At 42.3% G+C, this 72,089-nt stretch overlaps 1 protein-coding gene across 1 annotated transcript; it reads left to right on the forward strand.

Annotated features, from left to right (window-relative positions):
• Positions 1-625: 625 nt before the first annotated feature.
• On the forward strand, positions 626-48,043 carry NPNT (nephronectin). The gene is made up of 13 exons (XM_054383124.1): positions 626-696; positions 2,165-2,265; positions 10,298-10,348; positions 17,409-17,501; positions 23,720-23,839; positions 24,764-24,883; positions 30,722-30,856; positions 32,026-32,148; positions 33,636-34,025; positions 41,519-41,614; positions 41,987-42,085; positions 45,214-45,470; positions 47,948-48,043. Exons 1-13 carry the CDS (start codon positions 626-628, stop codon positions 48,041-48,043), a joined length of 1,752 nt encoding a protein of 583 aa, XP_054239099.1.
• The last annotated feature ends 24,046 nt before the right edge of the window (positions 48,044-72,089 follow it).

The raw sequence follows: 72,089 nt of genomic DNA on the forward strand, positions 1-72,089 counted from the left end.
TAAACTTGTCACTTTTCTGGTCAAGGACTAGGACATCTTATGTCACAAGTGTCAATAGCTGAGAGCTGTTAATTCTGCTTGAGCCATAAAAAACACTATTCACCTTGTAATCCTTTTGAAAACTTCATTCTGGGGCATGTTCTGTTGGCAAAAGAAGGGCAAATCTTACTACAGTAAGATGTGGCCTGTGCTCTCAGAGAGGAGCTTCTGCAGTTCAAGCTGGGAACAAAGCTCTCAGCCTTCTTAGCGTTTCCAGAGGGCGGGTTTTGCCTCGCTTGGCCCCTCTGGAAAGCGCTGGGGTTCCGTTCCCAGTAGGTCCTTCCCGAGCTGTCCCGGCACGGCTGGCACAGGCTCAAGGGCAGGACTCTGCCGGCGTGCGCTGCACCGCGAGCCGCCAGGTGCCCTTCAAGGGGGAGGTGCGCGGGACCGCGGGCGCCTCTGCCGGGGGCGGGCGGCTCCGTGCAGCGCCTCCTCCGCCCGGCCGCGCGGCGAGCGGGCGGGCACAGAGCGGGGCTCGCCACTGCTCTGGCGCTGTCGGAGGCAGCCGGACAGCCGGTGCCCCGTAGTCCGGCCTGCAGCGCGGCGGTGGGGAGCGTCTTCGCCACCCCCGCCCACCCCGCCGGCCATGGAGCTCTCCTTGCGGCTGCTCCTGGCGTCCTGCCTGTCCCTAGGGGTGGCCGGGGAGTTTGACAGAGGGTAGGTGCCGGCTTCCGCGGCGTGAGCGGAGGGACGGTGGTCGGGGACCGGCCGGGCACGGAAGCTGGTGTTTCCTCGGGTAGGTCGGAGTCCCCACGGGGAGAGCCGAGGAAGCCCGAGCTGTCCCCTGGGCTGGGGGCTTCGGCGGCGGCTGTAATGGCCCGTGGGCTCTTAACTGCCACCAGACAGTGGGGCGCGAAATGGCGGCGGGGGGCTTGTTCCCGGCCGCTGGGGCTGCCTTTCGGTTCCCCGGAACTTTCGGCGGGGACTTGTCCCGGTGCTCCGGCCCCACAGCCGCGAAGAGGTGCCTGCGGACACGGCTGGCTGGCTGGCTGAGGGGCCTGGCGAGCAGCCGCAGGTGGAGGCGCGGGCTGGTGGGACCCGGTGTCACTCGGTGCCGCTCCCGGATTGCCTCGACGCGGGGTCTCGGCTCCGTCCACCGCCGTTGTCCCACGCAAGGGGAGTGCCGCGCGGTGCTCGGCAGCCTAAACCCGGGCTTGGGGATAAAAAGTTTATTGCTCTGGCAGGGTTGTGTCCTGCAGGAATTAAAAACAAAGCGCTTGGCGTGCTGCAAAAATAAAATTAGTTTATTGACGCCTCGAGGCACTTGAAACAGAATACGGCAGAGGCTGCAAATCAAGTTTTAACATGAAGCGTAGTGAAAGTAAATGCTCGGAGAGCCTGCGCCTCATGGGTTGTACCGAGCCGTGTCAGGTGTAGGGAGCAGCCGGTTGGAGAACTCATGGATGCTGCACGGGGGCAGCTGCCCGCCGCAGCAGCCCTGTGTGCCCAGAGATCAGCCAGCATCAGCTCCTCTCCAAGGATTGCTTTTTAGGATTGCTTTGCTCAAATGCAGCGTTTACCTGATTTCAGCTGGTTATTAAGTAACTTTAATGATTTAAGTCAATACTTTGTGACTTCTTGAGACTCTGGCATCTTTGGACCAAAGAAAGACTACAGCTAATCTTTGGTATTTAATTTTTGTTTGCTAGTTTTGGAAGCTTTTTGGGGGGTTTGTTTGTTTGGTTGGGTTTTGTTTTACTCTCCCTTTAAAGTTTCACTGAGAAATTTTGGCCGTATATTGTGAAATAAACCAATGCTGGAACTTTTATGATGGTGCCTAATTCAACATCATAAATATATGTTTCAGACTTAGTTTCCAAGAAGTTATTCAATACCAACCTGGGAGTGGCAGCAGTGAGCGTATTGCAAGGCATGTCAGGTTTTCAGGCTTTACAAAGTTATGGTAATTTCCCCATTTACATTTTTCTGAACTAAACGGAGTAGCAATGATAGGAATATAGCCTCAGCTTAGAATAGTTACTGCTTTTTTGGTTTTAATTTTCTGATACATATTTCTATGCAGGGGAGGTTTTTGCTGGTCTTTTATTATTTGTTTTCTTAATCTAAAATAGTTTCAGCTAGTCCCACAGTGTTTCACCAGACTTTTTGGAACTCCTTTGTTCAGGTGGCCCAGGCAAATAGTGTCTTCTGCAGGACTGTGCCGGTTTGGAAGTCGAATTGACTGCTGCTGGGGCTGGGCCCGATTGTCCTGGGGACAGTGCCAACGTGAGTATCATTGCTGCTGGGGCTTCTAGTCACTTGTAGAAAAGGCTTGTACACACCTAGTCACGTCTTTCACGTGTTCACACACATTCTTAAACCGCAGGGCTTAGGGCTTTTGCACGTATGAGTCTGACCCACTTAGAAGGATGCTGTCACATTAAAATTCTATTATTAAGTGTACTAAAAATTTATGTAATCAAGTAAGGTAAACTTTAGGGTAATAAAAATTTGTAAATTTCTGTTTGGATTCTGGTCTATTTCATGCTCTGGTCTAATAGCCTGATGTAACACTGCTGTGTCATGTTACAAACACTGCAAGGTGAGAATATTTGCACCCAAGAAGGAGACCCAAATTGCTGATATTTCACTTAGAAAGTAGATGGAAATATTTCCGGTTAATAGGAAGTTCAAACATTCGTTCAGTAACCCCAAACTGAAAGAATAAATCTGCCTGACAGCATCCTTTTACTGGGTCACATGTGAAGAGAAACATCTCTGACATTCTCATATCTGTCTACTCTCTTTGATGTAATTGCAGGATAACCAAGCAGATAAGTCTTCATCATTAACTACATCTTCAAAAGGTACTCTGTAGTGGCAGCTAGCACTGTGTAGAAGTCAAATTTGTTAGGAGTGTCACAGAGACCTCAGCTTGTTAAAATTGCAGCCATTGATAAAAGAAACACTCTCTTGCGTGTTTAACAGTGCATGTAAGAGTGATATCCCCTCAGCTTTTGCAGGAAAGAACCTATAAATATTGCTTGTCATTTATTTTTCTTATTTAGATACAAATGTCTGCACACTAGTTCATTTTTCTGCCAAGTCATTTTAAAAGTAAAACAGGTATTAAATACTTCAAGTTGCTTAGTCTGCAGGGCAGTGGCTGTAAGTGGTAAATATTAGGGAAGAGGGAAACAGGATTGGCATTACAACAGTAGGCTCTCAGCAAAGGTTTTGTTCAAATCTGTAAAGAGCAAGACTGGCTTCTTCCTTTCCAAAAGTGTTTAAAGCCTCCAATGTTTAATAGGTACATAAGATGGCTGATTGAAAAGCTATGTAAAGTACTGCTGGAACGTAGCATACCTTTTTGTTTTTTGATGCAGAGTTCTCAGGTTGATCTCTCTCAAGCCATACCAGGAATTGTTTTGATGTTTAGGACTCTAACTGGTATAAAGCAGTCCTTTCCTTGGCATGAATGCTTATAGAGAAGAAAGGAGAATGTGAAGTGGGTTGATTGAGGCTACTCCAGAGATGATAGAAGCTGTGTCCATCTCTCATAATGTAGTTTTGTTTGAAAACTAAGTGTTCAAGGCCACAAAGGCTTAACTGGAAAGTATCAATAATTCATTGTTTAAAAAAACACAAGAACAAAACAACAACAGAGCAACCACAAAACCCCCACAACAACAAAAACCAAACCAAAACCCAACAACCAACCAATAGAACCCCTCCTGACATTAAAAGGATCTCACTGTGATACTTTTCACAGACAAGCTGTCTCATGTTGTGACCTTAAATAGCAGCTCATGTTTAAGTGGAAGTCAGTGTCTCCCTCTTGCCAAGTCTCATTTGGGGTTGTATTTTTATGATCTTGGGAGACAGGAATAGCTATCAAAGACTCATAACTGAAAGTTGAAAACAAGACAAAAGTAATAGTACACAAAGTACTTTTTATTTTTTTCTCTCTGAATTTTGTAGTGCCCAGTTTTCAGGTATCATAAATGCTCTTTAGCTTTAAAAAAAGCTGGATGAATTCGCACCACATTCCACTGCATTTTAGTCCATCATTCACAGATTTGTTCTCCATGCTCATTTCTGAGATGGATCTTATGTGGTCATCTCCAGTAGTTTAGTCCAGACTTTCGAAAGAATTCAATTATCAATTAGGTATCTAAATGCTGGGGTTTTTTCCCTCTTATGTTGACACGCTGGGTGCGGATGGTTTTTGAATCACTGGTTCAGAAGAGACTGAGATATTTGGGTGAAGACCTTATTAAAAACTTAGAACCTCTTTTTAGTTTTCAAATGGCAGCCAAACTCTTAGCAAAATAAAGCAAGGAAATGTGCCCCAGTTGTGGGTGGTGAAAATTCCAGTCATATCACAGAGTGGGAGATCATGCTAAATGAAAGTGAATCTTGCTAGTGCTTGCAGCTAAACAGAAAATCTGTAGTCAACTCTTTACCTTGGGAATGTGATGTTCAGTATGAAGGATTAATCTGGCACAGAAGGCAGCATTCCAGGCCTCAAAGGAATACTTGAGTGTTTTACTGTACCAAGGGGTATCACTGAAAAATTTCCCAAAAGCACACAATTTTTTCTCCTGTTTTCTCTATAGAGAAAGGCAAACCTCTCAGTCCTATCCCCAAAAGGAGTGGTATAAATACATGTCAGACTTTTCTTTACTAGATGTACGTTCTTTGCTCTCTCTACTATAAATTGCATTTGGACAATGAAAACATGTATAGAGTCAAGGCTTAAAAATTACTAGTAAGACCCAATGTACAAATGAGTCAAAAAAAAAAAAGAAGCTGTAAATACTCAGGCAATAATGCTAAGCTCTTTACTAGTGAGCTGGAAGTGCTTTTCCCAAACTAGTTGAGCCATCCTTGGTATGCCTGCAAGTGCTACAGCACCTTTGGACTCTCACCTGCTTACTCATGCATAATTTACTGTGTAGGCACTAATTACCTCTGAATTTATCTTTCTGACAATAAATGTAAGGCAAGAGCCCCACTGGAGCCAGAAAGTAGCAAGAATATAAGCTCCCGTACATGAGGGAATTGTCCCAGTTTATGAAGATCTCTGAGCCATGATGAGCCATGGGCAAGTGATCACTAATGTAGCTGGATACATTTTCTGCTGTCCAGCTGATCTGTGCCACCAGATACATGCGGGAGTGCCTTCTGCCCACGGCTACTGAGAAAAAAAGGTGTTGGTTTAAACCAACTGTGTGATCCAAGGTAATGGTTTAATTGTGACAGAGATTCAAGCCTATATATATCAGCTCTAACAGAGTTGGAGCGTGGCATGGCTGACAAGTGGTAACCTATTAAGCCTTGGTAATCCAGTGCTCCTGATCTTCCATCCAAAATCCCTCCATACAGTTGCAAATGGAAACTGAACTGTGTTAGCTAACCTTGCATTTGTGAAGAATTACTCCGTGGAATAATTACTTTTATGTCCCTTTGACTGACACAGGAGTGCACACGGAACGTGATGGAGCTTACTGCTGCTTAGTAACGCAAGTCAGCATAACTCAGCTGTTGTCTTCACGTTGTAAACATGTAGGAAGACCTTGAAGTCAGGTCCCTCCTTTAACTTATGCTCTTCCTTTAAAACATCCCTGGTCTTCTATTAATAAATTACACCAATCAAGACTTGTACATGTAAGGAAGTGCATGTAGATCTGATCTGTCTCAGCAAACTTGCTTCCAAAGTCTGTTAGTGTCAGCTGTAACATCTCAGCTAGCAGAAATATTCTCCTTTCAGTGACATGAAGTTTCCTTCATAAATGCCCTTACCGATTCCAGGGAATGCACTTAGGAGATGTCCCTCCAACTGAAACAATCAAGAGGTTTGAAATAAATTGGATTTTTTTCCTCTTTTCTTGCAGGTTGTGAACACCAAGGTCCATTTTGAGACTGATGCAAATATAGTCATTTTCAAAGGGGCTGAGCAAACATAACTCAAATCCCTTGGCATTTCTTAGTCCTTTTAAATTGAAGATCCATCCACACATTTGGTAGCCTCATCTAGATTTAGAGCTGTGATTATATTCCATCATTGACATGGCTAAGTAGCTTTTCTCTGGTGTATATAAAAACCATGATTATTGGTTAAACCTGGTGTGTGGAAAAGCTAATTTGGAAGCAGCAGAAATGTTGAAGGGGCATCTCTTAGTTCGTGTGACCCATTGTTCATCCTGACCCTTTATGCTGATGGACTCACAGCATCAGTGCTTTAAAGTTAGATGTTAAGTATCCCAGTTGAAATCAGTCCAAAAGTCCCATGTTGTAGCCCATCTTGTGGGATTTACTTGCATCTTAATAAGTAGTAGTGGGAGTAGTAGCTCTGAGAGTAATCACACAAAAGCCTGCCCATGAAAAAGGGTATGCTGATAGAGTGTTTAATGAGATGTGTGTGAAAAACAGGGCTCTTGTCTTGCACATTTGTGTTACTGTTGTGCACACAGCAAAATGATACCTCAGGGCAGAAGAGGAGAGCACAGAGAGTTTCTTCTGACACAGTAGGGGTTTTTGACTTCTGTGATAGAGTGTTTTTGATGAGGGCAGGTATAAGCAGTACACTTTCAATTCATAACTCTTGCATTGTAAGGCAGCTGCATCTGTGGTACAAAGTGTTGTCCTAACCCAAAACCCATTCAGTGGGTTTTAAGGCCTGCAGGGGAAGCCAAGTTGGGGTATGCATCATTGCACACATCTTACACAAACACACTTCTATGTGCCAGTAAAAAGAAAAGTGCTTTAGGAAGTTGATTCAACTTTTTTATTTAAAAAAATGTTATTCAGCATAAATTTTCATGGCTTGAAATACCTGGGGGAAGAGAACTTCCAGTACTTGTAGGGCTGGAGCTCAGCTCTTTGAGCTGTATGAGGAATGTCAACTGCACAATAGAAAAGTCACCCATTCTTGTGTTCTAGTTACTGTAGCCTGGGAGACTTGCTGAAGCCTGTCATCTCATCCCCCTAATAAAATGTCTGTGACAGTATTTTGCAGGGATGGCTGCCTTCCTCTGTGTTTCTCAAGGAAAGGATAATCTAGACCTTGTTGTCATTTGCTAGGCTAGAGGTGGGCCAAGCAGCAGCAAGGTCCTTGGAACTGCTGCTGACTGACCCTCAATGATAATCTGGTGGGCAGAAGTCAGCTGTGAACTGAGGGATAAGTGATGCACTCCAATGCAAAGACTTCTGTGAGAAATAGTGTGATGCTTTTTATTCTTCATTATGAAAGGTCTGCCCTTCAGTTTCCAACAGGCCCTGCTAGGGGTTATCAGACAAACAATTATTTTTGGGTGCTTTTACCACTAATCCATCTGGGTTCCCTGAAAGTTATTCTTAGAGGTAATGGTCTGCCTGCCTTGCTTTTAGCTGGCTTACAAATTTCTCTGTAGTTCTTTTAGAAGCCATAAAAATGGTTGCCACATATGTGTGTCTTTTGTGAACAAAATACACCTGCTTTGTACTTGGCTGCATGTCTGTTTGTAATTGGTTTGAATGTTAGTTATGTGTAGTCACGGTGCATTAAATCTGCCTTTTGCTTCAAAATTTTAACTGCAGTTTAACAGCCAAGAACTGTAGAAAGAGATGCTGCTTTAACATAGATTTGAAGTGTTAAGCAACATTTTTCTTATGAAAAGCAATATAAACCAGCTTGAATTCTCGTTCTGGATTACAGTTTGGACAACTCCTTTGCTAGAGGTGATAGCAAAAAATGCCTTATTTTGAAGTGTTCACACATGTACAAAATAGAAGGTTGGAGCTGTAGCTTCTATAAACAGATGCAGATCTACAGTCAGAGGTTGGCAGGAGTCTGCAGGACTGTTGCAGTCAGTAGAGGATACTCTAGATTTTGCCTAGAGGGCAAAAAATTCTACCAGCAGAAGATGCTTGACAAGAATAAAGTGCCACTGAACATTGATTTTAGAAGTGATGTTACTTCATCACTTACTTCAATGTTTAATTCTCCTTAAATGATTACGAAGTCTCTATCATATGTCTTGAGAAGGGATTGTGAAGATGAGTGTGCTCTTTAAGAGCATCCATCTGTTGTAACTCCCTGTGCTGAGGTTTGAGTGTGCTACTTGGGGAGAAAAACAAGACTAAGTCAGCAAAGTAGTTTCCCACCACCTTACAGTAAAACCATGACAATTGGCTTGAAAGCCTAGGAATGGAGCAAATGAGAATGTATGCAGTAGCCCGTTAGTGAAAGTATAAGACAAGCCATCAGTTTACACCTACCCTTATAGCACTGCATCATTAAAAAATGTTCATTGAAGGATGTCAGGTTAGCATTAAGATTTAGTCAATCCTAGCAGAAAGCATAAATATTTCAGGAGGCTCTTAAGAGGACCTGCAAGGAGAAGAGGAAGCCTTGTACAAGCTGATATAGCAGATGAAAGCATAAAACCAAACGCTTTGCTGGGAACTGTGCATGCTGCTGCCTTCTTAGAGTGGTGAAGAAACTTAGTGTCTGTATGCTGCTCCTGTCCTAATAAGCTGTGTATCTGTATTGTGCAATCTGTTTACAGAGATGCAAGGGGAAGGGGGAAGGAGTGGCTGTGCTCTCATTGATGCCTGGGAGACTTTGTATGACCAACAAAAATGTTGCTGGGAGTTTACCAATATAAATCATCTCATGCATCAATGGGAGAAGAGGCCATGAGCTGCTTAGGACTTCTGTTTCTTGCACATAACAATGCTTTCAGTGGAAATGGCAATTCTGTATAGCCCAAGATGCACAGAAATAAAACACTGGTTTTGTCAATAACAGGCCATGAAAATACTGGCTTCCAGGAGGCTGATTTACTAGCAGAAACCTTCTTAAAGTCAGTAGGTTTTGTTGCTGACAATGTGGTTGCATGAATGCAGTCTGCCTTAATGCATTGTTTTGGCAATGCTTAATTAATAGCGATATGTTTAATTAATAGTGATATGAATAGCATATCACTATTAATAGTGGTATGCTTCTTACCAGCTGACCAGTATTTTTGTGCATCCCTCGTACTTTTCAAAGAAAATGCATTTAATACAGAATTGCAATAATGCTTTATTACTGCTATGCCAGAAAAAAATGAGGTTTTGCTATTTTTATTCAGTTCTTTTTCAGTTTAGAATCTTTAGGCTTTTGAAGACATGACTTTACTATGTTAAAGATACAGTATCCTTTTCCACTTCCCCACTGCATTTGTCCTGCATGTTATACACAGAAAGAACAATAGTTTTGCAGTCAATTTTTTTCCCCAAGGAAATCCCAATAGGAACATGATTTGACCATTTACAACTGTAGTTTATTTGTATGTGGAGGTTCCCTTAAAGCCCAGTAACACTTGCGGAGCCTCTCTCCACTGTGACAAATCCTAAGGGATTTTCTGGATAAGAGTGATTTAAACCAATATAAGTTGCAGTCATAGCAAGCCCTGAAGTGTTGGTCACATACTACTTAAAATACAAAGACCTGCTGTTGCTTAAGTCCCAGCCTTTTATAGTAAGGATGTGTAGTCTAACAAGCTATGCTGCTAACATTAATTTTACTGGCAAATAAATGGATTTAAAGTAAGCCTGAGACATAAATCTGTGTTTCCACCTTACTTAACTTTTGCAGCGTATCTTGGTTCATATGGTAGTAAGAACTAAAAAGGTCTCTAAGGATTAGTTCTAATGTAGATTACATGGAAAATGTAAACATTATAAAAATGACCAATACATTTATATGCCAGCATCTTCATTGGTTGCAGACGTTCAGATACTTATGAATGGTGTAATTTTAATTACTCTCAAATTAGCATCCAGATACTAAGCCTTTATGTTTGCCCTGTGGACATGCAGCACTAGGAATATATGTCTATATTTAAATGCAAGGATACTGTCTCTTTAAGAAAAGCATTTATGGTCTGTTGATGGAAACATTGAACCTAAACTGTGAAATAGGAGAGTTTTTACAACTGTTGTACCATGTGAAACATGACAAAGTCTGGCTCCTTAGTTGATTGAATAAGAATAGCATCACGTCATTATATTTAATTACTCTTGCGTGTCAGATCCTCGTTAAATCTCATAATGAAATACTGCTCTAAGGTATTTCCATTTTTAAATGTGTACCAGAATATTTTTTATTTTTTTTTTTTTAATTTCAGAAAAGCTCTGAATGTTGAATGTGTGTTAAGTCTCCAGGAATGTAACAAGTTGATAAAAACCCCAGCCAAGTCTATCCTCTTTACAGGAGAGAAAAGAAAAAAAAAAAAAAACCAAGCTGGAATTTCTTTTTTTTTTTTTTTTTTGGATATTTGTTTTGCAGCTTTCTACGTCTTAAGGCAGAGAATAGCCAGCCTAAGGTGCCAGCTCAAAGGTTAGCTGAACATATTTCTTGAAATAATTTTGGTGAGGTTATGACTTGGAATTACAGCCTCTAAGTCAGAAGTTTACATGGAAACTATCATATGTGACAAGAAGATGTAGATGTTCTTCTATTTTTTTCCTTCTCTTAAACACTCATTTGGGGAAGATGAAGGGGAAAGGAAACTAACAGGGCTGTTTTGTCCTAGTCATCTATCCAACAAGATATTTATTTTCTGAATGTTTCTCACTATTTTCTTTTTTCTTTATCTTATCCTCAAGCCCCAGGCAGTATTTTTTTTTTCCTTCTTGCAAATTGTTTATTCTCCCAGCCTCACATTTACAAGCTGTCAGACTTGGGAGGCCTAATTTGGTTTTACAGGATTGAATGATGTGCAGTGGGAGGTCACTTTGGGATGGCTAAAGCACTCCATTGTCTGCTTTGCACCTCGACTACAGGTTGTCATTCCCACCACAGGGAGACTGCTCTACATCAGTGTATAGCCAGGCATGTTAGAGCAAAAGGAAATCAGCACTAGGTACATTGGTACCCAGGGCTGTAGTCTGCTGCTGCTTAGGAGCTGATGCATCTTGCTTATGTGTCCCTGTGGCAGGAATACCAGTCTTTAGAAAGGGGGCAAAGCAGTCAGCTGACAATCCACCTGTGAAAGTCAGCTTTGTTACTGTAGTACAGAAGGTACTCTCTTGAAGGCAGTGGGTATGCTAATAAACAAAAGAGCAAGGCCCAGTTTTTCTGCCACCACACACAGAGACACTCATGCTAGCCTGCTTCTACCTGCTGGAATTGAGCAGCCACACAGAAAGATTCAGGGAACAAACAGGCATTTGAGATGATAGAGCCCCACTCTTTAAGCAGTTACCATGAGTCACTTGAAAAGCAAGCATGGAAACATAGACAAAGCATGTTTTTTTTCTTGTTTTTCTGATGTTGCATTATGCTAGATCAATTTTTCACTGATTTTTAAAAAGAGTGTTTAATGCATAAGCATTAGATTAAGTTTCAATGACTTCATGAAATCCTATTGATTTTGGTGTTACCCAGTTATGCACGCTTTTAAGTGCTGTTCTGAATCACAAGGCGTTCATGAACCCAGGGTCTGGATTTGTCTGTGCAGTTTAGAAGCACATTTGGCAGCAGTCACAGCCAAGCAGAGAATTCCCTGCAGTGAACAGCCCACACTGGTTGCTGTTTGCCATGTTCATGTGCTGTTAGCAGAATCCTGTGTGCAAACTGAGTAACTGAATGACCTGGGCAAAGCGTAGCCGTTGTGTGTGAAAAATTACGAGCTGCTTACTTAATGAAACTCCTCCCTTGAGGTGCTCCAGGCCAAGCTGGAGGAGGCCTTGAGCAGCCTAGTCTAGTTGAGAGGCATTGCTGCCCATGGCAGGGAGGTTGGAGTAGATGATCTCTAAGGTCCCTTTCAACCCAAGTCATTCTGTGAAGTCTAAACGTGCATTTTGACCGCAGTTGTTACCGGGAATGGTTACGAATGAGTGCAAGTAATTTGTAACCAAACAGTCGGGCGTTAGATACTATTATTTTATCTAATGATATTATCAGTCTCTAGTAATGGAAGGGGGTCAAGGATATTTATTGTCTTTCAAAAAGTAGAGCAAAGGAATGTTTTACATACAAAATTGTCTGCCTCAGGTTTACTAAGCTCTGCGAGAGATGTTTGTTGTGCCTGCTAGTATGCTTATTTGGGAAGCAAAGTGTGTTTTTTTTCAGATGTAATTCTGTAGTGCGAGTTGGGAGTATGACATGTCTTTACACCTACTGGTAACTGTGGTAGGTTAACTTTTATGTGTTCTCCTGCATTTGTATGTAGTTAAACAAAAAATACTAACTCTGAGAAAGCTGCAGTGATCTGTTCCACAAATTAGACCATACGTTTGGGATCCTAGATCCAAATTACTGTGAATAAGACAGATTTATTTTCTTGACTGTGTGTTTATGCAATTGCGTAATTTGCAAAGAATTGCAAAAAGTACACAGAAGGAGACAGACATGAGCTGAAGTTGGCTCTGAGGAGGAAAAGTCTAGACCTTGAGATTGTGGTCTGTTAGCAACACGGGAAAAAAAGGAGCTAGTTTCAGGTGAAGGAGGAAGCCTGGAGGACAGCTGCTTTCACCAGTGTGCCAAGTATTGTTATCAAGTTGGTGCTGAGGCAACTCAGCCCCAAATTGGAAGTCTGTTCTGCATTCAGCAGTGTGAGAGGCTACAGTGAAGGTTTGTGCAGCTGAATAGTATGTAATCATCTCTGGGCTGAGCCACAAATTAATTCCTGTGGTTGGGAAACTGAGTATAGAGGAGCTGAGATTTAGAGTCAGAAGAAATCAAGAGTCTGTATGTTACTTGGGAGGAGAGGGCAGAAGCAAGGCCATTTGAGTAGATGGTCAGCATAGTTTGTTTCAGATGTAGGTATTCTTACGCATAATTTTAGATTTCAGAAGAACAATAGAAGTTCAAGGACAGGTCGGGTGGGTGCTGTCTGGCATTTTGAGGCAGATTTGAGTGGAGTGATGCAGAAAGAGCAATTTAAAGAGACTGAGGGCAACTTCTGTTGGTGAAAATTCTTGTGTGCACCATGCAAGAAAGCAAAGGCAAGGAATAAGAAATAACTAGTAAGGAACAGAAATTAAGAGGCAAAGCAGAGAAAAAGAATTCAGAATTATACACACAGTTATACTTAAGGCTGTTCTGGTGAAAAATATGGCTAGGAGTGTTGGAAAACCAGAAAAAGAGTTAAGTTGGTAGAGAAAGCTCAGGGATTTCCATTGCTGACCACAAATGAGGAGGAGGAGTTAGGCAGATAGAAACCAGGCAGTGGAACCATCTGATTGAGACTTCACAATAGTGTTTGGTAATTAAGGAATAGGTCTTTACTGTTAATTCTAGATGAGAAGGAGTAGAGGGGACAGCATGCTGTAGCCACCCATGCCCTCAAAAGGCGAGAAGCTTAGTGCAGAGCAACAGACAAAACCTGAGGAGGACTTCCGAAGCAGTTCTGCAGGGAGAAAATACAGATAAAAAAATAAAATAAAAAAAAAACAACAAACCATGATTAGTTTATTTAATGTGTTTTTAATTTATTGTATTTATACAATTAAAGCATAATAATTAAGAATGATTGAGTTGTGTTTAGACAGCTCCAGCAGCTGGTAGTGGCTGGGAAGATTGGTGGTTTCTGGCTTTTACAGCAGCATTAACACATGCTAGCAGCATGTGCATTGGACCAGAAATTCCTTTTCCCTTTCTCCCACACTTGAAAAAAAAAAAAAAAAAAACCAAACCAACCCTAAACCAAATTCATTAATTCATGTTTCAGTTCTTTGAGTTATTTTTACAGGAAGTTTAATTTTTCCTGAAGTTAAAGCAAGACTTAAAATGCTACAGTCACCACCTTATTTTAGAGGAAGGGATAGTTCTCAGTTACCTTTAAAATAGGTACCCTGCTAGATTTATGGCCAGTTAAAGGGCTTTAGGATACCTCCTTGATTCCTTTGCAGTTGGTGAGAACTGAGACAGAGCAAGCCTTCACATCTAGCACCATCCCCAGGAAAGTAAAATGATCACACTGAGTAATCATGACACCAGAGTTTATTTGCAGATATCTCTTGAATGAATCGGGCAATGAAATTAAATTGAAAGTTTAGTTGCAGTTTATTCTGTTGCCTAGATAAATAAATAGCTAAAGATGAAGATAGCTGTGCTTAGGATTTGTTTCTGTCTGCCTCAGTCCACACTGCTGCCTGATGGGCGTGCCAGGTTATAGGCTTTCAGAGAGGAAACCTTGGAGAAGTGGTATGCCTTTGCTGATGTTGATTCAGCAATAAATTAGCAAACTTGGCTTTAGTGGCCTTGTCCATACAAGTGTATTCTTGTCCTTAAAACAACTATTGTTATAAAGAGAAAAAAGGTTTTGCTTCTTTTTGGCAAGCTTTTCTGACTCGACTCTTTTAGACTTCATTGCCCTAAGCATGGAAGAGAGCAACTCTCTCAGCCTGCTGTAACTCCACACTGTCTACATTTGCTTCTTGACGAGCAGGGAAGTGAGTGTTACATAGCAGGCTGAAGTCCACAGACATGGCTTGCTTCAGTCATTGAAAATGTGAGTTAATTGGAGGAAAATTATATTCTGTTGGTTGGGGGGGAACTTTTTCAGTTGTCCAGATGTAAAGAATACTATCTGGGAGACTTTTTCTTCCTCACTACTTATGAGTCTAATGGTGTTAAAAAGAAGAAAAAAAAAGCAAACAGGATGAGTTCCGTGTGTGTGAGCAGAGCAACTGAAATAGTCTAATCTGTTCTAGCTGGAATTTTGCAAGAAAATAAATGGAGTGGAAAATTCAAAGGGAAAAAAAAGCCAGTTGCATCAGCATAGATGGTGTATGCCTAGGCTCATACCACACAGCTGAAATAATGGCCTGCTAATAAAAGAAATGCTGAAAGTCAGGCTCAAGCTTATTTTTATACCTGAATCTCATTATTGACTATGTTCAAATGGAACCCTTCTAGAGTCAGTAAGTGTATCTCTGCTGCCGTATCAGGGCAGCTGCTCCCTTGGGGAAGAGAGTATTTGGAGAGGCTGCAGATGGCAGAGCCTGAGCCAACTCACCTCTCAGGGGCTGGAGTGGAGTGGGAAGAGTACATAGGTGTCACTGGTGGAAGCCCAGCATGTGCAGACTTGGCTGAATGCCCTCTGCTTCTTAAATCCTGAGCAGCATGCAAAGCCCCTTTCAGGTTCATGGGGCAGTATGCGAAGTACCTGGTGAGCAGCTTGATTCCTGATAGGACATGCTGTGAGATGTACCTGTAGTGCTGGCTGAGCTGCAGGTGTTGCTAAGCTTCCTGCAAAGCATTTTTCTTTTGTGTTTATAATACTTAAGTAGCTGAAGTGCACAGAATATATTCTAATAAACAGGATTTCCTTAAGTATGTGCTTTTTGAAATATGCCTTTCAGTAGTCTAAGCAGCCCCTTAACATTTTAATTAAGAGATTTTTTTTTTCTGAATGCCATTTCTTTTTTTCTGGACAGTGTTTATTGAGAAAAAAATTCTTGCATGGAGTAGAAACATCTCTCTCTTGTTGCCTTTTAAAATATTTTGTAAGACACTGTTCAAAACCAGGCTGCACGCTCATGTTAGGAAGATCTGTCAAGAGGAGTGCTGTAGATTTATACCAAGATTTTATGTTCTCAGGGATATCACTGGCCACATATATAATGTTGAAATAAAAATGCCTTGATAATGAAGGGCAAATGCAGTCCTAGAACTGGAGCGAAGTCCTTCTACATTAACAGCTGCTTCTATGTGGAAGCATTTGTTGGACTTGCTGTTTCTGGATGCTTTGAATCTCATGGAAAAGATCTAGAACATCAGAAATGTATTTACATAGTTCTTCCACAACCAAAACTAATCTCTTGTTTCTGTTTTTATTTTGTTTAATTCAACCCTCTTGAACCGCTTGGCTAGAATACAAGCTACAGTCTTGAGTGTCTTCTGAGAAATTTCTGTTAAATTGCACCCTTCATACATGTAGTTTTGTGATAAAGTCTGTTGTCACACCAATTAATATTACAGCTGGATCTAGTTCGTCACTTGCAAATTCAAAATGTTACTATTAGTTTTGAAAATGAACTTAAAGCCAGGGTAAATGGTAAATCTTGATTACAGTGTTCCAAGTTACGTCACCTCTGACTTCAGTCTAATTTGTATCCCTCTAAAACAGTAAGCTCACCAGAATTTTGCATCTATATTTTGTTACACAATGATAAAATTTTAAAGTATAGTAAATACTGAGTTTTCCAGTAGGTTGAAACAGTACATCAAGTAATGGAAGTTTCTAGTAAAAAAGATTTGGAAGTGTTAAGATTTTCATCTGAAAAATGGTTTCCAGAGTTACAGAGGATTCCTTGCACCCTGAAAATATTCCTGTTAGTTAATTCTACATCAGTAGAAATATATTTGTGTATAAATTCTTTTAATTTCTTCGAAAGCAATGCTTGTTTTATTATTGAAGTTTTGAAATTGTTGTTTACCGGTTTTATCTGTGTTATATTGAGAGAGGTACCAAAAAAAAGGGCTTCCTAACTATTTTTTCTTGGAGTTCTGTATTTGTACTCCATTTGGGAAATAAGAAATTGCCTGACAAATTTGACTCTGGAAGCAGAATAGAGACTGTATCTGTATAGCAGGTTGGTTAATAAATGCTTGAAATGTGCTGAGTAGAAGTGACTTGGATGTGTGCATTGATAAAAAAACATGTTACACTCTGGGTTACTTCTACCCATTCGTTTTTTCCACCAAAAGAAAAAAAAAAAAAAAAAAAGAAAAAAAACCACAAAAACAAACAAACAAACAAACAAAAAAAACCCACAACCAACCAAACCAAAAACTACAACCAACCAACCAAAAAACAGCCAACCAAACAAACACAAAACTGCAAACAAACAAAAACACCACCAAAAAAACCCCAAACAACAAAACCCCCAAACCAAACAAGAAAATAATTCCCATGCCAGAATCCAGACACCTGAAAGGCAAAACACAGCTTAATAAGGGGGTAAAGAGTGATGCCTTATAGCCATAGAGGAATACTGAACCTGTGCTACTGCTTAACCAGTGACTGAGCTATAGGTCTGTGTGGATGCCTCCTATGCCTTTGGTGTACACATTTTCTGTATAGCTAGGGGGTACTCCAGGTTTACCCAATTTAATGACATGATAGGACATGCATACGTAGAGCAAGTGAAGGCTATTGCCTACTTGCTGATGAGGTATCAAAAGGGTTCCATATGCCAGAAACAGCAGGATGCAGTGTTGTACAAAAATGGAGCACTAACAAGTACCTCACTCTTTCCACATGTAATGGAGTGGTGATTTTTGCAAGTGCACCTGCTGTTTGAACAGTGGCAGCTGAAGCATGTAATGATGCTGAAGGGACTAACATAAATGCTGCTGTTGGTTGGGTCCTTGCCATTTGTTTTAAAATAAAGCACTGCCAATTGTAACTGAAGTGGAAGAATAAATAATATTCTTCTCTTTGCAGCTATATGCCAGCCAGGATGCAAACATGGTGAATGCATTGGGCCAAACAAGTGTAAGTGCCACCCGGGATACACTGGAAAAACCTGCAACCAAGGTAAGGAAGTGAAGTCCAATAAAGAGAATTTTCCTATCCTCCCACAAATGCTCTGTGTCACTTGCATTTATAGGGGAATTAACTCATATCCCAGTTCTGTTACTGCTGTGCTATTCTGATACTGAGACTGACACCGGTAGAGAGAATGCCATCTGCAGTGGGGTAACAAAGGGAAACATTGCTTTTGTTCAGATGAGGTCAGTGAGATGAATGGAAAGTGTGTATTTATGTGCTCTCCTGGATCTGAATCAAATTACTTAGAGGCTGTGGTCAAGAATGCTAGCTCATAAAGTCACAATATCTGGGTTTGGATAGTGAAATAATACTTGCCAAACCAATTTTCATTCATGCAGTCTTGTTTTTGTTTCCAATCCTGAAGTAGCTAGGTAGCAATAAATTGTAACGCCCTGGAGAACTGGAAACTTGAAGTATTCTCTTAATGAACTATCAGTAGTTTCATTGTGGTTTGTTTGTTTGTTTTTTTTTGTTTGTTTGTTTGGTTTTTTTTTGTTTTGTTTTCCAAAAAATTACCTCAAAGCCATGTAATTGTATAAAGATCACAGAGTATAAATCAATTATAACACTTGATTTATCAGATTTTGATGCCACAGACATGTTCAGAAAGACATCTCTAAGACTGTTGTATTTTCTAGCCTATGTAAAAAGTTTGTACATTTTCTGAGGATGCTGAGGAAGTAGGGTAGAAAAGTGTGACATTTAGAACTATGTTGTTGTTGTTCAGAAATGTACCATGTAGTTTGCCAGACTTCTTTTGACATGTTAATTTTAGAGTGAGCTATTTTCTTTTAAAATAGATACATATTTGTTTTCAGATTTACTAGTCCTTCCCAGACTTATGTGGAAATGAACATTGGATTTTTCAGTTTTATTTTAAGCCTCATTTATTCTATAATAGAATGGTTTGGGAAGAGACCTCCAAAGGTCATCTAGCCCAACTACCCTGCAGTGACCAGGGACATCCCCCACTACATCACGCTACTCAGAGCCTCGTTGAAATGGGGCCTCAGCTACCTCCCTGGGCAACTTGTTCCAGTGTTCCACCACCCTCAGTAGAGAACTTATTCCTAACATCTGATCTAAATCTACTTTTCTCTAATTTCAAACTATTGCCCCTCGTCCTATCACTGCAGGCCTTTGTAAACAGTCCCTCTCCAGCCTTCTTGCAGGCCCTTTTCAGGTACTGGAAAGTCATTATTAGGACTCCTGGCACCGTTTTTTCTCCAGGCTGAACAACCCCGGCTGTCTCAGCCTGTCCTTGTAGGAGAGATGCTACAGCTCCTTGATCATCTTCATGGCCCTCCTCTGGATCCACTCACATCAGGTCCATGTTCTTCCTGAGTTGAGGGCTCCAGAGCTGGACACAGTAATTCAGGTGAGGTCTTACCAGAGCAGAGTCAAGTGGCAGAATCATCCCTCTGGATCTGCTGGATGTGTTCTTTTGATGCAGCGTCAGATTATTCTGTCTCCTTTTCCCTTTACTCTGGGCTGATATTTAGAGGATGGATTGTTATGATTTTGTTATTTCATACCTGTTTAGGTCAGTCTGGAACTCTTTTAGAAAACAGTGCTGTGAGCTAAGAGTTTTTCTATGTACACATAACAGTTTCTATATGTACCAATTAACAATATCAAGAGAGTGCTTTCTGGAAGGTGCAGTATTGAACTAATCTATTACTTTCCACTAAAAGGAAGGAAAAAGGAAGGGAAAAAATGGTGATAAATGATTGAAGGAAGCCTTTTAGGGAGTATTGATCAAATGTTCTTGATGGTATTGATGGTAAGGTTGCCATGGCAGGTGTATATGAGGTTTCTGAGATGCCTGATGGCTGTGATGTCTCAAATGTACAACAGTTCAGGTGACTGTAGCCTGTACCTATTCCATTATATGGTGACACACTTGAGCTGTTCCTGGGGTCAGGGTATCTGTTCCTGCCATATGCTGATTCCATGTTAGGATGAGACCTGAAAGTGCATAGTGGATGCAGTCTGGTTTTGCTAGGGAAAAAGATCAGTTTGCACAGGATAAGTGTGGCCTATGCTATTTTACCTTACTATGTCACTTGTCCTGTTCAGTCCATGGGCCGTGTTTCTTATTTCCGTTCTGGAATAGCAATTGGTAATAACAGAAATTAATGATGTTGGCAGAAGAAATGATGGAAGTCTTTCTAGGACGTGTGAACAGCGCTGCACTGCAAAGTGTGCTCAGCTTCTTGGTGAAAGGTGTTCTTTGAGTACAGCAGGCTAGTCAACAGGCTTTACAACTCCTCCATTCACAGACTTCATGGATCAAGCTGTAGTCCAGGCACCAATCCAAGAGAAGAACCCAGCATTACAGCAGGACTGTTGAACACTGCTTGTGTGATGATGCTTGGATGTTTGTCCTTTTCTAGTGGCAATTTAGATCTCACTTTAGGTTGCTCAGAATTTAGGATTAGCTTATTCTTCTAGTTTGTTGCTATCATCAGTAAAATTGCAGTGACTTTGCAGAAATGCTAACCCTCACAGTATTCAAACCTCTTGAGTGGCTTCAGTGTTTCCCTTCTAGCTCTTTGATACCAGGTTTACAGTTATAACCAATGAAAAAAAAAAACTGAGCAACTGGAAAGTACCCTGTGCCTGCTCTCTTAATTTATACAATAAAACCAGAACTAATAGTTCTTTCAAAATGTGTTCATCAGAAGATTGATACCTGCTCTTCAGTAAGACCAGTATCCACAGAAAAATACAAATAGTTGGGAAAGCATATGCAAGTTAATTTCATGTGGCTGAGAAAGATTGGCTTTAGGCAAAGATGTAGAAGGCCACTTTTCTGTAACTTGCTATCCTCTTAACTTTTTTTGTTTCAGGAAGGTGATGCAAAGTTTGCTGGTTTGTTTTTTTTAATTAATTTTTGTCAGCATTTGAGACAGAAATATCACTTTTTATGTATTTATTTATATTTAGATGATGGAGTAATGCATATTGCAAAGGTCTGGTAATTTAATTTTGATTCTGCCTTCTTCCCAACCTGTGAAGAGGAGCTGCTATATTCAAGTCCACCTGGTCAGAGGAGCAAAGCACTTCCATTTCGCCCTCTGGATCATCACGCAAGAAATATAGCATCAAGGGGTGAGATGGGCCTGGATTTCAGGTGGTGTGCTCCTCTGCCTGCACTGCTTGAAACAGTGATACAACTTCTTGCCAAGGGGTTGAAGGCTTGATAGACCATTGGCTGTGATGCAAAAGCTGAACCTGCAGCGTCATTAGCATGCAGAGCAAGTAACTGGTTGGATTTCCTTGATGCTGTGTGCCTGGATTCTGAAAAGGCTTCACCCTGCACTATACTTCTGGTTGTAACTTGCCTTTGTTTCTTCCCTCTGCTCTTTCAGGACTAGCACTTTTTATGTGGTTCTGAGTCCCATTGTGGGAACAATGAAAGAAAATTGTGTATCGGGTTAAGTAAAGACAAAACTGATTTACCTAAAGCTGGAAGTTGAAGAAAATAAGCATTAACTTCTGCCTTTGGCAGCTGTTGATTATTCAGACTAAGTGACAGGAACAGAACTCTATTAGGGTGTTACAAATCTGTCATGAGTTTGCCATGGTAGTGTGGTGGTAGTTGCTAGAAATGAAAGCTGATCTACTGTTATGGTGACAGCAGTTTGATTTTTGTACTTGGCTTCTGGTCCCTGCTTTTGTAGTTTGAAATTCTGAGTAAATTTGGTATGGAATATTTGACCTCTGTGTGGCCTGATCCAAGTCAGCTAATAGGCAAAAGAAAGGAAGAAAAGGGCTGACTGCCGGAGTCTTCTGCAGGAGCTAATTAAAGAAGAAAGCAGAGTGTATCACATCTTGCTAGGAATAAGTGCCCCATTGTTAAGTGTGCAGTCATTATTCAAGATCCTGTGTGGCTCCACACAATGCTCAAACAAGGCACATCTGGATTTGCCAGCATAGCCTTCTTGTCCTTTCCTTGCATTCACATTTTCATTTAATTTGTTTAAAAACAAAATACTTCTGCACAGCAGCCTGCGCTTCTGTTACAGATCTGCTTCCCCAGCACTCAAAATTTTCAGTCTGCTGAGCTGTGTACAGTAGTGCCTTTGGTTATTTTGAAATTAGAAGTGCTAGTTTTGCACTGATTGTACAATTGTAGGCAAAATGGGAATTTCAGTGGCTGAACAATGACATTCTCAAGTGCAGGAGAGCGAGTGGACCTTCCCACATAGAAATTAAAGGGATTTGTGGACCTTCTTAATAGTGTTAGGCTTTATATTTTAAACTCCAGTGTGAGATTAGAAGTGACTAAAATAAATTAACAGCATTTTATTAAAAAGAAAAATGATGTTAAAATGTTATTTTTGTTACTCTGAGTTTATATGTTTTAGTTTTCAATTTTCTTGTGGAAGCTTCTGCTGTTTTCTTCTCTTTTGAAGCATAGACATTTATACTGAGATGTGTTTATAGATGGTGCTTGAGATGCAGAATTGATAAGTAAGCAGCATTTGTTCAAAAGTATGTTGCTACAGCTGATACTTCGATTGCTAGCATTAGATTGAACTTGTCCTTGAAAAGTTGACCTTACTTAAGGAACAAGGAACGCACAAACAGAGCACAGAAATAGCAGGAGTGTTTTGGTGCTCCCCAGTCCATGTGCAGTACATCCAGACTCTTCTGAAGGACACCTTGTTAGAGATTATGGGTGCATGGAGATGGATCAAAAGACAGACCAGCATATTCATACAGGCCTTTATGTAGTACCAGTAGAATCACAGAATATTAGGGACTGGAATGGACCTCGAAAGATCGTCTAGTCCGTTTTTATCTCTAAACCTGCTGCTTTTCCTGAGGCCTTGGAAAATGAAGTAAAATGGTCTTATCCATCAGTTAGGGGAGGGGTTGTGGGGAGAGGCAAAGAGACATTCATGCTTCCTTGACCCAATGAAGGGGAAAACAAAGTAGGTCAGAAGATAACAGATTTAATGATAAACACTGTTGGGAATTGCTGACTTCATTCTAGCCAGAATTTCTTTTTTTGTTTGTTTGTTTGTTTGTTCGTGGGTTTTGGTTGGTTGGTTGGTTGTTTTTTCTTAGTTTTCAGTTTTAGTGTCTTAACTCTAAGCCTTCACATCGAGTCCACAGAGAGTATGTGGTTCCTTCTCAGCTGGCACATTATAAAGTGGCTGTGTGTCTGCCTCATGGTAGGAGCTCCAAGGTGTACTTTGCTGCTGTGTGAGTTAGAGTTTTGATGAGAATGTGCTTAATAGTGGAGATGGCTCTTAAAAGAGTTCCTGGAATTAACAGTGACTCTCTTACTGTAACAGACCTCCAGACAGCATTGTGTGGTACTTCAGCTGAGGGTTGGTAGCTCAGTTGTTTAAGTACTTTCTGGCTGGACTGATATATTATTTTCACATTTATTGTCGTTTTTACATAAGTAACAGATTATTCTGATCCACCCAGATAAAACCAAGACATATTCTGAGAAGAGAATTCTTCAGGAAATATTCACTCAAGCTTTACTTCTTCTTAAAAGCCTTGTCTACCAATATGAAAATTGTAGGCTGAATATTTTCAGTTTTAGTCATGAATTCTGTATTCAGTTGTGAATTTGAAATAGTAGCCCTCATGGATAGTCCTTGACAAGTATCACTGATGTCAGATACGATTGTTTTCCCAGTATTTTCTAGATGGTAAGGAATACATTTTATCTGGGAGATTGTGCAAAGGAGGTTAGCTTTGGCTTTCCTGCCTTCCTATGCGACTAATTTTGCAGCATGATGGTGACTCACTGAATTGCTATCAGAAGCACTGATAGTGATTGCAGCAGTGACACTTGCTTTCTCCCTCTTCTTCCTCCTCCTCCAGAGCTCTGGCTGGTCCTAGACATGGCATCAACATGAAGAGTGTCAAGAGGTGGGCTGGGCAGCCAGAGCTTGTGCCTTCCCTAATGAAGTGTCTGTTGGCAGTTTATTTAATGCTAATGCTGTCATTTCTGAAAGGGTTCTGTGACACAGAGGAAAATACACCCCTGGGCTGGAGGGGTGAACAGTGCTTCATGCCAGATCTTCCGCACACTTGCTGTCAGCTGCGTTACGTATGAAAAGCTAATTGCCATATTTTTCCTTCTTTCTCCAGGAACCTGAGAGAGTAGTTTGTTCACACATACTTTGTCTGTTTTCTTTTCCCATCTCCTTCTCTTGTTCCCTTCATCTCAGATCTGAATGAGTGTGGGCTGAAGCCACGGCCATGCAAGCACCGCTGTATGAACACCTATGGCAGCTACAAGTGCTACTGCCTCAACGGCTACATGCTCATGCCAGATGGAACCTGCTCGAGTACGGCAAGGCTTGCTGCTTGCTTGCTTTTTGTTTGTTTGTTTGTTCCCAAGATCCCTGCTTGACTTGTCCTGGGAAACTGTAATGAAATGAAGATGAGTCCCAAAGTAAAAGATTAATCTTGCTGGAAGTGAGGCAGTTGCACGAGATGAGATTCTTTTTCCTAATGAAATTAGGCTGAACAAAACACGAGCAAATATTTTGATTTTTATTAGTTTTATTACAAGTTTCCCCAGAAGTATTTTTCAGTGCTGTAAATCACTGTTAATTGGCCTTCAAGGACAAGTGCTTGTGGTTTTCATTGCAGTGAGACACCTGCAGTTCTGCTCTGTTACGTCCTTATGAGTGTAAAGTCATTAAAGCTGAAGATATTGGTTGTTTGAGTGGTATAAAATTGTATTGTCATCTCTCTGGAGATCAGCTTTCTCTTTGCTCCTGTAGAAGTGGATATTTTGAGTGCCTGGACAGAGAGAAAGGGAGAGAAATTTTCTTTAAGTAAAGATGCTCCTATTTTAAAATGGCAACACTGTCCGGGAGGGCATATAGTACATTCTGTGCTGTATATTCCTCATAGGGGCTGCATTCTGTGACACAAATTGCTACACTTCTTTTGTAAGGGGTTTTTTGTTTGTTTGGGGTTTTTTGTTTAGGGATTATTTTTTGGGTTGGTTGGTTTGTTTGTTTGCTTGGGTTGGGGTTTTTCTTTGATTCTTGTAGGGATTTCTTTTTTTCTTTAGTGGAAAGCAAATTTTTCCTGCATATGCATTTGCTCTTTAAAGCATGAATGGAACCCTGTCAAAACTCAACAAGTATTTTTCCACTTCCATCATCGTTGTAAGACATTTTAATTCCCCCAAGTTTTTTAATAATTTTGTGGTACTGCTGAGAGTCTTTATCTAAATATGCTGAATTATTTTTCTCCAGATGCCCTTTCTTGCTCGATGGCGAACTGTCAGTATGGATGTGATGTGCTGAAAGGGGAAGTGCGCTGCCGCTGTCCCTCTCCAGGACTGCAGCTAGGGCCTGATGGCAGGACTTGCATAGGTAGGTGGTCAGATGTAGGCTTCATGTATTTATTTATTTGTTTATCCAAAATGCATTTTGTGTTTGGTTTTTTTTTTTATCATTGCACTGAATGCAGTTCAGAAGAGTTTATAAGAAGTGGTTGGAATGCATCATCCATGCACTTTTAAGACTTTACTGATAAGGATTGGGATAGGAGTGTTGCTTAGGTGCTCTCAAGTGGTGTGTGTCAGAGATTGTCAGTATTTTCCTCCAGTCCTGCAAGCTTCGTCAACAAAAGGTCCCTTCCAACCCAAATCATTCTGTCTGTAAATCTATTTAAAACTTGCATGGGCTGCTTGGCATCCAAGCCTTTGGCCCTTACATTCCTGTTACTTGGTCTTTAAACTATTACTAACAGACTGGAAAATACCTGCCTGCATAAAAAATGGAGTGGAAAGGTCAGCTCTCCCTCAGCCCCACCAAGGTGGTGCCAAGGCTCAGGGACCAGAGGGATAATTCGTGCAAATCGACATGATACTGGAATAAGGTGGAGGGCCGTGTGTGTTCCCAATATTCATGGGATCAAAGTTGCAGTCCTTCTTCCATACAGTGAAACTCCAGGCTAAAATAAACTCAGGAATTCAGAGGGTATAAAAGTGAACAGTTTTGTTGCCACGTTCCTGAATGTTGAAAAAGTGCTTGTGGTTAATGAGACTGTGTTGTGCCACATTCTGGTATGGCCTGAAGAACAGTGTGATGTGTGATTTCATTAGTCATTAACTCTATGTCCTAAATGCTTATGATTCTCCAGTGATTTTATTATTGATATCTTATGCACTGCTACTCCTCTAAAACCATAACAGTTGCACTGATAGACTGTAAGAGAATGTGCATGGCCTAATTATCCATTTGGGTATCCTGGCTCTCTACAGGGGAGGTAGTTCTCCAAGTGGCTGACCTGTGCTGACCAAGAATTGGTTGACAGAGCAAGGGACAAATTTTAGATCTTCTGATGTGAGGAGCAGGCTCAGCTCTGAGTCAGGGGCTTTCCAAAGTACGTCTTGGTCCTGTCTATGTCTGCAAAAGAATGGGCAGACCAGGAGGAAGAAACCCACCATTGTCACATGCTGAAGGGATTGACTAGTGATTAGTCACGCTGCAGAGAATATGGCAGGCAGGGGTCTTTGGAACAGTGAGATGAATGGTTTTTAAGTATAATTTTGAGGAAGTACAGGAATTTGCTAGAAAAAGACTTGCAAGATTCTCCTAATGTGCATTTTTATATTCAGGCAAGCTTCATACTTTAAAATAAACAAGTACACTTTTAATGCTGAAGACTAGCACTTGAACTAGTAATATGAAGTACTTTCAGTTCTCAAGTGTAATTTTTCTAAACCCCACTTTTTTCCCAGAAAGTTGAAGACTGGTATCATAACCTGTTTTTAACATTTCCCCCCCAAAATTTCAGAGCAGTCTTGTACAATACAGGCCAAGTAGTCACAGCAAGAGGTATCTGTGCTTCATGAGTCATAACATGACCTACTCCCCTTTATTGGCAAGAAGTGATTGTGACATGCATTTTTTGGTGTTACTTCTTTATCAAGTTTGAGTCGTACTAATATGAGTGAATACTTCCAAGAATTGAAGCTGTTTGAGGCTGTGAGCTCTAGTGAGGGGGCTGAGTATTGCTGCAGTACAAATAGAAGTGTAGATGATGGTAAAAAACATTGAAGTGTGCATTGGCTGCAGCTCATGAAATCCTCATTTGAGGAAAGTTTGAAAGACAGCTGGGAATGTCATGTTTATTTTCAGCACAGGTGGAAATTCCTTTAGGCATTATTCTATTTTTGGTTTAACCCATGCTGATCATTCTTTTGTCACAGTGTTCCTTCCAGACAATCAGTAAAGAGCTACCAATCCATTTGGCTGTGAAGGTAAATCATATAAATTAAAATACAAGTTGAAACAGAATACTGTAAAAAGCATTCAGTAGAAATACAGATAGACTGATTAGTTGATTAATGGCTCTTGAATCAATAAATCAATCAGTATTACCAGCTTTTTTGGATTAGGATTTTCATTTAAAGACATTGGCAGTATACACATTTCAGCTTCAGGAGGTCTGAAATTATTTGAGGATTGAAAATAATTCTTTTCACTGTAAAATTCTTTCTAGTTGTTTTGGCTGTGTGTAGAAACTTGAAAATGTAGCCTTGTAAACTTTTTTTCTTTTTATCAGTCTCATTAGTTGTTTAGTGTTTAAGTTGGCAATACAGTCAAACAGTGGGAGAGAAAGAAGGGCTTTGTAATTCTGCTTCTGTTGAAGACTATCACATGCATTAGGTGCTGTCTGTTGTGTGCCTTTGGAGCAGCTCTGTGGTGTGGCTAAGCCTGGGCATGCACCTCCATGGCAGACCAGCTCGAGATCAGAAGACAAATCACCCCTTCACACCCTGGTTTTCCTAGGAAGGCAAACAGCCTTTAGGCCTAGGTGTGAACTGGCATGGGCCCATGGACTTGGAAGAAGGCACAGTCACTGTACTGTTTGAGAGCTGCAGGAAACTACTCATAAGCACTTTTGTAGAATCATAGAATGGTTTGGGTTGGAAGGGGCCTCCAAAGGTCATCTAGTCCAGCTCCCTTGCAGGGAGCAGGGACATCCTCCACTAGATCAGGTTGCTCGGAGCCTTGTTCAGCCTGACCTTGAATATCTCCAGGGATGGGACCTCAACTACCTCCCTGGACAACCTGTTCCAGTGTTCCACCATCCCTGTGGTAAAGAACTTGTTTCTAATGTCCAACCTAAATATAGTCTTCTCTAATTTCAAACCATTACCCCTTATCCTATTACTTCAGGCTATTAGAAACAGTCCCTCTCCAGCCGTTTGTAGGCCCCCTTCAGGTACTGGAAGGTTGCTAGTAGGTCTCCCCAGAGCCTTTTTTTCTCCAGTCTGAACTGTTCCCTCCAGTTCCCTCAACCTGTCCTCGTAGGAGAGGTGTTCCAGGCCCCTGATCACTTCATGGCCCTCCTCTGGACCCACTCCATCAAGTCCATGTTCTTCTGTATTGAGGGCTCCAGAGCTGGACGCAGTAATTCAGGTGAGGTCTCACCAGAGCAGAGCAGAGTGGCAGAATCACCTCTCTGATCTGCTGGCAATGCATCTTTTGATGCAGCCCAGGATGTGATTTGCTGTCTGGTCTGCAAGCTCACTGTCTGCTCACGTCCAGCTTCTTGTCCATCAGCACTCCCAAGTCCTTTTCCCCAGGGTTGCTTTTTATCATCTCATCCCCCAGCCTGTATTGTTAATGAGGATTGTTCCAACCCATGTGCAGGACCCTGCACTTGGTCTTGTTAAACCTCAAGATATTCACCTGGGCCCACTTCTCCAGCTTGTCCAGGTCCTTCTTGATGACATCCCATCCCTCTAGCATATTGACAGCACAGTTTCTAGCTAACGATTGAGAAGTGGTTTTCCCACCAGTGACAATCAGCCACCCACCTCTCATATGGAATGCAAGGAGCGGACTGTTCCATTTTCCCATTACTTCTTTGTCAGTGTTCAGCAGGGTATTGATGAGCATTTCAGTCCTGTGTCATTGGGATGTCTAACTGCCTAGAAAATGGATCAGTAGCACTGCAGTGCCCTCATCACCTCACATACTACTTACTGATGGGATTTTGCAAAACCATGAAGTATGTGCAGAGGGGGAGGTAGGACCAGACACCTGAGGTTTTGAAGAACATGAGGTGTATTCAGTAAGGAATCTTTTTCTTACTAAATTGCTTTTTGAAGTTGTGATTTAAAGATAAAAATAACAAAGAACTCCAACTAACTCGTACTAATGAAGTCTGAAATCTGCAACCTTGAAGTAATACTTTATTAAAGGGCAGAAAATCGTGGCTTGTAAGTTAAATAACAGTTAGGAACATGGTGGAGTTTATAAACTGTTAATAAATGCACTCAAACCCTAAAACTTCCATAGATTCAAGCCAAGGGGCAGATTTATAGGGAGATTCAGGCATGTGGAGAGGTTCCCAGTACTTGCCTTGTTTTTTTTTCACATTCAAGCCTTTACTGTGGCACTGTAGAAATGCTCCCATCAGAGAGTAAAGGAGAGCTGTTCTTTTGGAGCAGTCTGATGGGCCAGGAGTGTGGGAGCTGAGAGGCTGAATCCTTGCTGTCCTGCAGTTAAATCATGCAGAGTGGGATGGTGCCAGCAGGAGCTACTGGGAGATCCCAGCCAGCCAGTAATTCATGGATTTAGGTCACTTCTTTTGGCTGTGGGAAACACAGCCTGGAGAATTGGAAGCTCCCTCTCCCCTCCTTAGGTGGCTGCCCTAACTAACCATCAGTTTTATGGTAACATTTTTGCTGTGCTTTGCAAGAGACTCTGCGTTGGTCAGGCCTCTTTCACAAGCAGCATGGCATCAATCACTTGGCTTTGTTTTGCACTCTTGACACCTGCAGCTGAAGTACTCTTTTGGGAAGCAAATTGCAGGGAGAGGAAAATCTTGCTTTTCCATAGATCAAGAGCCTGATAGAGCAAAGGCTTGAACTGTGCCCTGTAGATAACCAACAAGCGTCAGGAGCGGTGTGCGTCAGAGGCAGCTGTGCATGGCAGGCTGCTGCCTCAGTGAGGAATTAGGGTTCAAGCACTCAGCGGGCTCCAGCTTGGTGTCCAAGGGCTACAGAGCGAATGGTAGCCCAGGCAGCTTTTGGCTGTCAGCTTGACCTCAGCTGAGAGTTTCCCAGACAGGGAAAGCAGTGAAAGCTGGGTGTGTATCAGATGCTCCCTGGGCCTGCCTGGCTTCGTAGTCAGCATCAGAACTGCATTTTTGGGGAGACAAAGGGTATCTGACATAAACTGTGCTTCACTTCTGTCTTCCCACTGCTCTGTCCTTGCCCAGAAGTTGCTTGCTGAAGCACTGCTTCAAGTCCTGATGGGAGTCCCAGGCAGGGCACGTGGAAGCCATCTGAGGATCCTCAGATTTTTAAGGTCATTTAGGTAGCCAACCCCTCAGTGAAAGAGGAGTCAGCTACAGTGCAGGGTAGGAGACAGCAAAGAGCAGATACTCAAAAAGCATTTGGGCTGTGGTAACTAAGTGGTATGAGACCCAGAAATGCTGCATCTCTGACATTAGCTGATGCTGTCTTTGTTTAGAGCAAGTCCTGAACAGATGAGGATTTCCTGATAGGCTCAATGGAGACATCATGGATTAGGGACACCTGAGATTTTAGAAAAACAAACCACTTCCTACAGCAGGGCGATGTACTTCAAATATACATGTGTGGCCTGTGCTGCAGCAGCAATACTTCAGGCACATTTCAGAAAAAGAATTACTGAGGTAGTTTCTATAATCATTCCTTGCCTGGAAATCCAGGTGCAGGGCTTAGTGGGACAGAAGTAGGCTACACGAATAACAGAAAGTAGCTTTTCTTCAGACAAGTACCATTATGGTTGTAAGGATGAGCGTTTTGAGGCCTTGGAGAAGCTGTTGTGTGTTCTGTGAGGAATTAGAGAACGTCTCCTTTCCAAAGGAAGGCTACCAGGATGGTGAGAGCATAGAGCAGGCCTTCCAAGTTCAGTAGCAGTACTCATTTTGCCAATGTGTCTCTTGTCACTCAATATTTGTACAGGCTTCTAGCACAGGAGGTGTGAAAATCTGGGGCTTGTGACCAAGAGCTGAACTGAGATGACACAGCCAGAAGCGGTGCTTAGGTGTTACTGCTGACAGCTCATAGCCATAAGGACCCGAACAAAAATACTTTTGCTAGTCGTCTTTAGTTTTCAATTGTGTGAAAGCAGTTTAATTTAGATAGTACAGATTATGTTGGAGCTGCTCTTGGGAGTGATGCAGTTCCTTTCTCTCCACAGATATTGATGAATGTGCTACTGGGAGGGTCGTCTGTCCACGATTTAGGCACTGTGTCAATACTTTTGGAAGCTACATATGCAGATGTCATAAAGGCTTTGATCTAATGTACATCGGAGGCAAATACCAGTGCCATGGTAAGAACAACTTCTTGTGTGCAAGTATTAAAGCTGCATGTTCTAAAAGGAAATTAATGGTTTAAAGAGGGATGTTTGCTCATTGTGGCTGAAACGTTGAAGCAGGTTGGCTTAGGTTGCACTGCATTTGTATTGTAGGAAAGAGTAGATTATAGAAATAGACTGTGAAGAAGAAAGCAGGCATTTGGCCCTCATTCTTGTAGTTGGTTCTCCTGTAGAAGCCAGTTGGAAAGCAGAGCTGCTGACCTCATGAATTCCTTCCAAAGCCTTTGTCCCCACAGGTTTTGCTGTGCACAGGCAGTGGTAGGTTTGGAGCAGCGAATGAGCTATGTCTGAGCTGTAAGGCAGCTGTGCTCTGTAGTGTGCCCCAAGATGCAAGATATGAAAATGTGTCTAGAGCTGAGCACACCCCACCTCCTTCCCACCCAGGCTGACCAACTTTCCTTCTCCTGGAGACAGGTGGGGCAGAAGGCAGGGATTGGGAAATAACCTGTCTTTGTCTGGACATGAGGCTGGAATGCAGCTGGTGTATGCCCTTCAACAACAATGTTCCCAGGCCCCATTGTCTTAGTTTCCCAGGGCCTCCCCTGGTTATCATCCTTTCACTGAAGAAAAGAGATAATGAGGCATTGCTTTATGTTTAAGTATGTATTTTGGAGGGAAATTTCCTGCAGAGCACTAGAATTTGGAGATTTTTGCTTGCATCACTAACAAGAAGCATGGAAATGCCATGTAAGATGTTTGAAGCAATTTGTATGTGATGTAGAAACATCTGTACAGATGTGGAAGCCTTTTATGAACAAAATTGAATACCTGTGTGATTAAGAACATGCCTTTTCCTACACTCATTTCCTCATCATGTCACCTTTAAGAGGTGGTTATGAAAATTGTGAACTCAACGGCAGTCTGCTCCCAGCACATCACTGACTCTGACACCAAGGCACAAGCTGAGCAATACCAGGCTTGCATCTTAGTCCCTTTTACCCTGATGTTTGCATCACCACATTGATTTGTGACTATCTGCCTTCCTTTTCCCACTGGCAACTCAGTTTTATTAATTATCTCAAAATTAACAACGTTTTCCTAAGAACCGCTGTTTGTGCTTTTGCAGAGATAAGCAAAAAGCCTGTTTGATGTACAGGGTTCTTTACTGTAGCTTTCTGTTGCAGATGTGGATGAGTGTTCCCTTGGGCACCACCAGTGTGGTAGCTTTGCACGATGCTACAACACACCAGGATCCTACAAATGCAAGTGTAAAGAAGGGTACAGAGACAACGGAACGAGCTGCACAGGTATGCAATGGAACCCTGACAGCAAACATGTCCCCTGTGAATGTGCATGCTTGGAGGTACAGCACTGTCAGGCTCAGTTTCTCTTGACTGTTATTAATACTTAATAAAAGGCCAGGGAATGTAGTCAGAGCTTTCTGAGTCTTGGCATGCCTTGATAAAAATACCTCTCCCTGAGACATTTTCATAATTGGAAAGAAATTCACCTCTCCCTGTTCACGGCTTCATTCTAGAGATTGCTTCAGGATGAGAACAGCTGAGGGAGCAGGGTAGGTCTGGTCAGAAAGTACATCTTACTCATACAAGGTTGTTATGTACACTCTGCTACTGGCCCATCTCAGAAGCTCACCACATCTGCTCCCCAGATGTGAACAGTGGAGGGAGGACTCCTCTGGAAGAATTCCCTGCTGGAGAATCCTCTTCCACACCTCTCTCTTGGAAGCAGCAACCATCTGCTTTGGTGTAGAATAGGCCCTTAGGGCTCCCCCACACTGGATACCCCTATGACTTCTGAATCTTTTGGAAGACCCTGTGTTCATGCAGGAGTTCTGGTCTTGGGTGACTCACTCATCTCCTTGAAGAGCAGTTCCACTGCAGACTTGTTTCCTTTGGCTGTAGCTGTCAAGGTAAAGTGATTTGCACCTCTCACAGCCTGAATGCTTGCAATTATACATGGACACACTTCACACAAGTTACTGGGGCACAGTACTAAGGTGCATTTTAAATTTTAATATCCCTTAATGAACAAGCTGCAGAGTATTCAAAAGAAGAGTGGTAAACAGGTGGCACCACCTTTTTAACTGCAATCATCAAACAGTCCACTGTTTAACAAACACAGCTCCTCACTCTAGCTGTGTTGTATGTGAAACACTTGTACACAAAATACGTGACTGGAGTTTTTATTGAGGCTGTTAAGATTCCCCATGAGACACAAAAGGCTCTCACCTCTGCTCTCAAGTGTGGACTTGTCCAGTCTAGAGAGCTCCTTAACCACACATCTTCCTGCCCATGCTATTTTACTAACAGTGGGTTTAGGTAAGTATTACCACCTCTGAGAGCGAGCTGATGCTTGGGAGGAGATAGGAATGGGAGTCTTTCTGCCTTCAGTCATTCTAAATCACCTCTAAACTGCTGTAATGAGAAGTAGCATCTAAAGGGATGTGATAATTCAGAAGTGCTGATGCTCAAGTGTGTTTCTGTTAGTGGAACTATTTAGAAGAAGAGAAATACTTTCAGCAAAGATTTTCCATGTCATAACGAAGTACATTGTTAAGTTACTGGAGAGAGAGACTCAGATGTCCATTTTGGTCCCATTTTGATTCTCTTTGCAGTTACTCCTAATGTTATGATTGAACCACCTGGTCCATATCATAAATTCAAGGGCAACAGCATGCTCCCAAAGGGAGGCAGTGGTGTAACCAATAGGATTCCTGATGTTGGAGGCACAAGGCAACCCCTCAGACCACCCTATGTACCTGCTATTGTTACAGAGAGGCCAGTGACCAGGCCAACAACTCGTCCTACACCCGGGCCAACAACTCGACCTACATCCAGGCCAACAACTCATCTTACGCCTGGGCCAACAACTCGACCTACATCCAGGCCAACAGCTCGTCCTACACCCAGGCCAACAACTCGACTGGCACCAAAGACAACCACTAGGTATGTGCCAGTGACAACAAGACCAGTAACAAAGCCAGTGACAAGGCCTCCACCACCACCACAACCCACAACGTTAAGACCTACACTACCACCACAAAGGTATCCTCTAACAACTGAAGAGCCATTACATGTTCCTGTTGAAACTACATCTTCCCAAGGAGTTACAGATGACAACAGGATACAGATAGATCCTCAGAAACCCCGAGGAGATGTCTTCAGTAAGTAATTTTACATCTCCTTTCATTTATCAAGACTGTTGATACAATGAGGTGAATGCATGCAGTATACTGGTAGGTTTTCTTGGAATGCTTTATCAGTAGAACCAAGACTGAAAGAGTTCGTGTGGTAAAGGTACACAAATAATTGTTTTTTATGACTTAACCAAAATGTGTGAAGTTCTGGGTCAATTCAATCAAAAAACATTATTTTTTTTCTCCTTGAAATGATCGGTGAGTATATTGTACTGTACAAGTGCTTAACTTAATTATGCTTTCAGATGAAAGCTGTGGAGAATGGAAGATGGTTTACTGAAAAGAAACATAACTCACAGTTAATGAGTTCAAATTTCAGAGAGTTGAGATTTGCTCTTACCATATTTCCGTAGCTTTAAGAATGGACAAAATAGGACCATGTCTGATTACCTAAAGACTGTTATATCACTTTATTTTATGAATTCAGAGTCTTGGAGGTTTATGACAGAGCAAGTGCAAAGTTGTGTAAAAATAACACAGAGGCTAATTTTATGGACTGCCTCTCTGAAAAATGGATACATGGAAAGCTGAAGATAGTAAAGCTTCCCATGGCATGAACACACGTCATTTTAAGAGCTGCTTTGAAAGCTGCAGCACCGTTTCTGTGCCAGCTTTAGACATTACTGGCACATGCAGAGTTACACGTTCTCTGCCAAGAAATACTCAGCACCTAATTTCATCTTCAGTTCTGCTCATTTTTTAAGAGAGAGGGAAGAGTGTGCTCAATCAGCCCTTCTCCTTCAGTGGGATCTATAGTAAAGTTGCTGAAGCAGTATAGTAGGAGGAAAGGTTTGCTGTCTCAGGGCAGATGTATAAGCAATGTGGGAGGATTTTTCCAGTTGCTTTGGCATCTGTGTGGTGGCTTCTTGGGGTCTCTTAGGTCATTATGCAGTGAAATATTTTGTTTGTTGTGGAAAATGGTTTTGCTGTTGACATTTAATCTGTTGTACTCTGATAAATTTAAAATGGAGGTAAAAGCTAACCTAGAATTTGGGCAGATGAATCCTGCTACTACTCAGAGGAGTGTGCTTTTGGTTTTTTTGAGGTTGTTTTGCAATATATGTTGTTAAAAATCTAAAACCATAAAGAGATTTTTATAAATAATTCTAAAGAGAAATACAGTGAAGACTCTCCAAACTTACTGTAATTGGAACCAATAGTTACAAATACAGAGTTATGTGGAAATGATTCTAGGCTCTGACACTGCAGTTCCCAGGCTGTCTTGTCTTGCGAGAGTTCTCTGGAATTCTGTAGCAGAGCAGCAGTTTTCAACTGCTTTCATGAAGTCAGAGCAATCATCTGTAGTATTTACAATTGGTTTCCTGTGTTGTCCCTGGAGGCTCAATTTTGAAGCTAATGCTTTCAATACCTATGCTTCAGGTACAGTGGTTTGGAAAGTAGGGAAGTGTTTGTTCCCTGACTGTAAACTTACATTTTATAGAACATACAACAAACACAGGAAAAGTTGATCTCTGCTAAGTGCTTATCCACTATTTAGGCCAGCTGCCACCCTTTGGGGTTTGTGATATGCATACACAACTTCAAAGGCTTCAGTGCACAATACAGCAGGGACAACAGGTCAAGCACCAGCAACTGTTACTGGGCAAAACCTCACACAGCGAGCACTGTGGCCAGCAACCACTGGCCATTCTGATTTTCCAGCTCTTAGCATCTGCTGAGGACCTCAGTATTCAAAGCACTGTTAAAGCTGGGTTATCTTGTGATGCACAGACGACTTCCTTTTTGCTGCCCTCAGGCTCTGAAGCCTTTAGCCAGCCTTTGAGAAAGCAACGTGACAGTACCCATGCTTTGCTCAGGCATCAGAGGGGTGGTACTCCTGTGGGGCAGTCCATGGCAAAGGGGTCGTTGGTGTGCTGTATGCTGACAGGTGTCCTAGTGCCCTAGCCTAAATCCTGCAAACATGCTGGTGGTCCACAGCAAAAGAGGAAACGTGCCTGGGCAAGGGTACTTGTTGTCTGGAAGCATCTCTCCAACTGTAGGTTTTCATTCTTTAACCTTCTCCTGAGCTTACCCTTGCTGACATGTTCCCTATTTTCTCACTTCATTGTTACTTGACCTGCTGTTTGTCCTCAGCTTCAGAGCACTCCTGAAAGTGCTACTCTGCTTGAAATCAGCTGAGGTCCAGTGAAATGGCTGGGTTCAGTGGTGACAAAGAACACAGATGATAATAATGTTGATGCTGTTACTTAAATGGCTTTACAGTTTTTGAAAGGTTTTGGGTTGTTGTGGGTTTTTCACTCCTTTCCTAAAAATGCCTGCAGTGGCTTTGGGAGCTGCTTTTTCAGAGAACAGAAAAATCACTATTTTTTAAAATGGAATTCCTACACTTGGCCTTTGAACCACTTAGTCAGATGCAGACAGTGGAATCTGGCACCGAGGATAATCTTCTGATATGGATGGGGGGGATGGCAATGAGGGAGGAATGCAGCGATGGCTTAATATTTAACTATTTCAGGACTGATAGAAATTACAGCGAAGTGCAGAGGTGTCTTTTCTGGTTACTCTCTAGCAAAGAGAATGACCTTCTCAGTAAGACTAAGAATTTCTGCTACCATAAGGATCTGGGTGATAAGCATGAAAAACATAAACCTAAAGACAAAGCATATTAGCAGCTACCAGGAGAGTGAGGACAAAATCCTTTGTCTGTATTAAAAGACAGTTCAGCAGTTTTCCTTTTCTGCCCTTAGTGGAGCTGAAAGGATTGGAATTAGGAGATTTTTCTCATAGCAGCTATAAAAAAAATGAAAAATGGGATTACAACTTGACTCTTTCAAGTCCCCCTTTCAATGAGTGAGAAGTTCTTAGTGCAGTAAATGCAGTTAGGTGATCCTTGAAGCTGTTGAAAAAAAAAAAAAGTGGGTTTGTTGGAATCCTTTATCATTGGAGCAGCTTCAGTTTACAATGGTATTTCATTTGTCTTTACTGTCAGGCACCTATTAAAATAGTTTTTTTTAATATTGAAGCATTTCAGGTAGGAACTTTCTTCCTGTTTGTACTGTAGAGCTAAATCCTAAGATCTTGGAGTCTTACAAATCACACCCTGTATCACCTTCCAATTCATTTATTCCCAGATCTGATGTGCTAGTTTCAGAACACTGTTGACTTTAGCTGCCTTCCCCTGAAACTCAGTTGTCACTCTGCACCTCCTGAACAGCTGCTCACAGAAAGGCAGGCAGGTTACTTTTCAGAAAATCTTCTGGAAACATACAGAATGTTTGGGTTAGGTCATAGTTAATGAGCCTTGTAACTGCTTAAGAAATGCAGGACTGGGCCTTAGAATGCAAGCCAGCACCCACTCTCCCCTCTTACACAAACAGTACTGCAGAGGGTGGGACAGGCCAGCAAAGCCTTTCTTGAAATTATTTTGACTGCAGAATTTGAGGCAACATACCATGGACACTGCAGGTTCCAGATAAAAGGGTGCAGTCTCTCTGTCTCTCTGTTGCCTCTTCTTCTTAGCTCAGCATGTATCAAAGGCTTGCCTGGAGTAAAAGAGGACATAGTCCTGTTTGCCAAGTCAGACAGACCTCTGGACTACTCTTGCATTTAGCCATTTTCGTGAGTTCTGCATGAGCTCTCATCACTTGTGGGGTTTTTTTGGAAGTGGTATTTAACTTCCAGTTATAACTACTCAGTCAAAAAAATCTTTGTCCTTTGTTGTTTTTAATAAATGGGATGCTTGGTCATGATTATTGTGTAGAGTGAAATGGCCTAAGAATGCAGTGTTTGTTGTAAGGCAGAGGACTGCGTTATTAATAGTAATAACAGTCGCTAATAATATGAAGCTGCACTCTGTTTTGTTTTGGGTTTGCAGTACCAAACCAGTGATGATTCTGTCACTACAAATAACCTGACGGAAGTGCACAGCATCTCTTATATTCCCAAGCATAGCAATTAGCAAGTTTGAAAGTCCTTCTGTTTTCCCAAAGGATGAAAAAGCTGAAAAGCAATCAGCCTTATGCACTTATTAAACGTTCCCCTTTACATTCACGCATCTCTGAAGGACTCAGCTCGTGAACTTTGAGAATATGCTAGTGTTGATGTATTGGCTCGCTCGCTCACTCAGAGCTTAGAAAATTCTCCAAGAAAAAGAAGCCAAGTTTATATTTAACAAGCTTTATCAAACCATTGAAGTGAAGTGAAAAGCAGGCTGATATGTTATATAAAAGTACACAGAGAGGGCTTGGAAAGCTTGCAGAGAATAATTGTGCCAAATACTTTCTCCCACGATCGCCACTCGATGCATTAGTGACCACAGTGAAAAGAAGTGTTCAGAGGCCTGCATCTCCTACCCTGACTCTTGTCTTGGGTCGAGTGCACATTCCTCTCCTTAGGCCTGAAGTGACTGGCTCAGAGCTCTGCAACACGTTCTTCTAGGAGTTCATAACGACAGGGTTTGGAGAGGACTTCAGAGAAATTTTTTTTTGAGAGCTTTAATTATGGGCAAGTGTATTAGCTTTAAGTTGGAGAATGCTTCTTTGTGTGCATGGTTGTGACTCTAATTCTTTGTATAAAATGGCAGTGCATTGGAAAAGAAATTCCTGATTTTTCCTGCAGTATTCTCCATAAACAAGAGCTATGAGATGGGGATCCATAGGGCAAACACTGTGACACCTGAGTATCCTACAAAATCTCAGAGCATGGCAGTAGGCTTCCTCCCTGCTTTCTGCCACAGTGGCTCATTTCGAGCCCTCTAACTTGTGAGTCTGGGGCCTTTGGTCCCCAAGAAGCCCATGAGGTGCAGGGGAAGATATGGAGGTATAGAGTGTTAAGTGTTAACCTAGATGAGAAAAGGATGCAGGCATCCTGTCACAAGTGTGTGTGTGGGCCCTAGGATGATGGCACTGTGAGGTTCCTCGAAGGCTGGACGGCTCCTGCAGCTCAGGGAGAGTGCAGCTTGCTTTTCCATCTGTTCCCATGGGCTGGCCTCTTCTTGTCCCTGTGTCTTGTGGATGTGGCAGGTGTAAAGATACTTCTGGAAAAGGTTGTGTGTCTGTTGCAGACCAGCAGCTACAGTACCTATGTGAGCTGCACTCAGCAGTTATGAAGCAAAGGGGGCCGGCTTGTTCTTCTAAGCGTAGGAAACAAACTCTCTTTTGCATAGCACATTCTGAGAAGAGGAAAGGCAAAGTGATAGTCCCAGGGGGAGCAGCACAGAGGTGTCTCATGCTGCATTTCACAGGGAGCAGGAGCCTGCAGCATGGATGTATGAAACTCCCTTGTGAGGAGGAACTGCAGTCAGCACTGTCTTGCCAGAAGTGTAAATAACTTAGAGAATGCTGTAGCTGAGCAGGCTTTGTACATAAGTACTCCTGCAAAACTGGCTGTCCCAGGTGGCTGGCCACAGTGAGCCCAAGGAATGGAATTACCAGAGTTTGTTGTCCCTGAGCATGCCCACTGCAGCTGGCTTTAAATGGTGCCCACAGCTGCTGTGTATACCACAACGATGCTGCTCTGGCCATACATCAGTCACACACACCTACTCCATAAGCTACTGCCTATGGTTGTCCACAGCTTTAACACAGAGCAGTGCTACCTGTGTGCTCTTACTACACATCAGAACAGCTCACAGCCCTGTGAGCACACTATGCAGGTGTGATGCAGCTGGATGATGTGCTGCTGTCTCACCTGCATCTTAAGAGCTCTTACCACAGACAGCAGCACAGTGCTGGGCAGGATTTCGGGTGAAGGGTGGGTTCAGAGCATTCCAGTTTTGATTTTTTTGCTGCCTGAGGTAAAGAGACTTCTTTCTGTATACAGCTGACCACAGTTTTTGTGCATGAAAGTACTGCAGGGTGATTAGAGGCCTAGGTGCTGTGGGCTGTGCACATTTGTAAGGCTTCAGGTTAAGTATCAACATTCTCATCACCAAGCAAAAAAAACCCCAGATTAAACAAAGCAGCAAGAATATTATTGCAAACAACATATCCTTTACTACCCAAGCCAGCCTGAAGTCCTTGAGGATGTTTGAGCATTAATATCATAGACTGCAAATAGACAGAAACCAAAATCTACACAGGATTAAAAGGAAAAAAAGAAAGGAAAAAAATCGGATTCCAAAAATGACTATAAGAAGTTAATGTTTCCTACGGACTTCAATCTTATTTTTACTGTACAAGATTTCCATCTAAGATCTGTAGCCTGTAATAGTGCTTCTAAAATACATTAGCATTTGGTTGACTTTATCAGGGTGATTACTTTGTCCTAAATCCAAAAAGCAGGAAGCTACTTAATTCTTATTTTTCCATCTTCCTCTGTCTTCTTGTGGCTTTAGAGGATCTATTGCAGCAGTGTTACATCTTGTCCTAGTGCAAAAGAAATTCCTTCTTACCCTTGATTTGATTTCCTGAAAACAACAGTCCTTTATCTCAGCTTAGAATTGTCAATCAGCTCAATTCTTGTTCCCACTTGCCTCAGGAGCCTATAGAGAAATTAAGATACTTAGGTTAGTACTGGAAGTGGAAAGCGTGTCAAGGTTGTAATAGATAAGGCCCTTATAAATACTGCCATAGGTGTCAGAGATGTCTACATCATCTAGGGACACCTCTGAAACACATCGATGTTCTTCTTAACTGTAAAAGAGGAATTTCCAAGACAGCTCTATCCAGTGCAATCTGTTTGTCTCTAGTTGACAGCTGCCCATCAGGCTTGAAAAGAGTGAGCTGCTTCTGGAGAATTACACAGACTGGCATGGGGTCTTCAGAAGTAAGCACAAGTCTTTGTAGTCACCTGACTTTGGCAGCTGTCGTACCCACAAGGAGCCCTTAAATTTCAGCTTGTCCTGGTTGCTGTGAATGTGCCATAACCTCTGGGTGCATTAATCACTGAGGGTGTTCCTTCTCCTGACAGCTAAGAGACAGCCTGTGTTGCAAAGTAAAAAAATATAATTACAGCTGAATTCCAGCTTCCACTGGAGCTCCTCCTCCCCCACTCTTGGTACACTCCTGAGCACTGTTTGGGGAGCTCTAATCCTTTGCAGGTAGATGAATGTCCCTTCAGCCATGGCACCAAGGTTGGGTGCCTACAAACATCTGCAAAAGGTAAGTGGATCAGAAAGTTTGAGCAGGATTTTAATGTGGCTTGATTTTTTTGAGAAGCCTCTGCCTTTAAGAGTGCCTTTGGAGGGGAATGGTGTGCTTCAAGGTTAAAGCTTTCTTCTTTTATTATGTTTTTTCCCCTCTGGTTAAAAAGGAGCTTTCATTTGAGAGCCTTTAGTGGGTTTTGAATCACCTTTTACTGTGCTCAGATAAATGTTACAACATAAATCACAAATCACAGAGGCGTACAGTTTATGACTCTTCACGTCAAATAAATGTATTGAAATCTCCAAGAAAAAGCACAATGCCCAGAGCTGCTCTGCTGGTTTTTATTAAAGATAAGGAAGTAGGTCACTAACTACTTTTATCTCATTCATTTCTGACAAACTGCTTTTCTCACAGTTCCACGGCAGCCCGGAGTGAGCAATAACCTGTTTGAAATACTTGAAATTGAAAGAGGGATTACTGCTGATGAATTTGAAGCAAACGACGACCCAGGTAAAGATCACATCCCCTCTTCAGGGGCTAGAGTTCAGGAGTTTGGGAGATTGCTTAGGGTTTTGTATATTTTTACATTTGTTTATGCTTTATTAAAAAAACCAAAACCAAACAAAAAAACCCCAAACACAAACCTTACTCCCTTAAGTGAGCCTTTACCCTTTTATTTCCTACCAGATTTAGCACAAAAATAACACAAATTGTTAACAGTGACACTGGCATCCTGTGAAGTATTTTGTTTTTGCTGCTTCTGCTGCATTTAATTTTCACGTGTACTTGCTAGTGTCAACCACAAGGGAAGCTGCTGTAGTTCCAAAGCAACCTGAAGAACTTGGGTTTGCCTTTTTTTTTAACCTGCTGTCTCCTGCACAGGTGTGCTGGTGCACAGCTGCAGTTTTGATGGTGGACTATGTGGATGGATGAAGGACAAAGATGATGACTTGCACTGGGAAGCAGTGAGAGATGCATCAGGTAACAGATAGCTGTTTTATGTTTGCATCCTGTAGTTAAAGAAACACCCAGGCTTAAGGCTGATGACAGTTCTTATAAGGAATCTATATAGCTCCTGTTCCCTTTACTTCTGGGATGTATTTCACACCCACACCTCTTCTCTGTATAAAAATAAAACCTTAGGATTCCCAACATGAAAGAGCAATTGAGAATTTTGACTTTTATCATAGCTGGTATCTTTAGAACAGAAATGTCTCTGAAGGAGTAGTAAATGTATTCAGGAAGAGATTATCTGTCTTAAACAAAAACGTGCACTAGAGAACAACTTTTATTTATGGTGAAGCAAAGGTTATTTTTCAAACCACCACACAAACAGACTTATTTCCATATTATGAGCAAAACTGTCAAAAGAGCTGGAACTAGACTTTGTTCTGCTGCCAGATACAAACTTCTGCTTTAAGCTCTTGATCTTACTGAATTCTACTCCAAGTTACAGCAACCTGTACATAGGAAAACTGTTAAGTAACTGGAAGGAAGACAAGTTAGGTGCTCCACTACCTCAAGGGGGGGGCCTTACAAGAAATCGGGAGAGGGACTTCTTACAAAGGCATGTAGGAATAGGACAGGGGTAATGGCTTTCAACTGAAAGAGGATAGATTTGGGTTAGAGGGAAAGAAGTTCTTCACTGTGAGGGTGGTGAGGCACTGGTGCACTGCTTGCCCCCAGGCCCAGGGATTAGACACACATCTCTGGCTGCCTGCAATGATGGGATTACTTCATCCCCAGGAGAGCAGCCTTTGAAGTGCACAATGTTCACATTATGTGAAGAGATGGCAGACCTGGGAAGGAAACCTGCTCTCAGGCAGTTAAATGTCCTGGGTTAAGCTGAGGGAGGTTGAGGGCACTGAGAACCATTTTCCTTACACACCAGCTCAACACAGATGTCTGTTCTTAGACTGCCAGGGAGGAGACAGTCATTTGCCACCACAGCAGGTGACCTGGCACCTTTTTTAGGGTCTATAGCTGGTGAAGTGGAAGTGTTCTCTTCACTTACTGGGTAGGCCCCCTCCCCACCCTCACACAAGCTCTAGTATTTCATGTGCTCCTTAAGACACTTTAAAAGCCTCCTGACTGGCTCAGGGAGCAGAGGCCCTTCCTCCTGCAGATGAGAAAACAGGCAGCTGTTTCCTGATTTAAAAAAAGATTACACAATTCAAACATCTTTATGAAACAGATTTATTTAACACCACTGTTTTTGAGAATCACTCAAAGCATGTTCCCTCTCAGATTGCTGTTACTGAAGTTCCATGATTATGTTTTATATCTGGCTTTTAGTTTTTAAAATTTTTCTCCTGTGGTGCTTTCCAGGCAGGGACAACCTCAGCTTTTTGTTTCCTGTGTACGTTCTGCTGCTGTTGACAGAGCCTGTTAAAACTAGTCCCTTGAAGTCACCCACCCACTCCCTCCTGTCTGGAATACCTTGTTGCAAGGATTTATTTTCACAGCTTGTTCCTGAGTGTTTGCTTTCACCTTTCAAAGTTAGCTATTTGTTGGTTTATCAGAATCTGCAGTTGGAAAGGTGCTGTGCTGAAGCCTTATAAGCTTATTGTGCATACAGAAAATGCTGGTGTGAGGGGACCTGTTCCTGCAGGGGCTTGCCTACAGATAGGCTGACGTGCTTACCTCAAGCTGTTTCCTATTGATTGGACTCAGTCACTGTAACTGTCTGAAACACATGCAGTTAATGAGTCAGGTCAGTGTAGTGATAGGATTGTATCCACAACAAACAGGTGCAGTTAGCTGAACTCTGCTATGCTTACGGTAGCAGCCAGCCACCTGGATGCAGAAACAATGCATTAAAAAAATAAAAAGGAAACAACAACAACAAAGCAAACCCAGATAAAATGTTTACAGATCGTTGGACAAAGGGTTCTCACTTCATGCCTAAATACAGATCTGGGGCCCCTGACTGTAGTGTAATACCTAGCCTTGTTAAATCTCACTGAGACCAAAGAACTTACAAACCTCAGTAGAAATAATGACCTGGAGATGAGGTTGGCTTTGCTTTTGAGTGGTAACTTCAGAGGAAAGGCATTGTGGCTTTCAAAAAAGAAATCTCTGGTTGAGTAGTAGAAGGGTGACAATTTAAATAATTATAGGACAGAAATAGACTTCTCAAGTAGAGGCTTCGTCTGTTAAGAATATTAAACTTTCCCTGTATTTCTACATTATCACTTTCAACTAAGGGACTCAATACTACCTTTACCCTAAGTTCATTGAACGGGAATTTTTCAATTAAGAAAAGGTTTAAAAGTCTGATCCCATAAAAACCCCAAAAATCTTCAATTCAGAGTAAGGAAGAATTTTCTTAATATTTTTCTTTGTTAAAAGTGAACTCTTCTCCCTTTGATAATTTCAAGTTTTAAAGTTACAATCCACCTTGCAAAAGTTGTCATGAAGCATACAAAACAAAACACAAGTGTGTGTTTTCTCCAAGATAGGAAGTCTCATTTATGGTAGTTTTGAGTGCCTATGTGAAAGGGGGTGTTACTTAGGGAAGCATATGCTGTCTGTCTTTGCTTGCTTGTTTTCTTACTCTCTCTCTCTCTCAGGCTTAATGTCTAAGGGCCATGGTTTAGCACCAGACTTCATAGAGGTACATAATGTTTGGACTTCATGATCTTAAGATGCCTTCACAAAAACACCTTTCTATCATAATGGTCAGAGATAATAACAGGGGTTTGAATTCATTATGTTCACTGACTGCTAGGGAAGACTCCAGGGAGTGTATGGCTTTAACAGCCACATAGAAACCATTGCTGTTTCTAGCTTTCTGTATCTAATCCAGATGAAGAGTTCACATCATTGAACAAAAAACATTATCTGTTTGCAAACAACAGCAAAACCTGTGGCTTGCAAGGTGCAGAAATGCAGACAGTAGCTTTTGTGTCACTGTGGGTGTAGACTCATACAGTCACCAATGAAGGAATATATGACATGGCTCACGTAGCAGCTCTGTGCCTTATTTAAGACTCACTGCACCTTGTGGAGCTGTTTTGTGTTTTTGGATGTTTCGATGATTCATGCATTTGCTCCTTCACTATGATAGATCTTTTAAAAACTCCAAGTCTCTGCTTTTTCTTTTGCAGGGGGACAGTATCTTACCATCTCTGACTCCAAAGGCCAAGAAGGCAAAGCAGCGCATCTCATCCTGCCCTTGGGGCACATGGCTCAGGCTGGTGACTTGTGTCTGTCCTTTAGGCATAAAGTGCCTGGGCTGCATTCTGGTGCCCTCCAAGTGTTTGTCAGGAAAAATGGTGCTCATGGACCAGCTGTCTGGGGAAGAAATGGTGGCCATGGCTGGAGACAGACACACATAACGTTACAAGGACTAGGCATCAAGAGTGTAAGTACCCATGTATGTGCTGCCTTTCATTTTTTTGCATTAAGAGCTGATGACACTTGGGTGGTGTAGCACTGTTTGTCTTTTGGGTCCCATTTCAGTGTTTTACTACTGTGATCCCGGCCAGAGGGATCACATCAAAGTTAAGAGAGGCATTGTGCATTTTCTTCAAATTAGTTTTCTGCAAAAGAGCCTTACCTCCAGCCACAGACAGGTAGGAAATGGCAACAAGGCCTGTACCAAGCTACCTGTGAGTCTGTTTTAAGGGAATCACCACATAGGGAAGAGCAGGCTAATGGACAAGGGCACAGAGTACAGGGATTTCCCAAAAGCCTGAGTCAAGATTCCTCATGAATAATGCTTTAAGTAATACAGTACTGTGAAATAGGAATAATCATCCCCTGTGGATGAATAACAGAGGCAGAGATAATGGAAAGAAATTTCGAGAATGCAGGGAGGTTGCGTGTGTGGAGTTGGGGTTGTTCAGTCTGCAGAAAAGGAGGCTGAGGGGAGACCTTATCACTCCCTACAGCTACCTGAAGGGAGGTTGGAGTGAGGTCTCTTCCAACCAGATAGGTTCTGTGATTCTGTCTTGCATGGTTTTGTGCTTTTCAGCATACCTGCTGCTGTTGTTGCCAAGAAGGTAAATGATGACCTTAGCTATGCCAATTACACAGAACAGTTTAGTGCAATCAAAAGCAGCTGTCTGAAGTGCCATGGAGAAGACTTTCTCCAAAGCTCAGCATTTTTCTTCAGCTTCTGCCTACCTTTGAAGGTCGTTTCTATTTCCGATCTGAAGCCTGGGTGCTTCAGGGCCTGTTTGACAAATACCAGGTGGTCCAAACAGCTCACACATCACTATGTTATGTTGATGGTGGAAGCAGGCTACAACACACACGCAGTATAGAGTTCTAAAATCAATCCTAAGGCTGTAATTGCCACAGATAATTTTCTGAAAGCTTTCCCTCAGCAACAGTAGCAGACATGTGGCCTTCTGTTAGCTGTAAATGAACATCAGACAGAATGTGGAAGCTCAGAACAGGTGAGCAATTCTTTTTTGTCACCTTCTTACCTTTTTTTGTTAAGTTTAACACTTTGGGCAATTCTGAGCTCTGTCTCACCTGATAAAGCAGTTCATTAGTGTCTGTCACTCGTATTTATATCTGGCAGAAAAGCAAATGAGTTTTAGAGACCCCAAATAATACCAGTAGCCCCCCTTCCTCTTTTACCTACCTCAGCAGGGGCTCTCAGTGTGGCTTGCCAGCCATAACCAATTGCTGGTCCCTGGACCAGAGCTGTCTCTGGACACCTTATGGAACAGTTAGGATCTTTTCCAGCCAGCATGTGGAGCCTGGGCTGCTGACTTGAGCCATTGTGACACCTATTCCAGGGATGAAGGAAAGAGAAAAGTCTAAGAAAGCAGGGAAGGCCTCTGCCACAGAGAGATCAGGAGGAAGGCAGGAAGCAAACAAAAAGCCAAAAGCAACTAAACACTGGTAATTTTAGGGGGCACCTGGGGAGAATATGAATGGAGACCACAATCCTTCTTCACACTTTCTAATGAATTAGATCTTGTAAATTAAAGTATACCCCAAAACCTGTCATTTCCCCCAAAGTAGTTCAGTATATTCAACACAGTTTCTCTGACCTCCTCCATTCCTACTCCTCAATTAAAAGCGTGTTTTCAGCAAGCTTCCAAATGATTTTTAACTACACATCTGAATTTCTGACCTATGAATCGTGAATCTTTCCAGCTCAGTGGTAATAGGAGACTCTTAGAAATTATTGCTGTATGTTTCAAATACTTTTTTTAAGTCAAAACCACTGGCTGTATTAAACAGCTCAGACTTCTGAATCTACAGCAGTAGCACAGGTGAACAACACTGATGTCTGGGAAGTGTTCCTTAAACATTCTGTATATCGTCACTGATTTACACTCCAGTCCTTCTAGTTGAGCTTTGTGTTTGTTCAATTTCTCCTACTGTGGCAAAATCTGAACTTGTAATGATCTGTGTAAACCCATGCCCAAACCCCCACCACCGTGTGCAGGTAACATTGAGTCTGCAGCAGCCACAACTTGTTAAGTAAAAGATCAGTGTTTCTAGTTCCCATAACTAAGGTGGCTGCACGGTACCTCAGCAATGGAAAGCTCCTCTGGTAGACAACATTTTTCAGCATACAGAGGATTTGATGTGTTTGCCACGAGGGACAACGAAAACAGGATAGAGTTGATGTGTAGGAACTGCCCAAGATTCTCTTCTGAGAATCTCTTGGCAGATGGTGCAGCTGACCCAACCGTCCTGAACTGCTGGTTCATCACAAAGATTCTGTCCAAGTGAGGAAGGGAGAGCATCACAAAATAGAAAAACCAGTCATAAGGCTGAGTGCTTTTGCTTTCTTACTGTTGAGGCCTCTCCCACCAGAAGCTTCTTTCAAGTGACTTTATTTTTGCACTCAAATTGTTCTGTTTCTCTTCCCAGGTTATTTTCAAAGGAGAGAAAGGGAAAGGAAGGAGTGGGGACATTGGACTAGATGATGTGGTCTTGAGGAGAGGACGCTGCTCTGAAGAGCATTAGCAAAGACAGTGGACCAGCACAGTCATCTCCTCTAGCCCTTCTCATGCTAATCCTACCAAGCTTTGAAACAACTGCACAAAAAAAGAAGAAAAAGTTGGAGTGACGACGTAGTGGTCTGCTGAGTGCAATCTCACCGAAACTAATCTCACTGAAACTTGACTAAAACCATGGAGAGCACACCTCCAAGGATTCAGGAACTCCAATCCCATGATGGTTGTTTCTATTAACCCTTAACCCTAACTCATATTTTTTATGCAGTAACTTTATCTTCTGTTAAGCCTGGTGAGTGCTCACACACAGAGCATTTGTGAAAAAGGGAGAATGACAACTGGTGGCAAAAGGAAACTCCAGCTCCAAGTTTTAGTGTTAAGTGATAGTCATTATCTTCCCATAGTGCTGCTCTTCCATGTTTGATAAACAGTGGGATTGATGTAGCTCCAGAGTCACCTCAGAGAAGTGGAAGCCTGGACCTGAACTCTGGCTTACTGCCCTGTGAAGAAGGTTTGTTTCATATTAAGTAGCATTTATTGTGGTGTTGCATCTGTACTAACAACAAGCAGTCCTACAGAGCAGGCCCTGCAGCCTGCACTACAGCTCTGGTTTGTGCATATTTATGGCTTTACTATTTACAGACTCGAGCTGCAAGGTAATTTGCAGCTGTGCTTCCTCACTCCACAGGACAGGAGTTCAGCATGTGCTGTGATCCCACTGGTCATGCCATAGGTCTGTTACCAAAGTCAGTTAATGGTGCTCACTGAAAAATGCTGCTGCAATTTTTCACATTGTAATTTGCTGAAGGCAAAAGACCAAACCCTTACCTGATGTAAGCTGGCACCTGGCAATGCTGTACAAATTTGCATTTAGCTCAGGAGCAAGCTCGAAAGGGCTTTCAATCCTGCAAGAAGCTCCTGGTTCAGTTGAAAGACAGAACAGCCTGCAGAAGATAATTTGCAGCTTGTAGAATTGAGTCTGCTGTGACCCCAGGAGTGCTGTCTTCCCACAGGTGGTACAAGCCTGTGCAGAAGCACACAGAACAGGTCAGACCATGAAACACCTTCACTGATCTTTGTCAAATGTCCATATTCCATCCAACCCTTCTGTATATAATAAACATTGTACTATTTAGGAGTAGGACAACTTTTAGCACTAGCTGGAACTAAATATTTATTAGAACTTTGGACTAATTTTTTAGTTGTGTATCATGTTTGTGGAGTGCAATTTCCCAGGGAATTCCTCTGTTTGATTTGGGATTTTTTGGAAATGAGGAATATCATCATCATTGCTGCTACCAGTTCTAAATCTGACAAAGGATTTGAGAAAATGACAAAAGATTGATAAAATGTTGGTAGTGGCGCAGCCTTAAAGCTTGGAAAATGGATACATGGACAAGAAATAAGTCTCAGATCTTTTAAATACTAAAATACCATGTAAAATAAATATCAGCTTCAGATCCTAGTATAAAATATCAGTACCAAAAAATTCATGTTAAGCCTTGCACGAAGTCCACAGAGACAAAAATGGGAAGACCATTAGAGGCCAATATTTCAACTCTTTCTTTCTGACAAAGTTCTCTTTTGAAAATATTTTTCCACTTTGTCCCCTAGGACAGAGTGTATACAGCTGAGGTTCATCTGACCAAACAGTGGCTCCTGAAAAAATGTATCCTCAAACAGTTTAAAAAGGAAAAAAAACCCACAGTGTATTTGTGAACTTCTTAAAACTGTCTTGCTTCAAATATAATGATGACTTTTTTTTCTCTTACATTACTTCCAGTATGTCATAAATGTTTGTGAATAGTTGAAATACTTTGTCCTTATTTTAAAATAATCAGTAAAGGAGACTGTTACTTGCTACGAACTGGAGCTCTTGTTTTCATTTCTGGATCAAAAAAAAAAACAAAACTCATTTACATGGCAGCAAAATGAATCAAAAGATGACAACTACTGAAAGTGAAATAACTCTTGTTACCAGACTTAACAGGTCACTATACTATGACAAGGAGTGTCCTCTGTGTTATTCAAAAGGAGGAATGACAATTTTCAGCACATCTTTTTTTTAAGAACAATATCCATGTAACAGGAAGCAGCAGCTACCATAGTTTTACAGATGCTGCTGGCCTGTACAAACTGTTATATTCCATGGTATCTAATGAGAGCAAGACATATTGGTCTGGTTCCTCTATAGTTGATAAAGATGCTCCTTACCACATACTGCTGCAGCTTTCTGAGCTTGAGACTGCCTGGTTAAAATAGAAACCTGTCTCCTAGCTGTGCAAGCCTGAAAGAGTTTGCCCTTACAATCCTGAATTTGAATGAATTCAGAAGGTAAAGAGCAAGTGCTCGGGTGACGGGAGGAGGATGTGGCGTCTCTGTTGTACCAATGTGTCTCATCGTTACCAGCAAACACATAACACAAAGTCTCAGCTGGCAGTGGGGCAATCTTTGTGAGTCTGCCTCTGAAGGAGCTGCTGTGGCTGTAGGTCACTCACCTCTGCAGCTGGCTGTGCTGTGCTGCTGTGTGTCACCTCCTGGTGTTTCTGAAGAGACCAGGTGAGGTCAGTGGGTGGCTGGGTTGTGACGATCCTTCCCCAGCTTTTCTTGTGCCACCCTTTGCAGGCACACGCCTCAGCCAGGACAGAGCAGATGCTGCCATCTTCACATAAGCCTGGAAAGAGAAGAATATGGCCTGAGGTCTTCCTAGAAAGTAGGTTACAAGTGCCCTTCCTGCTGAGGGTTCAATAAACAGGTACCCATGCCATAAGAGATTCCTGCCAAAACACTTAAGCAAGCAGAAGAAATTGCACTAATTTAACATGAAAACATGGACAAGGTGTACCCTGTTACCTCCTGCCAGCTTATAACTAGATGTTTTTAAAAGACCAGTTAAACCTTTTTCCCCAGAAAACAAGGACTGCAAATAAAGAGTCTTCATAACTGACAGGTACTATGACCAGCAGCAGTGTCTGCTTACTGCATCTGCTGACAAAGCAAGTACAGTGAAAGGGACTGAAGCAAGCTTTTTTTTTCCCAGGTTCCATTCTCCCGTCACCTCTCATCAGAGCCATGTAGTTAAGTCACTAGTGAGTGCTCTTCATTCTGGAGAAAAGCCTCCCTAGGTTTCTTTCAATAAATTACCTCAGAGGTCAAAACATTAGCTTTAATATAGTTGGGGACTACACTAACCACCTTAGTAAGAGTCAGATTAGTCATGAAAAGACAACCCTGAGCAGAAAAGTACTTGTGACAATAGTCTCTACCACCCTACTCTGTTCTCCTGGAGGAAAGCCTCAACAAACAGCAGCACCTGCCTCCAGCCCAAACTTCAGGTGCCTCTATATACACCCCATTACAGGTTGTTACTTCTGCAATTGTGGCACAGCAATTGTCATAAAAAATTGCTAAAATCAGAGACACTGGATCAAGCTATGCATCGTGACAGTCACCTTGAAACCTTTTCCCACTGCATTTAAAGATACACAACAAGATAAACTACAGCTGGTTCTATAGTTTTAATTGAGGCCCAGTTAAGTAATTTATTTATATAGAGCTGTACCTCAAATATCTAAAAATTATCACAGGGTACAAGGTAGTTCCTTCTTACCTGCTATTGTATCCTGGTGTCCTGCTGTCACACAAGGTTTTATGTCTTTGGAATTTCCACACCAATAAAAACAAAAAGAAGAAATGGAGATGAGCAATGCAGTGGTGTAAATCTGCGACTTGGAAAGAAAGACGTTTTAGTGCTTCCAGTTGTGGTTTGAAAGAACACAGAAGCCTCCTCAAGCTTTGAAAGTGAGTGTGATCACAGAGCACACCTACTGCATCAAAACCACATTTTGAATGCCTGTAGTGCTTTATTTGGCTGAGAGGAAGATGCCCTCTTCAGGGAGGGAAGATGTTGCCTTCAGGAACCACAAGGACAACATGGAACAGTAGACAGTGAAGCACTGTAGCTACAGAGACCAACTCTGTGTAGGTGTTTTCAGGATTCAAAGTCCAAAATCACATTCTAGCTAGAATGTACCAGTTCTCCTTGTGAACTTGTCTGACCTCTTCCAAGCCCAAACTCTGCTCCTTTGCTTTGAATGAAATTGTCCTCTAGACACTGCTCTTTGCTGGTTACTTTGGGTTGAGGCAGCCCATTGTTTGGAAGAAAAATGGTTTATTTTTCATTTCTCACTCAAACTTGACAAAGAGCCTGCGTAACATTAGAGACCAAGATAGCTAATCCAATTACCTGACAAGTGTTTACTGGGCTGTTCATGCCAGGTTCCTTCTTTTGCCTTAAGAGATCTCTAATTTAACTCCAGAGAACCAGATGAGATTTCATACTTACACATGCTTGATACATGTCAAAGGTATAGATTTATCCCTTGTTTTTTTAACAACATATCAAACAATGAAGTGAAATGGACCTGAATTTTCTGTCTAAGGGCAGAAATAATACCCTGCTCTATGGACCATTATAATTTTTTCACAAGTTGCTTCCCAGTAGAAGTTAAGAACCAACCAATTCCTTCTTTACTCATATCAGTAACCTCATTCTGTAGTACATGGGCAGACTGTTTTCCTCTGCCAGCCCCTGAAACAAACACAGTTTGCCTCTCAGTTTGCACAAGTGGCCTGTTCCTAGCATGGCTACTTTGCAAAAAAGTACATTGCAGAATCATATAAAAAGCCAGAGCTAGGGCAGATGGCATCATAGCAAAAGGAGTGGGCACAGGGGAAGGAGAGGAGTTCTGCAGATGTGTGACAGTCCTGCCAAAATCCTTCTGAATACAATCCCAAGGATGCCTGAATCCACCAACATCAGGGGCTGGTCCCTAGCAAGAGTTGTGACTGGTGTCCTTGGACAGGATCACACCTTGTACCCATGGGAAAAAACTCATGGCTACAATCCTGCAAGCTAGTAAAATCAACAGGGAGACAGACTACTGTGTTCCTTGGCTGTACCTCTGAGGTGCTCTTGGCCCACACAGCAGTCCAGCACGGAAGGAGAAGGAAGAGTTGCCCTTGGTGCCGCTCCTGCTGTGACCCTCGTACAGTCTCTTGTCCATCTTGCCCCTTACAACACTTTGCCCATCCACGGAAGCAGCAGAACATGCAGCCTCATGGTAACTGCTGCTGGAAAAGCTGTACGGTCCAGTGTTAAAAACACATTTCTTCAGATTTTGTGTCTCAGATTGTCACACAGCTGCTCCACAGTGGTTCTGCCAAGAAAAAAAGAACCCCTGCCAATTTAAAGTGAGCTTTAACATAGATTTACTTGCAGATGAACACAAGAATACATGTATAGCACAAGTGCTCACAGAAAAAAGACAGGAAGCCAAAAGTATACTCTGGTATGTGATCAGTAACAGATCAAAGGAAACATTCAAATTTTAAATAAAGAAAACCCTGGATGACTAAAAAGCATAACTTCTTTTGCACATAATTTTGCTCCAGCAAATGCTGGAACTTACTCACTGGATCTCAAGACAGGCATTTGGGGATGACAAATGCAAGCAAACCTTCTCCCCTTTTCTGCCACGTTTCCATCTAGATAGAAACAGAGTGGCACAGTGAAACATACTCTTACATCCCTGGGTTCAGATTTAGCACAAGAACAAGAGCTCCTCATCTGGGAGCTCATTCAGCATGTACCACCTCAGCTGCTAACAGCAACACCAGAGTCCTCAGCAAAGACCATCTTGACTTCCAGCCTGATGCAAGTAGAGAATCAAACCCAAAAAAGCACCAAGCAGCGCCAGTTATGCTTCTAAAGGAGGAAGATTTTTATGCATGCTTCTAAACTGGAAGATTGTCTAAGGCATATATTTGGTTAGTAGGATCCAGAAGGGTGTCCAAGAGATCAACTTTGACTTTCATCCCTACAAAGTTCTGAGTTAGCTCAGGAAATGTTGTCACATTACCTGTTTCTTGGACCAGTTGGAAAACAGAAGTAGTTGTGACCCCACAGGGCTTTTCAAAGCTTCTATTTAGTGTTCTCTTTTAATATCAAATACATAGGATTATTGGTAGCAGCTTTGGGGATCCCTTTAGTCATTGTGCTTGGAGTGTATAAACAGGGCTCCAAGACAATGAAACTGCTTCCTAATATTAAACTCCACAACTTACATCAACTTACACAGAAACCAGGCACAGTTAGAGGTGCCACTAACTTGTGAGCAACTCAGTCACCCTCATGTCATATGTCACTGGTTCTATACTGCTTATAAAAAGATATTTTAATTGGCTGAACTCCATTGCTGAGGGCTGACTGCTAAACCTGAGCGATGTTTAATTACCCGTAAGGTCCATCAGGCAGTTTTATGGGGTGCTAGGAGCCCCTGGCACTCTGGCAGCTCAGCTGTGTATTAGCAAGCAGGCTGGCACGCTCACTGGGAAATTCACTGTGAGCCACTCTGCCAGCTTCCGTTTGTTTGCCAAATAAAGACATGTGACTGGTCTTGGAAAAAGTATTTCATTACTATGAAAAATAGGCAGAGAAAGTAGAGTACATCAAGGGATGCCTTGACCACCATATGGCCTCTGATCAGCTTACATAGGCAGCTAGAGAGCTAGACAAAAATTTTAAGGGCTCAAATATGGCTCAGACACAGAGCTCCAGGCCACAGGCCTCTCTCCCAGGCTCTTTGTAACACCATTCCTTATCTTCTGCCCAGCCATCCCCTCCCAGGACACCACCTAGTCCACAGAGTGTGCTTGGCATCAAGGCAAACACACAAATGGCCACTAAGCCCCAGGCTGCCTGGGACTGTGTGTTCCATGGGGATTGCAACACTTCAATCCTCTTCTCAAGTTTCTTGACAAAGGTATGAGCTGTGCTACTAAAGGCAATGAGCAAATTCAAACTTCCATGTTCCCTGAAGAAAGTAAGGAGGAGATTTTCCATCCTTGACATGCAAGTCTGCTTCCTTCCTAATGAGGGACCTTCAGCAGAGGAGACCCTGTCAGGAGCACCCTCTGCACTAACCGCTTTGACCGAAATACTCTGCAGACTGCAGCGAGGTCCTTGCATGGAGACAGAAACCGCACAGCAAACACATCCTCAATACATGGCAAACGGATCGGAACTAGGACTGCTCAAGAGGGAACTGTGGGTGAAACTACAGCAAGCACAAAGAGGGAGTGCAAGCAACCCTGCAACTGCACTTACCAGTATGGGACTGCAAAACAACTGGCCCCATTTCTGGCCCCAAATTGCTCCGACCCACACTTGGACTGATGAGCCTTGCGACAGCCAGCCTGCCTGGGACAGCCTGGGAACACAGCATCTCCAAACCACACAAGGCTGCCAGCACTGACTATAAGGTAATCTCACAGCATGCAAAATAATACAGGAGGGGGATTTTCAAGCCTCACTGTAAAAAACCTCTTTGGAATGATGGCTGCATCCCAACACTCATCAAGGATAACCCCTGCTTCACATCTCAGTGACAGGGCAACAGCTCCCTTAGGGGGTGTGCACAGACTGCACAAATGAGCTCTGCTCTTTGGTGACTGCAGTTTGGGGAAGATGAACAATTTGCACCTGTAAGGGAACGGTACAGAGCTGCTACAGAACAGGCACAGGCTCTTCCAGTAGTCCCAGGCATTGCCCATCAGCCTTTCAGCAGAGAAGTGAGACTGACCAGGAGCTCCCCAAACATGTTCAAGGGTAGGAACTTTCCCTGGACACCTCTCCCATACCCTTATTCATACTGCTGTAAGCAAGTGAACAAACTCACCCAACGTGGCAGATAGGAGAAGTAGGCAGGGTGGTGCATCTTGTGGCAGGTCAACTCTGTTTACTTAAGCTTACTGGGAAATGCTACTGCTACATGCTGTCCTGTTGATACACAGGGAGAGGTCAACCAGCCTAACCTGCAATGGGAGATAGTTAAAAGCAGCAGCACAGTTAAAACCCTCCATTATCCAGCATTACTGCATGGAGGAAGCTTACAAACCAGTTTGATTTGTCTATACCTTCTGGAAAGCCAGACCCCCAGCTCAGCCTTTTTGTCATTGCCACAGTCAAGCTGAAGCTGTCTTGGACCCAGCTTCTGTGGCCCAAGAGCAGGTGCTTCATTAATACCATACAAACCACCTTGCTTCTGATTAAAAATTAATGCCCTCAGCTGCTCAGACATCTGACTTCTGAACAGGGCATCTAGAAGGCTGCTGTGCAGAAAGCAGTGAAAACAAACTAACAAAAGTTACAAAGGAACTTGGGCAGCCACGAGACAGGCAAGCAGATGAGATACTGATAAAATCACCACGCTCCCTGAGCTGTTTATATGTGATTTATCTCAGCTGCTAGTTAATTTTTAACAGGCAGTTCCCCTGTCCCTTGCCAAGCAGTTGGCAAACTCACTGCAGAACCACCACACGTGCTGCAGTAACAAACACCCAGGCAGCACTTTGAAGCAGACACAGTAAATGGAGTTCTTACCCCAAGTAAGAACCGGTGCTTAAAATTCTGTTTCTCCTGTACCTGAAATTGAACAAACTTCTTGTACCCACATCAAAGAACTGAAAAACATCCATCCTTTCTTCACCATACTCTGCTTAGTCCTACATGTGTTCTCTCCCTACCTAGGTACAAGATGTCATTCCCATCTCCCACACACAGTGCTCTGCCAGGCTCCAAAGTGGCTTTTTGATCTAAGCTACAGCTACCAACATTCAAAGGCTTTCACAAAGTGCATTTGCAGGAAACCAGGGCAGGACAATGGGAGAGCTCTTGCAGCCTCCCATTTCAGCACCTTACAGGTTTGCTACAGAGCTTCCAGTCTTGTCTACCATGACACCCACCTGTTAAAAGCTCTTCAACAGATCTGCCAGCAGTTTTATAAGCACTGTACTGAAATATCAGCATTTACCTGCAAAATGCAAACCCTTGACCTGCCTCTGAGCTGGTAAAGAGCTTGTGCTGCTCACAATTAGTCCCAGCTGTGGGCTCTCCTCCCTGGGCAGTGGGCAAAGGCAAAGCCCACTGCTCAGCTGAAGCACCTGCAGCCAATGCCACTCCTGTACCAGAGGATCCAGTGCCAAGCCACTCTGGATGGGCCCTAGATGTGCCATTTTCCCCTCAGTGGGAGCCAAACTCTCCAGTGGAATAAACCAGCACAGGCACAGTCTGTGTTAACAGAGGTGTCCTGCCCCACACACGTGCTGGCTTGTTCAGGTGTCTCTGCAAGACATGACAGCAGTCAGCCGTGGGCATCAGTTTACCACAGGGGGGTTTCTAACTCCTGCCACCACTGCCTAATCCATCAGTTTGGGATGGATTGAGCCCCTGGTGTGAGCAGATGCAAACCAAATCTCTACAAACCAAAATGGAAAAGGCCTCATTTGTTTCTGAGCCTTCAGGGTTGGGCAGTCCCCAGAGAACAACCACCTGAATTTACACAGCTTGTCAAGCCTGCACCAGCCACCCCAGGATGTGAAGGCAGCCCCAGCAGCAGGACAGGTACCAACAGCAGGAGAGCAGGTACTGGTCCTGCTTCTAAGCATAACCAAATCTCTGGTCAAGCAGCCAGTGGCTAAAGAGCATGAATTTAGCACAGGAGCATTTCTTGATCTGGTCCATGGTGAGGGGGGTTGTGCTTTGGAGCTAGATGTACTCACTGCAGCACACCATGTGGGCCTACAGCTCCCCAGCCTCTGCACAGGCTGTTTCCTCTCCCCTCCTGTCTTTTCTTCCTCCTCACACAGCTCTCCAAAGTTTCCCAACTGCACTTTTTCTCTTACCCTCCTGTTTGTTCCTGGACTCCAGGTTTTTTTCTCTCCATCTCCCAGTTCTGTGTTGCTGCTCTGATGAAAAACAGCTATCAAAGCCTTTATCCTCAGCTGCATACTTTTAAGTTTAGCCCCCACCATTTACCAGGAAGATTCATGCTAGGTATGAAGCACTGCACCTGGCAGTGTTTGCCAGATCCTGCCCAAACAATAATAAAGTTTCTTTGCCTCAGGACCTGCTGAACCCAAAGACTGTTTTTTCTGGCACAAGAGACCAATTAACTCCTTGAGATAAACATTAAGCAAACAGTATTTTTCTTTTTTTCCTTAACTTTAGGAACTGAGAAGCCAGAACTTTTTCCTGAAGCCTGCTACACCAAGCTATTTTTAAAATATTAATTCCTGTGGTATTTTTCCTAATAGCCATAAAGCAGTGAGGCATTCTGGCAGACACACATTGCTATTATTACTCCATGTATGCCTTGTGACTATGACCTTCCAAATTCAGAAAGATTAGCCAGCTGTCAAAAAAAAAAAAAATTACTGAATTCTTCTTTCTGTAACCCTTCCTCTATCTCTTGTTTTCCCTGGGCAGCAGCTCAGACCTGGCAAGGAACCACCATTTAGTTCCTTCTCTAAGGCTCCATTACATCTTGGAAATGTGCAGAGTCTGAGTATTGCAACTTGGACCCTTCACATGCTAAAAAAGGAAAGAAAAAATTTTATCTCTTGCCAATGTTTTGACAAGCAAAAGTAGTGAACCAAAACCCAAGTGAAGTTGCCCATCCATGTAATAATGATACTTTCTATACCTGAAAAAATAACATCAGTAACTTAAAAAAAAAGAAAGGGCACCTACCACAGCTACTCCAGCAGTCACAGTCCCCTTCATCTCAGGAGATGGCAGGTAAATTGACTTTGTGACTTTGCTGGTCATTCTAATAAAGACATGAAGTCCACAGCAAGTGATGATGCAGACCCTCATCGTCTTGGGGAGCTCTTGTTAAAACAGTGTTCAGGGATGCAGAGCAGTTGGCTGTTCTCTCTCCTCTGTACTTGTTCGCTGGTTTAAAACATTCAGAACATTTTTTTCTAAGATTCTGTAAAGATAAACAAAGATTAAAATTAGGGCACATATCTCCTCCTTCCCTTGATTTCATTGTTTGAATCCTCGTTCAACTCCTCAGTAAGCAAGGTCAGACCCCATCTATTTTCTATTCATACAATTTATTTCTGCTTGCCCATGGTCTGTGCCTGGGGAGAGGACTCCCAAGTAATCAACCTTTCACTCCCAGCTCCTGACCTCATTTCTTTTCTCCCATCTTTTTACATTTTCCAATCTTCTGGCCATCTCCTAAGGGTGAAATCAGCTTCTCTCCTGCCTGAGCCAAGAGAAGACGCAGTGGCAACATGCCCTTATGAAGAAGAAATTGCCTCTTGCCACGTTTTCTACCTGATAGAGCAAGTCTGCAGCCACCTGTCCTTGCCCTAACCCCCTCTTGCTGCTGCCCTCTGTAACACATAAGGCCACAAGATGTGACAAGCTCTGTAGCCCAGGGCTCATGGCCCAGGGCTGCACTTTGCCACACTCCTGCTACTGCAAATGCACTGAGCCAAAAGCCTCTTTCAAGTGAAAACCTAACCCACTGACAAACAATGAGTCCAGCAACTGGTAAGAAGGGATTTAGAGATGTCATGTTAATGCTCTTCTCCCTCTTCTGAGGACTCCAAATTCTGTCCTAGAGAGGTGTTGAAAATAAGGTACAGAGAGACATGCAGGTCAGAGCTTCACCCATTGGCACAGCCCATCTGTGTCACCTCCCTCCTGGAGATCAGCTACTGACTTCAGAGATGGCAGGACTAAGCTTAGCGTTACCACTATGCTAACAAAGTACACCTACATAAACTCAGCTGACAACAAAGCTGTGCTAAAGGTTTTTCCTTCAAGTGGTGCTGTGATGGTTTTCTGTTAGCTGCTTTCCCAGTCTGTGAATTCCAGCATTTACTCAGAAATAATATTTAGTTTTCATGTATGTCAGAGAGACAAAACTTACCGTGCTTCTTCCACATCAAACTTAAGGACAAAATAGGTGATGGGTAGCAGAGCTGTCTAAAGCTGAATGCTAATAATTGCTGGGTGAGGAAAAAAAAAACAAACCATCAACCAACCAAATATACAGTCAAACAAAAAACTCCCAAAATTTATCAGCAACTTCTGGCTGGTTTCAAAAGGGAAAAGGGAAAGATTTCATTCAACATAAGAGCAAAATCCCAGGAAAACAATAGTAAGCATTTTTTCCCTCCAGTCAATATTGCTTACAATAATTCCAGTGGTTTATCTAAATTTCTAGACTCTTTATTTGGTCTTCCAGATATTGGAAACAAAAAAAGTCAACTTTCACTCCCCTCTGATCAAGCAGCATTAAAGTACAACAGATGACAAGCTGAATATGCTTCTAGCAGACAGCTAATTCCAATACTGCACCTTATTTATATAGGAAGAACAGCAGATATATTAAAAATACCTCTCTATTTAAGTATTAAAAATATATATATGCCTATTTGTGCTTTCAAGCAAAACATGTAACAAGGGTTCCTTGAGAAGCGCTGCCAAGGCTGTCAGTGGTGGGAAAGCAGGACCTCCCAGATCCTTTCCCAGGCCCTGCTGAGCAGCAGATACTAAGAAGGAAGAACCTCCCTAGTGCTGGTTCTTCCCCACGTCACAGGTGTGAATGTTCCACAGCTTGTCAGGCTTTGCTTTTTATAACAAAAGCCTTCGGTCTCCTGACAGTTTAAAAGGGTTCAAAGAAACAGAACGTCAGATTGGTAAAAATACTATGTGGAGTGTGCAACACACCCACCCCACTCTAACCCCAAGTCACAGAAAGCAGAGTTTGTACAGTCCAACAGCTCATTCTGCCTATCCCCCCTTCTCCTGCAGGCTCCCTTCGACACAGCATCTGCTCTGTTGCCTGCCTGGCGTGCTTTGAAAGCCCCAGGTGACGCCCTATTCACAGCAGGCATTCAGGCTCTACCTCTGTGTATGCCCACACAGTGCCTGGCACACAGAGGCTCTGAGCTGAGACACACACCTCCAGGTGGTACCTGATGTAAACAGAGGCAGGAGAACTCACGCTGCAGTACTTCTCCTGACTTTCAGCCAAAATTCTTGCTTCAACTAATTTGAAAGTCCTCCCCCTAGGAGACCGCCCAAAACATCTTTGTACTGTTCTTGTTGTGTCTAATTCACCTGGCCAAACTTCAGCCCTGCAGGTGTTTAGTTTTCCCTGGTTAACCAAGCTCTTTAGTCTCCTTGCTGGTTTTGATGCTGCTCTCAGGACTCCTTTGCCACACAGAAATCTCCTCCTTTTTCAGACAGCTGCAGAGCACCAGACAGCATGGTAACTGCAGGCAGAAGACATTCCCACAGCTGGCACTACTAAGACCAGCAAAATGCCCAGACAGGGCTCAGCAGTGGAGCACTGGAGCCCCTAAGTTCACTGCTGTCTGCCTGCTTTGTTCATGGCACAGACAACACTCCACTAAAACCTGTTTCTAGGGCAACTTGAAATATCAGAGGGCTTAAATGTACCCAATGCTGAATGCCAAGCCAGTCAGTTACAGCCCTTGCTCCCCTTTCAGGCCATGATCAACTATTTCCCACAGCTTGGAAGGGACCAGAGGCAGGGACTGCTCCAGAGAGAATCAAAAATGATGAAGAAACAAAGGACAAAAAACAGCATCCAGGCAAGGCATATAAACTGCCACCATCACCAGTTATTTTGGCTCTTTAGTAGGCAAATTCCATGCCCCGAAATTCCCCTAACTCTGAACAGTTACATGGTGGCATCTATTTTAAAACATAATGTGAACTATATCCTACTGCACAAAATTGCAGAAGGTTACAGACCGTGCAGTGAGCAGACAGGCACTGAGGCTTCCTGCATGACAGTTCTGCCAAATTTTGACGCTGTGCCAAAGCCTGACAGCAGCCCTGGATTAGTGCTGTTCCTATCACACAACTCACTGCTGTCCAGCTGTTAGCATCAGCACACTCTGAATGCCAAACACCAAGTTTTCTGCCAGAGTGTGTTTCATGCTACCTCCGTGTCAATGCAGAAGTGATGCCACAAAGTGGTGTGAGAAAAGCCATTGGGCTTTCAGACTAGAAAACACTGAAAGAACTGATGGAGAAAATCCTGTGCCACTGTAAAAGCAAAGCCAATAGCGTGCAAGTAGGTGATGCTACAGTAATCAATAAGCTTTTATTCCATGCCATAGTGACCCATGAGAGATCTTACACTAGATGCTGCACAAACAGGGAGATGTCTTCTCAGGAACACCTATTACATCATTTGCTTAAACAAAACCCTTGAAACAGTCTTTGCATCTCCTCTTCAGGATATTTTCTAGATGAACAGATTCTTTCCAGAGATTGAATGTTCTACAAAAAGTGGCTTAATTGTTGCAATCCCCTCCTGGACAGTGGTACAGTGCAATCACCCAAACGAAATTTGCCTAAGATGAATTCAGCAGAGCCTACTGGCAGCACTTAAGTAATTTTTCTCTTCATTGTGCATTATAAAATTGTCTCCTCACTGCAAGAGTTTCATTTCAGGTCCTGCCAAGGCTAATCATAGAACAGTTAGAGTTGGAAGGGACCTCCAAAGTAAGCAGGGACATCCCTCCCTGCAGTGAGCAGGGACATCCAGTGTGCAGGATAAATACTTTCCTCACTCAGGGCCTAGTGGGACCTCTCTTACGCACCTCAAGCTTGCTATGTAATGCCTAGGGAAACATGACAATCAACATCTGGTATGCTAAATTTTGTCAGGCTTCAGGATGCAAGCCTGGATTTTACTGATCTCACTCTTCTCTGATACTGAAGTGATCCTCTGCAAATCTAAGACACCTTGATTTACAACACTAGGAAAAAGAAAACTGTATTTCTTACAGGAATTGCCATGAGCAGAGCTTCAGCAGAACAAGAGCTGTCACACCAGCAACTGAGAAGGCAGGAGTTGGGGGAAAGAGAAACACCTCCCTCCATCCCAAACCAGAAGCAGATAATTTTTAACAATTTTCTCCCTTAGAACACCCTACCCAAGCATCACTTTTTTCTCCTTTAAGAATTGATTTAACAACCACCTTACCAGTATTTTTGTTACCACTTTGCCAGTGAAACTCTTGGCCACTTAGAAGAGTTAATATTTTCTCCAAAGGAATCCATACATTTTTCATAGTTTCCATAGTGGTTGGCCTGGAATTAACATGTGCCCTGATACACTGTGATGGCATTTTGATGAAATCTAGCTACTGTATATCCTAATGGTAAAAAGCTGAAACATCCTTCTGGAAATCGTTTATAATTCAGAATTCTACATATTCCTCTAAACGTCTTGGTTACTCAATTAAGTTCATAATGAAATAATCTGTTAAGGCCAGAGCAGAAAATTCATACCTGAGGACACACAGCAACACATGCACGAAAAGATGATGTGAGTTTATCTTGGCTGGACTCTTGTAGAGTTTGTGTCAATTTGCAGAGTTTCACTGTCACTACAGTTACTGCTGCCTGCACTAACAAGCTAAAACAGACTAATTAAATCTAGTTACCTCTGAGTCCTGCCCTCAATGTGTCCAACAAACCTCGAGACAGTTAAGGAAAAACTTGCCCGTTTCCATTTTCAGCAACAGTACATGCTATTGAGACTTGTCAGAATGCTGACATCTAAATATCCTTCACCAGCTTCTGAGTTTTGACTGCTTCACTCTAATTCCTGAATGCATTATGCTTGCAATTTCCCCCCTCTGAATCACACAGCTCGTCTGTGTCAAAATAAATTTATCCAAAACAAATTAATTTCCATTCTTCTGCTCAGACAGTTATTGCACTCCTCCAGCAGACAAAGGCAATGCAATGGCAGGGATCAGGCTGCTAATCTAACATCACAGGGGAGGTTACAGCGTTTCCCCCTGTGCAGTGTATGTACTTGGCACTCTTCTGACTGTAGGTGTCTGGCAAAATAGAAACCAGTTTTCAGTTTTGAGAGATCTTCTCCCTGAGTTTGTGGCCTTGAGCGTCCACTTTATTTTTCAATTTAGAGAGAGATGCATTTTCTCTCATTCTGTTGCAACTGATGAAGGCTTTTCCCCAAAAAACATTTCCCAGGAAGTGAAACCCTACATAAAAACATTTCATAAATGATGAAAAGCTGTCACGTTGTAGAAGTCCCTTCACAAAAGAACATAACAAAACAGAAAACAAGTCTCTTTCAAAGGAGCAAGAGAGAATTCTTCTTGGAAACTAAATCCACAGATCTGACATAGCAGTGGTGTAGCAGCTGGCTAGAGCTCCACTTCTTGACCATCTTCATCGAAAACAAAAAAATAACCAAGACATTTTCTAGCATGGAGTAACTTGATGCCTCACAGGAAAGCTCTCCATTTTATCAAAACCACTGCATCCTGCCTCTCAGCCAAACTGAACTCTCTTTTGCCTTAACTGTAACTCTGCTTGTTACAATCAGAGTGGGTGTATTTTTCCATGAGAAAGTACTGGTTCAATTGGAAAGGAAATACAGTTATATTTTGCTTCCAGCCCAGTGCCTGATTAAGGCAAAAGCTGAATAAATTAATTGTTTTCATGTCTGGAAAATCAGGTGGTCAGCACCAGCTCTCTCCCACCCAAACATCACTTGACAGTGCTGCCACTTGCTTGCAGCAAGCACCGCTGCTTGCCGAATCCTGCTGTCAGCGCAGCACTGCAGTCTCTCATTCAGAAGAAATTAATTTAATTAAAAATATTTTGAAACAGACAAAAAGCAACTAAAAAGCCTGTCAGTCATCTTATACAGTTTCCCAGCCCCTGTCCTTTGACTACATGAACTCATCACAGACTTGCCACTGATACAACATGCAAGCCATCAGTCCTCTTGATTGTACAATGCCTGTAGCACACAGTAACAAACTGTCCACCTCACGCATTTACTCAGCTCAGGGGAAGCATCTTCTCATCCTTAAACTTCTTTTAAAGGTGATTGCATTTTGGAACTAACTTCCAATGTTCTCAGATTACCAAAACACTGTCTAACAGACTTCAGACACGGGGTCTAATACTTCTGCTGCTATATACACACACAGGATCTATTGTGACCACTACAATGGCTGCTACTAGGTTTATATTTTTAAAGTTTAGTTCTGGATCCCCACACAAACCACAGGATGATTTAATTAGCAGTACTCCATTTCTCTGCATAAGAACCATGATACTGATGCAGTACTAAGGTAGACAGTACTCATAGCTTTCATTTGCTGCAGATATTGTGTACAGGTTTATACCAGAAAAAATAAGTCACTGAAAGCTTTTCAAATATTGGTATTAAATACCATGAAATAGTAATATATTAATAATTTGGACTACAATAGCATCCAGAAAAGCAGTACCAGCTGGACCTCATGTAAGCATGGAGGAAAACACATCTGTGTTCTAAACAGCACATGCTCTGAAGAGTCCGTCAAACCAGGCATGCACAGGAAAAAGAACAAAGCTTTAATAAAGTTAATTGAGCAGCCTCAGCTCAACGGCACAGGCAGGAATAAACTTCCACTCTCCCCAGTTTTGTATCCATGTGTTTATGTTGTCTCACTGGTGGTTAAAAGAAATGGCAGTGAAGCATATCACCCTCCAGCTCAGCACAGCTTGAGAAATAGGATCCTCACAGCTCACACAAACAGCACTTCATAGCACGTGAAGAAACTTGAAGGCCCACTCTTTAAGGACCAGGCTCTCAGAGCTTCATGCTCAGATAGCTCTGCCAAAATCATAGTATCAAGTGACAAACTATCATATCATCTCCTTGACTTGCACTGAAATACAGTCCCTGAAATGCATTCAGGAAATGTCACAGTTGCATGCACTCAGAAGTTGCAAAAATAACAATACAAGGAAACAAATAAAAGGAGATAACAGCAGAATTCACTGCAGGAGCAGCAGTGTAGCAAAACAATGACAGAAACTCAAGTCCTAACAAGGTACAAAAGTCATGCAGAACAAACAGACTACTATCAGCACAGTCAAGAGCACAAAAGACTGACAAGTAAGACACTGGAGCAAGTAATCAAGTTTCCTCTTGTAGTTCAGTATGGAAGTTTCTGGCCAAAACAATCAGCTTCAGCATCTCACCTCAGTGTTCCTTCAGGGGCAGATCAGATTCAACTAGTTTCTGTTTTAATTGAGAGGTTTTTTTTACTCACCATGAATTCTAGTAAGAAAGACATGGAATGAGACAAATCCAGAAAAAACCCCAACAAAACCAAACAATCTGAATTGTTTCTTCCTTTTACTTTTCTCCTTCTAGCTCCAAATCTACACTGCTCTTGACAGACATATTTGCATAGATGAGACAGTGACCAGGCTGGTTCTCAGATAAAAATGCACAATAATCTTCACTGACTAGGGCTATCAGACTTTTTCCACTGTAATCATTTTTTTGCTGCTACTTACTATTAAACTTGCTGCATTGTCAGAAGATTTTAATTGTAAAGAAATCATCAGGTCTGATCACAGGCTGAGCGAGAGCAACAGTTATGATCCTTAGAGATGGCAAAAGCAAAGAGAGCAGAGACAATAAGTGACACGAAACAGAATCTGTGCTGTAGAGGAAAACTGGCGACTTGCACCCTCCAGCTTTCTACTCAGCTTCCTGCCTTTCAGCTCCAAGCTGAATGCACTGCTGCTGGAAGATACTGAAGTCCTGCTCAACAGTTGTACACAAATCCCATCGATAGTAAGGGAAACAGTCAGGTGTGAAAGCCGGCTAATCCCAAAACCCTCCGGCACGACAAAACAACACAATGCTGCCACCAGCCATACATCTGGTAAACAACAGAAAGAGACAATGCTTGCAAAAAGGTAGGCAAAGAAATTGGGAAAGAGAACCTGTTGTGTTTTGTCAATTAAACTGCTTACTCCTCAGGATATCCATATGTCATGCTTGTGTTACAGCACACTTGTCCACAAGACACAAGTGTGTATCTGATGATCTTTGCTTTCCCATGAAGTGTTCTGCGCATCACACTTGGAATGCCTTCCCAGAACCGAGCTGTTGGCTCACTCAATGAGAAGTGCACCTCATGCACGTGTGACTGTGCCTGAGGCTTCACAAAGAAGCCAGAGCTACCTGGGGGTCTCTGCAAAACAAACATCAGCTTCAGCACAGGCAGTAAACATGGGGATACTTCTTAAGCAAATAATTACACTACCGCAATACTGGGAGAACGGATGCATTCCAGACTTGCACTCAGTTGAGAGTTTCTGAACAACAAATTTGTTCAGCAACACTCAACATTAATCCCTTTGTTCTCTGTACATATTAAGCTGCTCCCATATGTTTTCTGCAGTTAAGACTACAGGGACTTGTCTGTTTGCTGCAACTACTCTGAATACTGAAGGAAGAACAATTCTACACTTTTTAATAATGGAAAAAAAAAAAACAAAACCAAACCTTTCTGTGCTGACAGTATATTTTGAATGCCCACACAAACATTTTATTTGACTTTGCAGGTCTTCCAAGTTTCCTATAGCTCTTCTTTCCCTTCTAAATGGGTCTGAAGTTGAAACTCTTTCAGTAATACCTTACTGCAACTTCCACCTGCACTGGCAATATTCTCCAGCCCTACTTATATCTCAAGAGGCCCACCTGGATGCTGAAGACTCTGGATCTTTTGAATTAAGCCACAGTAAAACATTCCTTTTAAATAAGCATAATTTTGTATAATTCATCTGTACAGAAAGCATAAATTTACTTTGCTATCTTAGATTTCCCCAGAGAAAAACTTTGTATTTCAGATGATCCCCACAGCTAACATTATAAATCATCATACCTTAAAAAGGCAGCCTGCAAGCACGAAGAGCTTCCCAAGCACTAATCAAAACAGAAATGCTGCTGTATACAGCACACACACAAATTCCAGCCTTCAGCAAAACCAAATCTTGCCACAAGCCAATCTGCACAGCCAATCTGTCAGCATCACCCAGGCTCTCTCCATTCACAGCTCTGGTGTTTCACATGTGTCAGCAACCCGGGAATCAACTGTACAAGCCAAACTAACCACAACCCTCATGACTAGGCAATCTAGTTTGCTAGACTTGCCCCCTTTGGAAAACCCTTCCTAAAGTCCTGTTCTTCTCTGTGAAAATCAAGGCTGCCTTCCACTTTTACTAAGACTGCACAGGATTTTGCCCAGCATACCCGTGCAGTGTGTGCAGAGATGCCCACTTGAGCACCAGCTTTGTTCATTTGGCTTGGAAGAGGACAGAAGTATTCCACCACCATAGCAGCCTGGGGATTCCTTTCATGAAGTGCCAATAAGCCCTTGATGGCTCTCCCATTCATGCGCTGCACTGAAAACAATTTCATCAGAGAGGAAGGACAACTGAGAAATATTTAAAATTGAAAGGAAAAAGACATCTATTACACTCACTACCTCTGTCTTATGCATACTCGTTTGCTTTCACTCTCATGACCTTTCCAGGCTTTTAATCACCTTGATGAAAACAACATAATTTCAACTTCCTTAATACTTCACTTTCAAAAGCTACAACAAAAAATGGCTTTTGGCCCAAATACTGTCTTATAAATATTCCAAAAAGTGCTTGGATAATTGCTACTGCTTGACTGCAATCAAGAGCAACCTTGTACTGAATGTATGAGAAATCCCACAGTTTCCCAAGCTCTGTGGTGATCATGAAAAAACCCAAGCAATCAACAGAGAAAAACCAGAAAACCACAACCCAGCCACTTGAATAGGTGGTAAAAGTATAAAAGAAAAAACACTTCTGAAATGCAGTAAGTGCATTCACACAGTAGGATTCTTCAGGCATTTATTTTATAGTTTTGAAGAGCTGTATATGACCAAGGGTTATGAGCCTCACTTACAAGTAACTGACTGCTACTTCTGTGAAGCTCACACTCAGCTAGACTGGAGGTGAGGGGAGGATGATTACTTACTGTTTTCACTCTAGGTAGAGATTGACAGGCAGGCTTTCAACGTCAGCCAAAAAGTAATCAGCAATTACAAATTGTATTGTGTGATGAAGGCCATGCTGTGCACATGGGGAGTATTCTGGCTACATATCATCTCCTCACCAAGCGTCAATGAGATAAATTTTCTCTTTGGAGGATATGCCACTGCTGAATCCATGAGTAAGGGCTGTCTCTGCACAAGCAGTACCACCCATAGAGCAGGCCCCTAAAAAAAAAAACATTACCTAATTATAGGCTGCAACTCAACAACTACAGCCAAGGAAGGCTCCTCCTTTCTCAGAGTTAACTGCTCACAAGTGGAATGTATTACTTGAACATGAGCAGCTCCAGGAGCTGTGTGCATACTCTCAAAGCTGTTTACATCCCTTCAACACATCTTTGGTGGGTGGTCTTTCTCTCTTTCATTTTTTCCTACCTCCTCCTCTTTCCCTCAAAGTACCATCGTTACTATTATGACTGTTGTTCTTTAGCCTGATTAAGGCTTTCTGTATTTTTAATTTTAACAAAACAAAACAACAACACAGCAGAGAACCCTCAGGTCTTTGAGTGGATTTAGGAAAAGCTTGATGATTTGCTAATAGTTTCTAGCCTGATCAGAATAAAATATTTCAAGTATTTAAGCTTACACCTAACCTAAAGCTAGGAATTGTGACATTATCTTCACTCTGACAGTGCCTCTGATCATCTGTGCAAGTATTTCACTGGTTCAGTAAAACAGTGCAGCTGCTAATACTTCAGATTCCTAAGGTTTCTTATAAAAAAGCACGCTCCTAAAAATGAAATCTGCATCAGGGCTAGCAGAGACTTCAAGAAGATTTTTGTCATCAGCTTAAGATTTCATGGGGAAAACATGCAGAAAGCATTTTTTTTTTTAATCATCTAAAAGAAACCAGTGAGGATGAATCTTGGCAAAGAATGCCCCATTTAGGCTTGTTCTGTTGCACAGGCAGAATGGGTGGTCTACAGAGCAGGTTAACAATTAACACTAGAGGGGTGGCTCTGCCAATATTTCCCACTGAACCACTTACCAGACTATATAAACCCAGATCCTCGGGAGAACAAATTTTCTAAGATCAAGACCAGATTTTTAATTGTTTAGCAGCAAATGTGGAGTTCAGACTTCCAGGAACATGGGTCCTATTTACACACTTAAAGGGTTCAGATTTTGGTTAAGTCCTTTGTGTAAGTAACTGAAGACTTCTGAAAATTGGCTGCCTTACAAGAAGCAGTTTTTCTTGCAGGAAATAACCTTTACACACCTTAGTTCATACTTAGTAGCACAGACAGAAGTCTTATATGTTTCTGCACAAAAGTGCAAGAACCCAATGCTGTAAGAGTCTATCAAACTGTTACACACATGAACAGGTGAGGCTTTGCAAGAGGACAACATGATATTACAGCAAGTGAACAGGTGGACAGGGAAGATTTTCCTAACCCTTAATGTAGCAGAACAAGGGACTAAACATGCAGTTATACTCACCAGCAGGCTGGGGCAAGTATTCAGTCCTTTCTGTCTGCTCCCTACCTCAGTAATGGCAAAAATTTACAGTGCACCTCAAGCAAGTACGGGATTAAGCATAGCTCAGTGTAAGAGCCTGGGAACCATTACTTCCTGATCCCTGGGCCAGTCTGATTGAGTCAACTTTCAGATGTGAATTTACACAGAGAATAAAACATACTTCGACCTTCCCTCACATTGAGACAAAACTTCCAGTCCCTCCTGCTATAATTTTAACTCTGTGCTCAGCTTCACATTCAAATTGGTGACCCATCACTGCTTGCTACAGGTGACCAACCACCCTTAAAAACTGTGTAGCATATAACACTTAGGGGCTTCTCCAGCATAATTTTCTTGTCTCAATACATGCTTCCAGTTCTAAGAAAAATACCAAATCCTGAAACCACCAAACCAAATCTGAGAAATTGTTGGGCACGTTCTGTAATGAAACTATTAAATACTTTTATTGCTTCAACCACAACAGTAACTGAAGATCACAGAAAGAAGTAAGGGTCTTGTGCTAGTGACAAAGGGTCAAGGAGGGTACACCTTAAAAGTCTTACTTGTAGAGAAGAGCTTCTTAGCAGTCTATTATCCCCCTGTGGTGGTTTTGCAGCTATCTTCTAGGCTTCTGAGTGAAGTTAACAATAGTTCTGAAAAGTTCGTAACTTCTTACCTCTTACAGCCTCTGTTTAACAAGGGACTTAAGCTGCAGTTCCTGCACTTACTCTGGGTTCAGGCCTCAGTTCCTTATAAACTCTTCAAACAAACAAATTTGTTAAAGGGCTGCAATCTAAAGGACTAATACCTCTCCCCACTTTCTCAGACTAACTTCACCTCATTTTTAGGGACTTCCTTCTGCACTTGGACACACACACATCTATGCAGGTAAGGTATAAAAATCATGAGTACTCAGTCTGCACACCTATTTGTATTTGCACAAGACCTAAAGGTAAAAATCTTTTAGGGCTCTGTAATCAGCAAAATTTCTATCTGCCAAAACAGTAAAATCCCATTTTGTAACACAGCATCTTGGTGAGCAGTCTGCCACAGCAGTATTTATTCAGCCTTAAATACATAAAATTGTTAGCAAGGTTGCCGAGCATGCGAGGTCTGCCCTACAGCAAGCTTGAGAGGATTCACCCAGATCTGGATTCTCATGGAGAGGTATCGCAGAGATGAGACAAAATGGGAAGCTTGAATAAAGTGGAAAGCAAAGGGAGGATGAGGTTCTGGTTTTCTTTTGGGATTCACCAGATGGCCACTAGAAACACAGGGTATCTTTAGGCTGGTTATAATAAATTTCTAGTACCAGTATGTTCAGCTTACTTGCTACTCTGATGGTTTATTGCACAATTTTAATGTGCAGCACAGGTATTTGGGCTGCTTGACTTTTCAGTGACTGTTTTCTTCCGAACTACTTGGGAAAAAAAAAAAGGCAAAGCAAACAACAAAAAATGCAAGGAAAAAATAACCCCACATAAAATAAAAGCAGTCAACTTGTCTTTGCCACAATGGGAGGTGACACTTCATGACACTGTCTCAGGAAATGATAACCCTAGAGCAGCCCAAGTCCAAGAGGGACGCTGCTGCACCCATAATGAGCAGTGAGCAAGAAGCAGTAGTCTGAAGCACAGCCCTACGTGTCAGTCACCCTGCCTTGTCAGGAAAGAGTAATTAGAGAATAACTCCTGTTGCCTTCAACTCCCTCCTGACACCCCCACTGGTCCCCATCCATCATCATAAAGGCTTCTCTTTATGAGAGGGCTGTCTTTCCA

The sequence above is a fragment of the Indicator indicator genome, chromosome 8 (assembly GCF_027791375.1).
Source record: "Indicator indicator isolate 239-I01 chromosome 8, UM_Iind_1.1, whole genome shotgun sequence".
In the NCBI taxonomy this organism is placed as follows: Eukaryota; Metazoa; Chordata; class Aves; order Piciformes; family Indicatoridae; genus Indicator; species Indicator indicator.

Coding starts and splice junctions, on each gene's coding strand:
- NPNT (XM_054383124.1), top strand. CDS start 626: ATGGAGCTCTCCTTGCGGCTGCTCCTGGCGTCCTGCCTGTCCCTAGGG. Junction 17,502..23,719: donor TGGAAAAACCTGCAACCAAG/GTAAGGAAGTGA, acceptor CCTTCATCTCAG/ATCTGAATGAGTGTGGGCTG. Junction 41,615..41,986: donor TGAAGCAAACGACGACCCAG/GTAAAGATCACA, acceptor TCTCCTGCACAG/GTGTGCTGGTGCACAGCTGC.